Source organism: Meriones unguiculatus, chromosome 17 (assembly GCF_030254825.1).
Source record: "Meriones unguiculatus strain TT.TT164.6M chromosome 17, Bangor_MerUng_6.1, whole genome shotgun sequence".
In the NCBI taxonomy this organism is placed as follows: domain Eukaryota; kingdom Metazoa; phylum Chordata; class Mammalia; order Rodentia; family Muridae; genus Meriones; species Meriones unguiculatus.
The window spans coordinates 80,216,433-80,277,380 of record NC_083364.1 but is presented as its reverse complement, the minus strand read 5'-3'; the positions used below and the strand labels follow the sequence as shown (position 1 = coordinate 80,277,380).

Sequence of the window (60,948 nt, the reverse complement as noted above, 5' to 3'; positions counted from 1 at the left end):
TGCCTTTCTGGCTGTTTCTGCCTGATTCATTCACACTTCCTCACTTTTCTAAAGGTAGGCAAAGAAATATGAACAAAAGACCACAATAAGCAAAATCACCCACTTAAAAATATAAAAATAAAAAACACATGCATTCTGGTCATAATTTACATCTTTTCAATTTTGTTTCCTGAGGGCAAAGTTGACCATCTCTGGATAGAATTTAAGTGACATGAAATAAGTTCATATTTTCAGGGACTCACTTATAAAAAGCAACAGAAAAAAATATCAAGAGAAATAAAATAATGCTATTCCTCTGGACAGTGAGTTGGCAATGCCCACCCAAACTTAAAATGCAGTAAAATCTAGGCCAAAAGTCAAACATGTAAGGTTTTATCTTTCTGAAATGCTCAAATAGTCTAATTGGCCTTGTGCAACATTGGTCAATAAAATATAGTTTGAAATAACATTTGAGAAAATAGAAATGGGCTCAGCAGTAAGGAACACTGTGGCCCTTACAGAGGACTCAGGTTCAGCTCACAGTACCCACATGGCAGCTTATATCCATCTGTTACTCAAGTTCCAGAGAATCTGGCGCTCTCTTCTGACACCCATGAGCACCAAACATGCAAGTAGAGCACATGCGCACATACATACATACATGTAGACAAAACACTCACATATAAATAAAATGAATAAATCTAATAAAAAATTAAGAAATAAGATGACTGTGAATGAGGAAGGTTCATGGGGGCTGGAAGAATGACTCAGCACTTAAGAGTGCATACTCTTCTTACAGAAGACCTTAGCTCACTTCCCCGTATCCACACCGGGTGATTACAAACACCTGTAACTCCAGTTCCACATGGAATCTAGCCTCTTTGGGCACTGTGTTCACACTCACACACAGGTACACATAACTAATTTTTCTTTAATATTTTTAAAGTAATGGGGAGCTTGTTAAATAAAGAATAGCTACAGAGAACAAAGGACGAAGTACCTGTGGGCTGTTTTGGAGACAGCACTAACATATCCAGTTGTTGACAAATAGAAAGGTATAGTGTGATCAAGTTGTTGATTTTTATTTTGCTTCTTTTGAGGAAAATGTCATGACATTTAGTAAACCACATGTAATACAAAAATGCAACATCTAAAAAAAAATATGTATATTATAATGAAGAATTTACCCAAAGACATGTTGGGTAGTTATTACAAGTTCAAAGAGGAGTTCCATTTAATGTCTTTAAATGTAGGAAGATGCTATAGTGAGATGTTTTTACTCAGTTATAGCTGTGCTTGAGTAAAAGCTATTTAAGCTGTGGGCTGGCTTTCCCCAGGGTCAGAGAATTGTTCAGGGTTCCTGAATAAACTGTATTGAGAAGAACAAAAAAAAAGAAAATCAGAAAGAAGGAGAGGAGGACCTCCCCTATCAGTGGACTTGGGGAGAGGCATGCATGCAGAAAGGGGGGGAGGGTGTGACCAGGAGGGGAGGAGGGAGGGGCTTTTGGGGAGATACAAAAGGAATAAAGTGTAATTAACAGAAATTAAATAAAAAATTTAAAAAAAATTTAAAAAAAGCTGTTGCACAAGGAAACAAAACAAAAGAACCTGAGTGAACAGTCCTATGGCAATATCTAAGTTAAAATGAACTTGGAATGCCTAACAAAAGCAAGGGCTTCATTGTCTCTCAATGTGTCTTCCGTAAATACTACTTGTCTCAGTGAACTGTGGATGCCTACCAAGAAACTTAGACTTTAATATTACAGTTCTCAACTCTTAGAGATAGCCACAGGTCCTCATTGCTGTAGAGCAGAATTATGGGTCTTAATCATCAGCATAACTAGTCTTGAATGAAAAATCCTTTACAAAAGACATTAGTACCATGTGAAAATAGACAGTCTAGCTCCTTCAGGAAAATGAGCTAGTAAGGAAAACTTAAAAACTTGGGCCCATTCCAACATAAATGTATACGTAAATGGGCAACTATCATCAAAGTTTAGCAATAAGGCCTGAAAAAGGTAACACCCAGTATTACCAAAGTCTATCTTAATCTTTTTTTTTTTTTTTAAGTAAGAAAAGCTCCTGGAGAACATGTGGGTATGAGCAAAGAACTACAGGAGAAAGGCTAAAACCTTGCATACTTTTCTACCTTGATGACCAGTTGAGTTCAACACATGCAGCAGAAGGCAAGTGTCCTAAAGTAAGATAAAAGTATATCTTCATGCTTTCATCTACACATGTCTCTCTTGCCCCTTCTCATTTAGCTTCACTTAACAGAAAAAAATAATAGTAACAGTGTCTGAAACAAAATAATTTCATTTCTCACTTACATAAGAGAAACCTAAAGTAAGGCAACTCAGCATTGACACAATGCCTCCATTGTGTTCCTTAACTATCAGCAAGGCCCCAGTTTGGTTACTCCCCTCCAAGAACAAAATATGAAAATCTGTAAGAAAAGCTAGAAATAAGTGACACGTTGGCAGGGAAATTTGAAGTTTAGATTATAAGCAAAAACAGAATCACTAAAATACACAGCATATTGCCGCAAACAAGAAAAAACATGAGCGTATAAGAATATAAATGGGAAAAAAAAGAATATAAATGGACAGGTGACAGAAAGGAAATATGAACGGGTCTTGGGTCTTAAATATATTACCACTGCAAATTCTCCTTTGTGAAGCTTTCTTTCTTTATTCTTTCTTTTTCTCTTTTCCTGGCATTCAAAAATTAAAAAAAAAAGAAACCACCTAGGTGATTAATATGATTGACTGGAACATCAGCTACTTCAGGAAATAGAAACAAGGAAAACATTGACCCAAGACCTCATAACCAGCCATCTGGTATACAGAACACAAAATGTCTGGTGACTGTCAGTTAACTTCCACAAAATTATCAAAAGATGTACCACTGTAGGATTAATTGCTTACACTGGTACCCACTCATCTGAGGCTAAAAGAAAAGTCCTTAAAATTACCATTTAATCACTTCACTTACAGTTGTCACAAGAGATGTTTCTTTGAAGACAGGTGTTTAGCTCTCCTCTTCTTACTCTATTTCTCTGTTCATTGACTTTCTTCAATGGCAGTAGAATTAGATGTATCAGTATCATAGTGTGAAAAAGATGTGCAATCTCACTTATAATGTGAAATAAATGAAAACTCAATGAGTTGCTCATTTTTACCTAATAGGTGGATAAAAGTACAACATTTGATGTCTGTAATCTTGGTACATGGGGAGCTGAAGATGGAGGACCCTCAGCTCAGTGTCAAACTAGGCTAAATGGTGAGATCCTTATCAACAAAAAAAATTCACAATAGACTATGCTGATGAAATTGTGGGTAAATGGCATGTCTAGGAAATGACTGCAAGGGTGAAAGTTGGTGTGTCTTTAGGTCCTTCCTGTAATGGCACTGCAGCCATTTCTTTCAGTCCCTGGAAAATCCCTTGTTCGCTTTCTTCATGCAGCTCTAATGAAACTATCTCAAATTACCTCTTCCTCTCACACTTCAGGAAATGAGTCATCATTTAGCCCCCCTGAACCTTTCCTGTGACCTGCCTCTTATGCCAACTTGGTTTCTACTTACTGTATGCCCAAAGAACCCTACTCTTGAAAGGCATAAAAAGGCATCTTCCTGTGTGGGCTTCTTTGTATTTCTCTCTCCAATGCCTTGTTAAGTAATTTGCAAATGAATGCAAATGAATTTGCATTTCTTAATCATTTCAAGAGGACATACATTTTAGAGCCTTTCAAGGATCACATTATTATGAAATAAAAGATGTGTCTTATTTCTCAGTATTTTTCCTGAGCGGTGCAGATACTCTCCACAGTGTTTTCTAAGATGGACACCACCTGTGAAGGAAAATCAAACAGTTTCTCCTTGATAATATACTCAGAATTTAATGTTTTCTACTTTGATCTTAAGCAGGCCCCACCATAGGAAGAGTCCGACGACAGTTACACTAGTTTTATCCTTCCATATGAAGAGGCAACCATGCTAGGGTTAAAGAAAACTCTGGCTGCAAATGGTGCCCTTCGTTTTGTCACAGACCCACGGAGGTATGATACCTAAAGATAGCTAAATCTCTACAACTGTGGTATGGGTTGCCTGCTTACAGAAGGACAGATTGTACACCGTGCAGAACATAATCTTGTTGATTATAACAGCAACTCTGAAATAATTCAGAAAAGCTGGGCCGGTTCTCCCATGTAGTATTCTTCCGTGTCAGAATCTTTAGTGACCCACAGTTGACACTGTTGTCCCTTGCCCTTTATTTTTGTGAATATTGGTGTTCTGGAGCGGGCTTATCTTTCTTTTGAAAGCACTATAAATTTTTCCTTTGTATGTTCCTATGTATGAACATATACTATGTATTTTTCTAGAAGAATGGCTTTCATTTTAATATATGAAAACAACCTTTAAGGTCAATCTCAAAAATTTTGCCTTTTTATCCAGAAATGTAGACATTGTCCTTTCATGTTGAACAAAACCAATGAATTTCTGTCATATTTCTATTCACATTTGAAGAAAAGGACATTTGTATGCATTTATGTTTAAAACTGGGAGCCTAAATTTTATTCTAAGAGAACATAGTAGACTATTGAAAAATATGCAAAGATGCCTGTATTTTCATTGTGTCTGTGATTGGCTTGCTGTGACATCCCATCTTCCTAATGACTGCCACGTCATTGCTAAAACGCTTTCATTCTAGAGAAATACATAAACACTGGAGAGAAGTAAGTTAATCTCAGCTTGTATTTAAATTTGACTGTGTGGTTCCCAGTTTTGGGTTCAGGCAGCTGCCTGGGATGGCAAACCACGAGGCAGCTTCTGGCAACAGCAAGTGTTTGCAGCTTGCTCTTGGAAAACTCTCTCCATGGAAGTGCTTCATGATAAGTATTTAAAGAAAACAGAGCTACATTCTCCTGTCTATGAGCATCCTGCCTTTAAATATGCTTTCTGGCTTCCTGGTGACCTCTGCAGGGTGTCTCTTCCTCCCCAGTCCTGCTCCTCAGACTGTCAGCCTGTACACCCCGACCTCTGCATACTCCCCACCACCCTCTTTTCCAGCACAACTGGTAACACTAACTGAGCTTGTCACTTCTGTCCATGCTAGGGTGGAATTGAGTTTCATTACTCTGGACTTATAGATGTGCTTGGTGCCATTTAAATTGGAAGTCTAAGTCTGTTTCCCTTGAGAATTCATACTCTGGAACATTCTCTTCAAGAATAGCTTTTTTTCTCTCAGCCTTGTATTAGTTACTTTTTCTGTCTCTGTGATCAAATAACTGGCAGAGCATTTTAAGGGAGGAGACATTTATGTTGACTTACAGTTCCAGAAATATACTCAATTATGACAGGGAAGGCATGGTGGCAGAAAAAACTTGATTGTTGGTGACGGGAATCTTCATCTGGTCACAGAGCTCAGGCTGAAAGTAGGGTAAGTTTATAACCTGAAGAGGTTCACCAAAGTGACCCAACTCTACACAAGTTCACACACACAGACACAAAGTCTGCATGCTCATTTGTGCTTGTACACACACATACACACCAACATGCCACAATAAAAATAAAAAATTTTAATGTGACTAAAAGATGTATAAAGTGTATTCAGCTAAGATGTATTGAACTTGAATTTTCTTGGAAGAGAGATTCATTCTTCCAATTGTCTTGATCACAGTCAGCCCTTATTACATGACATAATCATTCTTCTTCTAGCCTCATCCTGATGGTATTTGTGTTTGGCCTGGAAAACAAAGCAGTGTGGTCAGCGGAGTGAGCTGATGCAAGAGACCAACTTATTAAGCTTGACACAGAGGACTCTTTCAAGTGTACAAGGCACCATCAAGCAGCAGGAGGCAGACAGCCATGCCCTTCTATGTGCTGACTCTGTTTATTCTGTGACTGGTCCCCCTACCATCAACAGTTCCAGCCTTCCTTCACAGTGACCTGCCCATTAGTTTAAAGACTCCCATGAATCTGTTCTTATTTCAAGCATCAGAATTTTCAGACATACTGGAAAATGATGGCCTGCTGCCTTCCAGAATTCTCTTGGTCCAGATGCCCAGGCTTGGTGCTTCTTCCAAACATTACTTCCTGCGATGGATGGTGGACCTGTCATATGTCCTGCATCAGCTGTCCCCCACGGCCAAGCAGCCTCCTCCACTTCCCACGGAACTACTTCCAGTTCCTTTAAGATCCATCTCCAGGCCAGGCTTCTCCTCTCCTCCGAGGAATTGTTTATCCCCTGTCTGACCCTGTCAGAGTTTTCGTCATTCAAGTTTCTGTGAACAGAGTTGGACAGTTGTGCGTTCTCTGGACTCTGTAAATTCACACAGTTCCTCCAAGCTGACAGCCTTGCTCACCTCCTCGTCTTTAATGCCTAAACCTCGCTGGATTGACGGTAGTGCTGTACTGCACACGTGGACTCAGTCTCTGCATTTACTTGGCAAAGGAAAGCTAGTAAACTCTTTCTAAACTAAAGTTGGTAAACTCTATCTAAACTAGTGACGTTCTGTATCAGGGAGAGGTGATAATGGATTTTCAGAGCTGTCCAAGCATCCTGTCAGCTATTGCATTATGTGCCTAACTTCATTCACATCGTGTTAGGATTTGTGTTGACTTAAAAAAAAAATGAAATAAAAAGGACACACAAGGAAAGACAATCAGATCTGTTCATGTGGGCAAATTGATTGGAATGCTTACTGGAATCATAAATTCGGAGTGGAGCTGTGAATCTGAATCTAGAAGAATCCTTGGGCAAATGTGATAATTAAGTCAACTGCTAGGGGCTATGCTGACGTGATGGGGCTAAGTTGCTTTCTGGCAGGGCTTAATTTGTTTTCCTTCTTGTTTCATGCATAACTTAAAAGTCTTAAAGAAGTTACCCTGAAAAGACTAAATAGAGGTAGCTAAATCCTGAACAATTAAAGAGTCTCATTGGTAACTGAATGCATCTTGGTGAGGGTGAATCCCAAACACACCTGGACAAGAAAAGAACATGAGAAAAACACTTCTCCACCTGTAGCAGCTAAGGAGAGTGGGATTAATTGACAAAGCAATGCCCTCCTCAAGGTAACTGTGGTGATTTCACTCACTGAGCCCATCGTTCCTCACACAGGAAAAGCTTTGTGGGAGTGCCTATGGCTGAACATGCTCAGTTAAGGATAGTATTCCTGAGCATGCTTAGGAATATTGCCCACATCCCTCCTTCCTCCTTCTGTATGAAAAAGTTATATTTACTGGGTTGGGAAGTACTCACTTTTCTTTTACGTGATGTCCCTTCATACATGGAATAGATATGACTACCATTTTTTTACTAATATGTCTGTGGGCAGTTTATCTCATAGCATCAGTTTGTGGAACTGTATTAGTGTCTTTTGCTGTCTTTTGCTGTGAAGAGACACCATGACCAAGGCAAATTATAAAGAAGGCATTTAATTGGGGGCTTGCTTACAGTTTCAGGGGGTGAGTTCATGGCCATAAAGGCAGGAGACATGGTAGTAAACAAGCAATGTGCTGGAGCAGTAACTGAGAGCTATGTCTTACCCACAAGCAGAAGGCAGAGAGACAGAGACACTGGTCCTGATATGGGACTTCTGAAACCTCAAAGTGCACCCCCAGTGACATATCTTTTCCAACAAGGTCACATGTCCTAATCCTTCCTAAACAGCCCAACTGGCAACCATAAATTCAAATATATGAGCCTATGGGAGCCATTCTCATTTAAACCACCACAAAGGAAAAGGAATGTTTTCCCTCTCCTACTTTAGTGTGCAGATTTTTTTACATTTTATTTTTAAATTAAAATGTAATTATCATTTTCCCCCTTTCTTTTGCTCCAACACATCTCATGCCATTTATTTTCTTCTCAAATTCTTAGCCTCTTTTTCTTTGATTTTTATTGTTATATATATGAATAAATATATAGATATAATTTAAGTGTTGCATATATATGGATTTGCATATACATATATGATTTCAGGACTGAACACTTGGTATTGGATAACCAATAAGGAGCTTATCCTAGGGAAAGTTAATTCTCCCTCTCCCAGAAGTCATTTGTTGCTTATATTTTTTTATCCATGGCTGGGTCCCCATGTAACATTTCTCTTCTATGTTAGCATGGCTGTTGGTGTCATTGCTTTAATTTTGTTTAGTCATCATATGTGAGGTATCATGGGCTTAGCTTCCCTAGCATTTCTAGTATACACAATCTTACAGCAGACTTCTTGGTCCTCTGACTTTTATATTCTTTTCACCCCTCCACAACCTGATGAAAAGGCCCTATTGCTGAAGACATCACTTACTTACATCATCAAACATGGAAAAATTAAGCTTGTGCCCAACTAGAAACTTAACTCCTATTGACTAGCATTCATGGTGCTGAAAGGTACATTTCACACTACCAGGAGAGAAGAAATCAATTTCTCCTACTTACAAACCTTGAAGTTTACAACAGTGACCTGCCTGCCAGATAAACCGGTGCAGTAGTGGCCTAAATGCTATGGGAGTAACCAACACATTTTGATTGGACTTAAGGCCCATTTCATGAGATAGAACCCATACTGGACATTCCTAAAGTAATCAAAAACCTGAGACCAGGTAGGTCATGGGCCCTAGTGGTTATCCTACTACTAGTGTTGTTTTGCCAAAGGAACATAGTAATAATATTACTCCTGAAGTCGTACTGCCATACCAATCAATCAGAGCACTGCTCAATCCTCATCAGAGTCATCTTCTTGCAGTGGATGGTAATTAAGCATCTAGGTGAAAACAATGAGAGTTGTTAGGTCACTCATCCCTAAGTGGCATATCTTTATCAAACCCTTCTTCTGAAGGTTCAGGGAGCTATGCTGAAGAAGAAGAGAACAAGAGGTGGTGGATGTCTCCAGGAAAACAGCATTCTCCAGGTAGAAGAGAACTTGTATATGTATAAACTTGCAGAGACTGTAGCAGCGAGGCATGAGACCTGCACAAGTTCAAAACAAACAACGTCTCAGCACTTTGTAAGGAAGTAAACAAAGTCCCACCTTAACCAAGAAGCTATTTGCAATTGATGTTTGCTGGGAAAGGGAAAATAAGTTTTCTCCAATGGGGTATCACTGGATGCATGTACCATACTCCGTGTCAGTCTAATGCCCAGGAATAGTTGGCCAACACAAAATGGTATCTATGTTTTCTGTGTGTTTTTGTTCTGTTATTTACTGTCTTATTGTTTCTTTTGACTTTCATTTTTGCTGAGAGAAAGAGAATAAAGAATTCATTTTTTTTCAGAAACAGAATTTTCTCATATGTTTGTCTCTCATGGAATGGTTTAATGATATAATGAAACTGAGCACCTAAGACCCTTTTCTGTTATTGCTTCCTTTTCAAGTTGCTGCAACAAAATTATCTGCAAGAAACTTAAGGAAAGGGTTCAAGTCTCAGAGTTTCAAGTCAGAGTGCATAATGGTGGAGAAATCCTGGCAGCAAGAGCAACTGGTCACACTTCATCTACAGTCAGGAAGCAGAGGGATGAAAACTTGTGTTCCTTTGGCTTGCTCCTTTTTATTCAGTCCAGAACCAAGCCTGAATTGCTTCTGCCAATATTTAGGTGGATTTTCCCACCTCTACTAACTTAATCAAGAGAATTTCTCATAGTCACCACCAGACACTTGTTCCCTAAATGGTTTTACATACTGTCAAATTGACAACTTAAGTTGCTTAAAACTCCCTAAAATATATTGAAACCCATCTAAATGCATCCTTAACTGGACTGTTACTAAATTTAGCCTATTACTAAATATGCCCCCAGTATCATTGAATTTGAGACAAAGCATTGGGAAAGAACATCAGAAAAGAAATGGAGTAGCATTCTGAAGATCATGGTTCTTTTGGGGAAGTTTACAAAAATATGTGATGATGTAACCAGATCCTACAACCCTAGACTGAGCCTATGCTAGGGAGAACAGCATGGTACTGGCACTAAAAGAGATTCATGAGCCCCTGGAACAGGACAGAGAGCTGAGAAATAAACCTGTGTATTCATGGCCAATTGACTTAGAGCCAAAATGCCAAGAACAGACAAAATGGAAAAGGATAGTCTCAACAACAAATGAGACTGGGAAAGACTGAATATGTGTGCAGAGGACCTTTATCTTAAATCACATGCAAAAATCAAGTCAAAGTGATTTCAGACTTAAATGTCAGAATTGAAAGTATAAATTTTACATACAAATCCCCAAAGCACAGGCAATAAAACCTCACTCTAAAAGGGTTAGGTTTTGTGCATTCGCTTGCTTGCTTTATCACAAGCTTGCCTCCTCACCGGTCTCATTTATTGAAAGGGCAGAATGGAGAGAAATTAGTAAACACTTTGAAAACAAAAGGCTTCCTGGAAAACAGACACAGCAGAGCAAACCCTTAGAACTTACTAGACTTACCTTAACCCAATATATCGCACATTAAACCTAAGCAACTTTCTGGGGTCTGGGGAGTAGAGGCATTCAGCTTTCTTTCTGTTGCTGTGTTCCTTATGCCACTTTATTTCCCATGTCTTCTTTCCTGTGCAGAGCTTATGTTTATACCATCGTCTTGTTTTACTTCCTGCTTCTTCTGTTCTCACTTTCGTTCGTGTGCTCACTCCACCCACCCACACCCACACCCACCTCCCGTCCACACCCACACCCCATCTCTAATTCCTGTTTGCTGCCTATTTAGGAAGTAGCAGAGCCACTCACTCCTCTAGCATTTTGTTAAGCTGCTTTTTATATCTCTAAGACCTACAGGTACAGGGAAACACCATCAGTCCAAGAGAAGTACAACCCCTGTCTGGTCACTGGCCCCAATGTATGACATGCTGCCAGTGATAAAATTCATGGCAGACCAACTCCCTGCACAATGTGGGGTAAAGAGATAATGTTTGTGCTAGCAATGATGGATAGCACCTGTCTTACCCTTCTCTGTGGATTTTGGTTTATGGGTTTCCCCCAGCAAGAAGTAAACTATGCCAGGGACAAGAGGACTCCACTAGCAGCTGGGCTTGCTTGTTTATGAATAACACCTCCATTAATTAGTAAAACAAATTATTACCCACACAAAGGTTTCAGTCCATTTCAATGGCTTTAAGTTAGATAGAAAGCTTGGCAAATAGATCAAGATTTCAGGGGCTGTAAAATGTTCTCTTGTAAGTTTGGACAAAACACAGAATTAATAAAAGGGAAGTTTTTATACATAGATGCTCAATAATCCTTTTTATTATCCATTTGTCCTTTTAGGAAATATAATCTTAATCCTGCATGCATCCTTTCAGAAAACCATGTGACCCATTTTAAAATTAGGAAATGAATCCTAGTTCTATGCATGAAAAAAAACCTGGTTGACTTTAATATGCTGCTGAGCATTATCACAGTCTACATGGCGATTTTCAAATACCTACACAATGTACTTTTATCTCCATTTACAATGTGAAATACCCAGTGCTCTTTAGCATACTTAAAGTCACACTGGCTTAGTAATTGAGTCAGAAATAGGAATCAGTCGTTCTAATAAGGAGTTCTCTGAAAATTAACCAGCAAGCCCACTCTGGTGACTAGAAATTTTACTTCAAACTGAACGCTGATGTGGGAAAGGAGAAAGTTGTCACAGCAGGTGATGCTGAATCATTAAAGGATACTCATCTCCAAATGCAGAACAGTGCAGCTTACAGAGTTGAGGCATCAACCAAAAAGGCTTTAAAAGGCAAAAAAGGTATTATACATATATAATACACACAAACACCCCTTCTAGTTGAAAAGAGCAAAATGAACAAGAGTGGGAGAAGAAAGAGAAGGGGGCTAATATGACTCAAAAGCACTATATACATGCATGAAAATGTAATGACACTCATCATTTATAACTAACATATGCTAATAAATACTTAAAATGGCTAGCGCGTTAGTGAGGCACACTATTGAATGTGTTAGTAAGGACATTTCCAGATAGGACTAACCAGAGAGGGAAGGCACCCACGAATGATAAGGGAGTACCATCACAAGGAGCATCACCCCATGAACTGGGTCCAGAAGGGAATAAGAAAGCAAGAAGGAGAAATTTAGCTCACTGACAACATTCCCACTTTCCTGCTTTCTGATCTACCCAGACTTACAGAATAAACCTGGATAAGTACGTAGGATTTTGTAGCCTTCTGAAAGAGAAGAGAATAATCAACTACAGTCTACAAGAATTCTCATTTTGATTCTCAATGCAGCTACTTAACTATAATCACGTAAGGGAGTTTTTAAAGCAACGATGTGCTAGCATGCCCGTGAAACAACAGATTCAGATTCTCCAGGTGGAATGCGGGCAGCTCTACATGTTAAAAGCTTGCCAGGCGCTTCTAATTTGCACCCAGAGATGTGAAGCACTGATTTAAGTGGAAAACCCTGAAAGTTAACAGATGGAACGTAAATGTGCTGGATCCAATGAACTGAGGTGCAGGTGGTTTTGAATGTAGTAATTTCACCCTGTGATGAAGAGGCAGAGGAAGAAAGACCTAAATAATCCAGAGAGCCAAGTAAAGGTGGGACACCTGGGGTTTTGTCTATGGAGGACCAGAAGGACACAAGCTGGAGGAATTCGTTTTAATAAGTAGACAAATAGACAAATTCTTTTAGCCTTGCTTTGCAAAGAAGGGAAGTGAGTCATACAGACTTAAAATTAAGCATGGACTTTGCTTAAAAATAGACGAGTAAACATTTTTTAAAAATCACAGTTTGTTTTTGCTCTTTATTTTTTTTCCAAATTGTTTAAAACCTGCAATAGAATATATTTCCTTGAACTATTGGTCAGTCCATTTCTTAGGTCAAAAATCACACACAAGGACTTGGAATAGAGATTAGGAAAAGAGCACTTTCTAGTGTGAGGCCTAACGTCCATTCTCAGCACTGTCACAGAGGCACACAGGTAATTTTACAGAGCTTGTCCAAATACATTCTCATCCCACCTTCTCGTGTTCTCACCCAACTGCTGCTTCTGACAGTTTCCTATGGAAGGCATAATTATTTCTTCATCTTTTATTCTCCTAGAACCTTTCTCCAGGCACTAAGTCTAAGACCACAGTCACACATTATTGTATCACCATGTCTTTCTTTTTTTTTTTTATTTATCAGTTATATTTTATTAACTCTGTATCCCAGCCGTGTCCCGATCCCTCATTCCCTCCCAGTCCCTCCCTCCCTCCCTCATCTCCACCATGCCCCTTTCCAAGTCCACTGATAGGGGGGACCTCCTCCCCATTCATCTGATCCTGTTTTATCAGTTATCTTCAGGACTGGCTGCAAAGCCCTCCTCTGTGGCCTAACAGGACTGCTCCTCCCTTCGGGGGTGGGGAGACCAAAGAGCCAGTCATTGAGTTCCTGTTAGAAATAGTCCCTGTTCCCCTCACTTTGGGAAACCAATTGGTTACTGAGCTACCACAGGCTACATCTGAGTGGAGGTTCTAGGTTATATCCATACATGGTCCTTGGTTGAATGTCAGTCTCAGAAAAGACCCTGTGCCCAGATATATTTGGTCCTTGTGGAGCTCCTATCCTTTCCCCATCAGACTAACTCCCCTTCTTTCTTATGATTCCCTGTACTCTGCCAAAGGTTTGGTCATGAGTCTTTGCTTTGAAAACACTGCTAGTTAGAGTCTTTCAGATGCGCTCAGTAGACTCCTGTCATACTTTCAATGCACATCCCATCTGTCTTTCTAAATGAGGATTGATCATCTTACCCCATGTCTGCTCAATTGATTATCTTTTTTAAGTGTATAGATTTCATTATGTTTATCATATCTTATAGGTCTATATAAGTGAGTATATCCCATGTTTGTCTTTCTCCTTCTGGGATATTTCACTCAGAATGATCTTTTCTAGATCCCACCATTTGCCTGCAAATTTCATGATTTCCTCCTTTTTGATTGCTGAGTAGTATTCCATTGTATAAAAATACCACAATTTCTGGACCCATTCCACCGTTGATGGACATCTGGGTTGTTTCCAGGTTCTGGCTATTACAAATAGAGCTGCTATAAACATGGTTGAGCAAGTGTCCTTTTTGTGTACTTGAACAAACTTTGGGTATATACCTAGCAGTGGTATAGCTGGGTCTGGAGGAAGCACTATTCCTATTTGTCTTAGAAAGCGCCAGATAGCTTTCCAGAGTGGTTGTACCAGCTTACATTCCCACCAGCAGTGGAAGAGGGTTCCCCTTTCTCCACAACCTCTCCAGCATCTGTTATCACTTGAGTTTTTCATCTTGGCCATTCTGATGGGTGTAAGGTGATATCTCAGGGTCGTTTTGATTTGCATTTCCCTGATGGCTAATGAGGATGAGCATTTCTTTAAGTGTTTTTCTGCCATTCGATATTCCTCTGTGGAGAATTCTCTGTTTAGCTCTGTTCCCCATTTTTTAATTGGATTACTTGGATTGCTGCTTTTCAGCTTCTTTAGTTCTTTCTATATACTGGATATTAGTCCTCTGTCAGATAAAGGGTTAGTGAAGATTCTTTCCCAATCTATAGGCAGTCATTTTGTTTTGATGACGGTATCCTTTGCTTTACAGAAACTTTTCAGTTGCATGAGGTCCCATTTATTGATTGTTGCTCTTAGAGCCTGTGCTGTTGGTGTTCTGTTCAGGAAGTTGTCTCCTGTGCCAATGAGTTCTAGGCTGCTCCCCACTTTTTTTTCCAATTGATTAAGGGTATCTGGTTTTATGTTGAGGTCCTTGATCCACTTTGACTTTAGTTTTGTGCAGGGTGATAAATATGGATCTATTTTCATTTTTCTGCATGTAGACATCCAGTTGGTCCAGCACCATTTGTTGAAGATGCTGTCTTTTTTCCATTGAATGGAATTGGCTTCTTTGTCGAATATCGAGTATTCATAGGTGTGTGGATTTAGTTCTGGGTCTTCTATGTGGTTCCATTGATCCTCCTTTCTGTTTCTATGCCAATACCATGCAGTTTTTATTACTGTTGCCCTGTAGTACAGCTTGAGATCAGGAATGGAGATACCTCCAGATGATATGTTGTCGTACAGGATTGTTTTGGAGATTCTGGGTTTTTTGTTTCTCCATATGAAGCTGAGAATCTTTTTTTCAAGGTCTGTAAAGAATTGAGTTGGTATTTTGATGGGAATTGCATTGAATCTGTAGATTGCTTTTGGCAGTATGGCCATTTTCACAATGTTAATCTTACCAATCCATGAGCACGGGAGATCTTTCCATCTTCTGATATCTTCTTCGATTTCTTTCTTCAGAGACTTGAAGTTTTTCTCAAACAGGTCTTTCACTTGCTTGGTTAGAGTCACACCAAGGTACTTTATGTTATTAGTGGCTATTGTGAAGGGTGTTGTTTCCCTAATTTCTTTCTCAGCCTTTTTGTCTTTGGTATATAGGAGGGCTTCTGATTTTTTTGAGTTGATTTTGTATCCTGCCACTTTGCTGAAGGTGTTTATCAGCTGAAGGAGTTCTCTGGTTGAATTTTGGGGGTCGCTCATGTATACTATCATATCATCTGCAAATAGTGACACTTTGACCTCTTCCTTTCCGATTTGTATCCCCTTGATCCCCTTTAGTTGTCTTATTGCTCTGGCTAGGACTTCAAGTACTATGTTGAAGAGATATGGGGACAATGGACAGCCTTGTCTTGTCCCTGATTTCAGTGGGATTGATTTAAGTTTCTCTCCATTGAGTTTGATGTTAGCTATAGGCTTGCTATATATTGCCTTTACTATGTTTAGTTATGTGCCTTGTATCCCTGATCTCTCCAAGACTTTAAACATGAATGGGTGTTGGACTTTGTCAAATGCTTTTTCAGCATCTAAGGAGATAATCATGTGGTTTTTCTCCTTCAGTTTGTTTATGTAGTGGATTACATTGATGGATTTCCGTATGTTGAACCACCCTTGCATGCCTGGGATGAAGCCTACTTGGTCATGGTGGATGATATCTTTGATGTGTTCTTGGATTCGGTTTGCAAGTATTTTATTGAGTATTTTTGCGTCAATGTTCATAAGAGAGATAGGCCTAAAGTTCTCTTTTTTTGTTGGGTCTTTGTGTGGTTTAGGTATTAAGGTGACTGTGGCTTCATAGAATGAGTTTGGTAGTGTTCCTTCTGTTTCTATTTTGTGGAATAGCTTGAGGAGAATTGGAGTTAGCACTTCTTTGAAGGTCTTGTAGAATTCTGCGCTGAAGCCATCTGGTCCAGGGCTTTTTTTGGAGGGGAGACTGTTAATGACTGCTTTGATTTCTTTGGGAGATATAGGGCTATTCAGTCTTTCTACCTGATTTTGACTTAGTTTTGGTAGATGGAATCTTTCAAGAAAATTATCCATTTCATTTAGATTCTCAAATTTTGTGGCATATAGGCTTTTGTAGTATGACCTAATAATTGTTTGGATTTCCTCAATGTCTGTGGTTATGTCCCCATTTTCATTTCTGATTTTGCTGATCTAGATAGTTTCTCTCTGCTTTTTAGTTAGTTTGGCTAAGGGTTTGTCTATCTTGTTGATTTTCTCAAAGAACCAACTTTTTGTTTCATTGATTCTTTGGATAGTTTTATTTGTTTCTAGTTGATTGATTTCAGCCCTTAGTTTGATTATTTCCAGCCGTCTTCTCCTCTTGGGTGTATCTGCTTCTTTTTTTTCTAGGGTTTTCAGTTGGGCCATTAAGTTGTTTGTATGTGATGTTACGAATTTCTTCTTGCAGGCACTTAGTGCTATAAATTTTCCTCTGAGCACTGCTTTCAATGTGTCCCATAAATTTGGGTATGTTGTGCCTTCCTTTTCATTGAATTCTAGGAAGTCTTTAATTTCTTTCTTTATTTCTTCCTTAACCCAGCTGTCATTGAGTAGTAAGTTGTTCAGTTTCCATGTGCGTGTCGGCTTTTTGTTCTTTCTGTTGTTGTTGAGGTCGAGCTTTAGTCCATGGTGGTCAGATAGTATACAAGGGATTATTTCAATCCTTTTGTATCTGTTGAGGCTTGCTTTGTGGCCCATTATATGGTCTATTTTGGAAAAGGTTCCATGCGGTGCTGAAAAGAAGGTGTACTCTTTTGAGTTTGGGTGAAATGATCTGTAGACGTCTATTAGGTCCATTTGATTTAGGGATTCTGTGAGTGCTTTTATTTCCCTATTTGGTGTCTGTCTAGTTGATCTGTCCCTTGGTGAGAGTGGCGTGTTGAAGTCTCCCACTATTAAGGTATTAGGATCAATGTATGATTTAAGCTTTAATAATGTTTCATTTACGAATGTCGGTGCTCTTGTATTTGGGGCATAGATATTCAAGATTGTGATGTCCTCTTGGTGGATTTTTCCTTTGATGAGAATATAGTGGCCCTCCTTATCTTTTTTGATTAACTTGGGTTGAAAGTCTATTTTATTAGATATTAGGATGGCTACTCCAGCTTGTTTTCTGGAACCGTTTGCTTGAAAAACAGTTTTCCAGCCCTTGACTCTGAGGTAGTGTTTGTCTTTGTTGCATAGGTGTGTTTCTTGGATGCAACAGAATGTTGGATCCTGTTTCCTTAACCATTCTGTTAGCCTGTGTTTTTTTATTGGTGAGTTGAGTCCATTGATATTGATAGATAATAGTGACCAATGCATGTTAGTTCCTTTTGTAATGGAGTCGATGATCTAACCCTGTTTCATTGCTTGTTTTCTTTTCATTTTTGTTGGGACATTATCTGTATGCCCTGTTTTCTTGGGTGAATTTGTTTTCATTGGATTGGAGTTTTCCTTCTAGTATCTTCTGTAGGGATGGTTTGCTGTGTAGATATTGTGTAAATTTAGTTTTGTCATGGAATATTTTGTTTTCTCCATCTATGTTGATTGAAAGCTTTGCAGGGTATAGTAGTCTGGGTTGACATTTGTTATCTCTTAGAGTCTCCATGATACTTGCCCAGGCCCTTCTGGCTTTCATAGTTTCTGATGAGAAGTCCGGTGTGATTCTGATAGGTCTACCTTCATATGTTACTTGGCCTTTTTCCCTTGCTGCTTTTAATATCTTTTCTTTGTTCTGTAGATTTAGTGTTTTGACTATGATGTGACGTGATGTGTTTCTTTTCTGGTCTAGTCTATTTGGAGTTCTGTAGGCCTCTTGTATATTTATGGACATCTCTTTCTTTAAGTTGGGAAAATTTTCTTCTATGATTTTCTTGAAAATATTTCCTGGACCTTGGAGTCTGGAGTCTTCTTTTTCGTGAATTCCTATTATTCTTAGATTTTGTCTTTTCATAGCATCCTTGATTTCTTGGATATTTTGTGATTGGAACTTTTCTGATTTTACTTTTTCTTTGAAAGAAGTATCCATTTCTGCAAGTGTGTCTTCAGCTCCAGAGATTCTCTCTTCCATCTCTTGTATTCTCTTGGTGATACTTACTTTTGTGGTTCCTGATCTTTTCTCCAAGTTCTCCAGCTCAAGGGTTTTCTCATTTTGTGTTTTCTTTATTGATTCTAATTCTGTTTTCATGCCTTGTACCATTTCTTTCATGTGTTTGAATTTGGATTCCTGTCTCTCTACGATGGCCTCTATTTCTTTTTTCATTTCCTTCTTATATGCCACTAATTTTTCCTCTACTTGTGTATCTATTTGTTTGGCTATGTTTGCCTGTGTTTCTTTAAGGATATTGTCTATTTCTTCTTTCTTTGCCTCCAATTGACTGGCCATCTCTTTGAAAGACTTGTTCATTTCCTCCTTATGAGCCTCAAATAATTGGGCAAGCATGGCTTTAAAATCATTTTCCTGTGCTTCTGCTGAATTGGTGTATCCATCGATTTTGGGGTTTGCTGGTGAAGTCATGATGTCCTGATTTATGTTGGAAGTGTTCTTTCGCCTACCTCTGGCCATTGGCTTATCTGAAACCTTCCCTGTTTGTTTTTGGATTCTGCAGATCAGACTGGTGCTGTCTCTCTCTGGTGTCTGGAGAGTTCTTCAGGAAGCTGAGCACTCTCAGCGTGTGCTGAGGACTAGCTGTACCTGTGGGAGGAAAGTACGCAGACGCAAACGGGGCAAATGCAAGCGTGTGTGTGCGCGCGCACGCGTGTGTGTCTGTGTGTGTAAGTGTGCGTAGATGAGTTTCTCGAGGGACAGAGTGATGGCTAATGTTGAACCCTTGAGTGTGAGGGAGGGGCTCTGCACTGTATATGTCGCAGGCGCTAATGATGATTGCAGCGCAATTTCTGGCATTAACTGACTTAGCTCCTCAATCAGGCCCACAGGGCAGGAACTTCAATGTCCCTAGTGCCCCTCTGTTTCCCAAAGTGTGTATGTGGGTGGGAGGGGGGTTCGATGCCTGGCTTCTGATTTAGAAGGACCCAGGATCTGGGGAACTGCAGATTCTCAAGGGTGCACTCACTTACAGGCAGGTCTCTTGGCAGAGATCTTGGTATCCGGGGCTCTCTGCTCTCTGGTTTGGCCCTGCTTCTTTGATGTGTTCCACCAGTTCTGTGCTGCTGTCACTGCCAGGTTCTGAGGTCTTGCTGCAACTGGAGATTTCAGGGTGGTCAGTTCAGCAGGGATGGGGTAACCAGGCTCTCTGTTCTCTGGTTTGGCCCTGGTTAGTCTTAAACTGGAGGGCTATGGTGCCCCGCCAGTTCAGTGCTGCTCCGCTGCCACGTCCCGCTATAACTGGAGACTGGGTTGCTAGTCCCAATGCTTTCTGGGAAGTCCTGGGATCTCTTTGTTGTGCTCTCCAAGCTTGGGAGGCCCAGCGCCTGGTGTGTCCAGGTTGTATGACGTTTCTGCCTGGTTTCGGTGAGTATATAGCGTATTCTCTGTCACTGTGGGATTGGGCGGGCCGCACAGTCAGTGATGGCGATCCTGCGGAGCTAGTATGGTGTCTAGCAGATTCGCGCCCTGGGAGGATGGTGCAGCCGCTGCGCGAATCTGGGACTCCGGGGCACGTACTGCTGGCTTTTGTCTGCCGCTAAAGTGCTTGGGGCTCCGTCTCAGCGGCTGTATACCCCAGGCAGTTAGATCTGCGCTGAGAAAGATGAGTCCGCTGTGCCGCTGTGCCGAGGAGGAAGCCACCATGTCTTTCTTATCTCATATTGTCAAGCATTTCCACTTGATAAAAAGTTTAAACCAAAAAAAAAAGAAAGAAAGAAAAGGCAAATGAGATACTTCTTGTGATAAAATTAGACTGAGAAGCCTTTTGAAGACTCTCAGCTACAGCAGAGGAAACTGGAGTTGGCCACTCTGCTTCCGGATTGGAAACAGTAAAACCTACCACTGCAAACAACTGAAGGGGAGCACTTGAACTTCTTGCCCTGACTTCCCTAACCTCAGAGGTGCAGACCTCTCTCCACATAGTTTTCCCTGCAAAACAGTCTAGGGGCATTCTTTTTGGTTTTGCCAGCACTACTATGCCAAGAATGTCTTGATTTGATTGTCATCTAATTAATTCCATAATATATTCAGTGGTATTAATTTTTATTCTACCTCAAAGTTCTGAGAAAACTCCATGAGATCAAACCTGCCTCTAAGTAATTCAGTCCTTTATCAACAGTGCCTGGCACTGTGCACAATATGAGGCACAGACCGATGAGCAGTTTTGAAAGAATGGCTAGTAATCTAAGAGTAGAAATTGATGCAGTTATAATTCAAACCATGAGTAGTTTTCTAATCCCAGCTTGCTGTTAACTGGGTACATGATACTAGACAAGTCACTGAACAGTCTCTGCTCTTTCTCCTCTCCCTCATTAGTTAAAAGGGACCGTGGAATCCAACCTCTTCTCACCCCTGTAATTTTAATGCCCAGAAAAAAGTATGACGACTCTTGTACAGTGCCATCAATGCTCCATCCTATTTCCTCTGTGTGCTCATCCCTTCTTTCTATACTTACTCCAGAGCACACAAGGAAAGAAAGAGCAGGGAATGCAAGTTACAAAGACTTCTCAGGAGGCTTCCCAAGGTAACCAAGTTCCTCTGGGCACATGAGACTCTGCAAAAGTAAGACTCATCTATGGCTGAAGCCTCACTGTGTGGAAATTTATAGTCCTTTGTGCGCTGCCCAATTTGGTTTAGGAGTAATTTCCTACCGTGGGTTCCACATTTTCCTCACAATTCAATGAAAATTCAATTTTCTCTGAAGCAATTGAGAAAAACTGAGCGAAAAATCTAACTTTCCTCCAAATATATCTGCTCTTTCTTCTGGAAGGATGCAGGAAAACATCTTTGCCAGCTCTTTGGTTCTTACACTCATTCAGGAGCTCCATGAAGCCTTTGTAAAAACCTGGAAACAGAACTTGGGGAACCTTAGTTCAAATTTCTCCAAGAACCAAGCCCAACTCTTTGTTTGTGGAAAGATTATCACCCATTCATAATTGGCAAAAGGTTCTGTATCCCAGGATTCCACTATGTTCTAAAGAAGGGAAGGTAGCTCCAAATAGCACAGCTTCCTCTCCCCACCTCCACACAAGGCATCAACTTCATATTCCTTTCTGTCAAGTTATAAAGTAGATAAAAGGATGATAATCCAGGAGGGAGGGAAGGGGAAATAAAACTGAAACAAAAAGACGTAGGGAAAAAAAAGACACGGCAAATTTATCTAAAAAAAAAGAAACAAGAACTTGAACTCAAAACACACAAGAACCATACAAATAACAAAGATGACTAAGACTCTCAGTTTCATAATGAACTTTGAACATTTAAGTTAGTGATATTTTAGAACACTTACTCGTAATATTTATGGGAAAAGGGTGGAAATACAGAATACCACTGTCCCAGGCAGTTATGGAGGCTGCCACAAACCTTAAGATACTAGCTTAGCAGCATAAGGGGATTGCCATTCAATTACACAGTATGTTCCTAGGACTGGGACTCCAGAAAGGACTCAGCTGGGTGACTGAGGCACTGACTGTACATGAATGAGGTATTTGGTGGCATATGAGTCTAACAAGGGGGCCAGTGTTTCTTCCAGATATGCCTGGCACAGTAGACGGGAAAACAGGCAAGCTGAGCTCAACGTGGGTCTCTGACCAGAGAACTTTCCCAACTCTGTGGTTTTCTAATACAAACACTTTTTATTTTTAAGCTATGTGTGTACACAAGTCAGATATACAAAGAACTCAGAAAAGGGCATCTGATATCTTGGAGCTAGAGTTACAGGCAGTTGTGAGCCACCCCACATGGGTGCTGGGATGTGAACTCACATCCTCTGTAAGAGCAGCAAGTCTCTCTATCCCTACTTGCACTATAAAAGGGCTTAGTGCTTTCTAGGGACAAGCAAGCAGAGTTTGCCAATGCCTAAAGACCAGCCTAGCAACTGTCACAGTATTGAGTTTTTTGTTATTGTTGTTGTTTTGTTTGTTTGTTTTGGCACTTTGTTATTTCCTTAGCTCTTTTGAGACCCAGTCTTGTTATGTAGCTCAGATTGGCCTTAAACTCATGATCATCATGACAGCCTTCTAAGTGAATGGCCCAATTAGAGGTGTGTGCCATGACTCTAAACTTCATTTCTGACACATTTTTATTGTCAAAATGATCACCAAGCCATAATTATACACTCTAGCCCCACCTAACTTTTTGTTGGTCATGTGTCTAATGTGTGTTTGTGTGTGTGTGTACATGTGAAGGCACCCATGTACAAATCAGAGACAACAGGCTTAGCAGAGAGCAAACCATATACCTAGTAGACCATCTTGCAATGTTCTATACCTTCAAGGCTTCCCAACTTCTCACTTCTTAATGGGGACAAATTTACAAATGGGTATGTCATATAAACTGTTTTGTCATACCTGCTAACAAGTAGAAAAGGCCTGCCAGGGAAAGACAATGGGAAACACCGCAACTGGTGCCAGAACAGGTTTGAAAAGCAAAGAGTCATCAGGAGATACCAGCTTGTTGTGTGGCTGCTGGAGAAACAAAGTCCTCTGAGGGGAAAGAATGCAGATAGAGCGGGGCATGGAGGTTTGGGGAATGATAAGGTTGATATGAAATACCAATTATTTTCTCCTCTGATTCTAAAAGTGAGGTTACTGGGGACAAAATTCTTCTTGAAGACATAAGGGCTCTGAAAGATGGAAGAACTGTATAAATCAAGAGTTCCGACCTTTAAAGATTTGTTTAAAATGACTGGAGGTTTCTTGCTTGGAAACTCATTAAAGTAACTTCAAGTGCTCTAGGGAAAAGTTGTCTTTTAACAACTTTTAATGAGCTTTTCTCTCCCACGTGTAGAGAGTATACGTGTGCCATCCATATTTCCCTCTGGAGCAGATTCTGTCTTTCTCCCACTTATCAAGTTTATTGGTAGCCAGCGACTTTCAGCTGGGTTCTTTCCTGGGACACAGCCTTTCTAAAGAGAGCTGCCTTGCTCCATGAGCAGCCACTGTCCCTCCCATGTAGTTGGCTGCCACCTCTCTGCTGACTGTACTACCATTCAAAGACTTCTCTCCTTACTCTCATTTCAAAAGTGTTTTTTATTTTTATTTTTTCCCTGAAAGACTCAACCCCAGGCAAAATAAGCACAGCAGAGCCATGAGGGCAGCAGGGATGATGAAAGGAGTCTGTGTTTGCTTTGGAGACCCTCTGAGTGACAAGGTTAGAGGAAACCAGCCAGGCGAAGGACCTGCCAGTTTTACTGCCCTACTGCGAAAGCTGAGAATGGCAGCAATGCAACCACAGGAAATGACCCAAACGCTTCGTGGAAGGAGAGACTTACTTTCTATTCCATTCAGTGCAATGGGAACAGGGTTCTGGGATAGCTTCTTGCATATAATAGTCTTAACCTGGCCAATTTTAAGTTTCAACTCTTTAACAAAGAGAATTGGTGAGTTTACAAGTGTTTCACACCCTCCTCCACCAATCATGTGAACACACTCTCCAGCAGATCTGCCTGGTCCTTGAGGTGCACAGAACTTGAAGGAAACAAATGTGACACAGGCATATCAGTATCCTAGGCTTGTGGCACAACAAGAAAAGCAAAATAGTGATTAAGTAAAATAGCAATAATAAGAATCCAACAGAGATGTAAAGAATATGGAGAAGATGGATAGAAGACAACAAAGAATGCTAAGAATGCATCCAACAGATATATGAAGTCTCAGAAAGCAAGAAGAGGCAGAATCCAAGAGAAAGCAACTGATAGTGGGAGAGAATCAGGTAGAAGAAAAACCAGAAACTGGAAGACCCTAGGAAGAAGAGCTGAGCTGCCAAAAATGGTGACACAGCAACAAGGGTTGCCACACAGGCGCACTGAATCCTGGACAGCCTTGCTCTGCTCAGCAGCCTGAGTGGAGTTCTGAGACCCTTGATGCCTTGCTTCCCAAATGACCAATGGAGCCCCTGTTATTTGGAAAAACCAGGAGGATGCTCTGTTGCTCAAAAAGGTACACTTTTGTTAGTTCTGAGCAACCATTCAAGCTAAGCAGCCCCAGGCAAAAACCCATGCAAAAGGTGTGTAATGGCTACTGATGTCATCAGAAGCAGCCCAAAGCATAAATGGCAGAATGCTTGTGGCAACAAAGAAAAACAAATCTGCTTTCTTCTGGAGGTCAGAATATTCATTGCATTGGTTTCTTTTCTAAGTCTCTCCTTTACCATGGTAGAGAAGAATGCTCTTGGGGACTTGATAGCACTGTTGTACTCATTTGACAAGTACTTATTGTCTTTCTTTAGAAGCCCACACCAGTGGGCTTTGAGGCCAAATGGAAATCAGAAACACATGCAGGTGCTCCATTGAGGTCTCTATGATCTAGTTGTGGGAGATGAATATTAGAGAAAAAAAATGGTCCATGAAAAACGCCAAACAAGCACGATGAGTGTTCAGGAGAGCACAGGGCTCCATCTGACTTCACAGTAGAACTGGGAGAAACTGGCTTCGCTGAGATCAGTGATGATTTCCCTGAGAAGTAAAAGTAACCAAGATATGCTAAAACAGACGTAAGAGAAATGAAGAGAATACTGGGGAGAGCCAGGAGCATGCGCAAAGTCTTGTGTAAGGAGGAGTATGTGCAGTGGCAAACCTTTGTACTCAGTGGACCTTCCACCGCCACATCACGTGAGGCCCTCAGAAATGTAGACACACTGGCCTCATCCCAGAGCTACGCAATTTGTGTTGCAGCAAGATTCCCAAGCAGTCTGTGCACACTTGGATGTTTGAAAGGCTGAAGGAAGACCAGCAAGACTGTTGCTCAGACAGTGTTGGGTGGGGCATGATGTGACTCCTAGATGGACACATAGGGACCCACACAGTCACTGGTCATTCTTAGGAGATAGTGTTTATTCAAATGGTATTGAGAATGCATTGAGAACTTAAATTTGGGGTGGTGGGATAGAATCTAGTTACAATATTAAAACTGTTGTTTTTAATTTAACTTAAAATCAATATATTAAAATATATATTGGTAGAAGAATGTTGTGTTAGAAGTGAAAAATCCCCAACAGGTTCATGCATTTGAATACTTGGTCTATTCATGAATCTCTTTTTCAGAGAGTTTGGAAATGTTGGAAGTAGGGCCTACCTAGAGGAAAAAGTTCATTGTGTGTGGGCCCTTAGCTTTAGAGCACAACTCCACTTCCTGTCCCATCTCTGCTTCCCTGTCCACTAGGATGTCAGAAAGTACCTTCATGCTCCTGCGGGCACAGCAGAGAACTGTTCCTACTAACATCATGCCTTCCAACCACAATGGACTATGCTTTCAGACTGTCAGTCAAAATTAGGCCATCATCCTTTAGGCTTCTTATTAGGCAATTTTGTCACAATAAAGAAAAAAATAACTAATACTGAGGATTATGCCTGATTTTGAAAAAAAAAAAAAAGGTTATTATAGGGTTTGGGGGTTCAGCTCAGTGATAGAGCATTTGTCTAGCAAGGGCAAGGCTCTGAGTTTCACCCTCAGCTCTGAGGTGGGAAGTGGAGTAAAGGGTACTAGAGTAAGACACGGAAGATAATACCAGAGTCTATGTTTCAGAGGCAGAAACAGAAAGATAGAGACCACTTAATGGATCTGAGAAAGTCAGGAAATGTCAGCAAGGCATGGGAATAGTTCAGAATTAGGAATGAGCATGAGGTGTTAAAAACTATGAGATGACTTTTTTGAGCTTTGTTGACTTTTTTACTATTAATAAATACAAGATCAAGAAACTAGCGAAGGGAGGGATTGGGACGGGAGGAAGGAGAGAACCACAGGGGGGATACAAAGTGAATAAAGTGTAATTAATAAAAAAAAAAGAAACTAGCAAAGGCTCAATATTCATTGAGCTGAATGGAGAAAATCAGAGATGGTTTTAGGGGTAAAACCATGAACTTGGCTTTGAAATTGTTGGAGACATGCATAAATAAAGTCGTACCTCAAAATATATGGAGCTCTAGTACCTGTGGGTATAATTTATTTGGAAATAGGGGTTTTGTGAATGAAAACAAGCTAAAATAAAGTCATTTTTGTGTTGCAACCCGCGTAGTTGTCTTGCCAGCAAGAACGCACACGGACAACAGGATCCTTCTGCAGCAAGCTTTTTTTTTTATTATTTTATTATTTTTTTTATCAGTTACATTTTATTAACTCTGTATCCCAGCCGTGTCCCGCTCCCTCATTCCCTCCCAGTCCCTCCCTCCCTCCCTCATCTCCACCGTGCCCCTTTCCAAGTCCACTGATAGGGGGGACCTCCTCCCCATTCATCTGATCCTGTTTTATCAGGTATCTTCAGGACTGGCTGCAAAGCTCTCCTCTGTGGCCTAACAGGACTGCTCCTCCCTTCGGGGGTGGGGAGACCAAAGAGCCAGTCATTGAGTTCCTGTTAGAAATAGTCCCTGTTCCCCTCACTTTGGGAAACCAATTGGTTACTGAGCTACCACAGTAGCTACTCAGTAGGCTACATCTGAGTAGAGGTTCTAGGTTATATCCATACATGGTCCTTGGTTGAATGTCAGTCTCAGAAAAGACCCTGTGCCCAGATATATTTGGTCCTTGTGGAGCTCCTATCCTTTTCCCAACAGACTAACTCCCCTTCTTTCTTATGATTCCCTGTACTCTGCCAAAGGTTTGGTCATGAGTCTTTGCTTTGAAAACACTGCTAGTTAGAGTCTTTCAGATGCGCTCAGTAGACTCCTGTCATACGGAAACAACCCAGATGTCCATCAACGGAGGAATGGGTACAGAAATTGTGGTATTTTTACACAATGGAATACTACTCAGCAATCAAAAAGAAGGAAATCATGAAATTTGCAGGCAAATGGTGGGATCTAGAAAAGATCATTCTGAGTGAAATATCCCAGAAGGAGAAAGACAAACACGGGATATACTCACTTATATAGACCTATAAGATATGATAAACATAATGAAATCTATACACCTAAAAAAGATAATCAATTGAGCGGACATGGGGCAAGATGATCAATCCTCGTTTAGAAAGACAGATGGGATGTGCAGCAAGCTTTATTGCAGTCAAGCGATGAGAGGAGGAAGACCCCAAGCCCCAGAATGGTGCTGCTTAAATATACCCTATGGCGGTGTGTACTCCGCTGGTTGGCTGCTTGCCCATTGCCCCATATGATGCCCCGGGCTGGGCAGTGACTTGGCGTGCTTTCGCAACTTGCACATGCGCTCTATTACTTGTTCACTAGGGCCAAGGCCGGATGTCGGCGCCATCTCGTAATGGCGATTGCATTCTCTCGGCTCTCCACAATTTTAGATTGCTATGGTTGTCCCTTACAAGAACCCAAGTGTGGAAAGTGTTTAGACAAAGGCATATAATGCTGCAGGCAAAAATGGAAGTGCTCCCTCTATAAACCATTAAGGTTGAGAATTACTACAACTGCTAGAAGCTCTATGAGAAGAGCACTAAACTGATTTTCCCCTGCACGTTCCAAAAGGAAACAACCTCTTTAACACACTAACTTCAGACTTCCAACCTCTAAAACTGAGAGAATAAGTTTATGTCATTTTAAACCAAAAGACCTGGGCATTTTGGTATGGCAATCCTATAAAACAGTATGTCTTTCTGGTATCAACGAAGAAATGTTGGTGATTAGTCTTACATTTGAAGCAATCACTACAATGAAATTTCTGCTATCCTTAAATGCAGAACCTGCTATAATTAGAATAAACATCCTTGATTATATTCACTCTAAATAACTACCCTCTAAGAAAAAACTTTCCCAATTCACTGTCATAGACAGTCTAGGAGAATAATGATACTGAACACCAGAAGTCCAGGTATGTCACTGACCTACCCCACTCTTGGTGCCCTTATCCCTAGTTCTTGGTCCTTCTCATTGCTGTATCCCAGACCCCTACTGGGGTAAAGACTGCCTGCTATGCCAGAGATCACTCTGGCCACCAGAATTCCAGGTAGAGCACCCAGTAATGGACCTTTCCCACTCACTCAGGGCCCCTTACCCTTCTTTACCTCCTCCACCATGTGTCACCATGTCACATCCCCCAACTCAGGTAAAGACCCCTGTTTAACCACAGATACACAGTCCAGAAGACCAAAGAGAAAACAGAAACCAAGGAACAAAACACCACCTGCAACAAAGACAAACACAGAAATCAATATCAAGACCTACAATCACCTCAAACCCAGATGCCTAGAAGCCAGCATGAGAACACAATCAACAACAGCCAAAGTAACATGTTACCATCAGAACCCAGCTATCCTACTACAGCAAGCCCTGAACAGTCCAACAAAGCAGAAACATAAGTAAAAGACATAAAGCCAACTTTATGAAGATAATTGAGCTCCTGAAAAAGTAAATGAATAAATCTCTTAATAAATCCAAGAAAACATAAACAAGTAATGGGAGAGGGGGAAGCCAGTTAAAGGAAGCAAATAAAACAGTGTAAGAGCTGAAAATGGAAATAGAAACAATAAAGAAAACACAAACAGTGGATTCTAGAAATGAAAGATCTAGCTAAGCATAAAGAAACTACACATCAAAGCCTCACAGAGTATAAGAGATGGAAGAGAGAACCTCAGATGTTGAAGATACAATAGAAGAAATAGATGTATCAGTTAAAGAAAATGTTAAATTGCAATGAAAAACAAGGAAATCATGAAATTTGCAGGTAAATGGTGGGAACTGGAAAGGATCATCCTGAGTGAGCTATCCCAGAAGCAGAAAGACACACATGGTATATACTCTCTCATATAGACATATAATATAGGATAAACCTACTAAAATCTGTACACCTAAACAAACTAATCTAGAGGGAGAACTCTGGTTAAAATGCTCAACCCCCTTGTGAAAGGCAAAGAGGATGGACATCAAAAGAAGAAGAAAACAGGAAACAAGTTAGGAGCCTCCCACTGAGGGCCTCTGAAAGGCTCTGCCCTGCAGACTATCAAAGCAGATGTTGAGACTTATGGCCAAACTTTGGGCAGAATGCAGGGAATCTTATAAAAGAAGTGGGAAATAGTAAGATCTGGAGAGGACAGGAACTCCACAAGGAGAGCAACAGAACCAAAAAATTTGAACACAGGGGTCTTTCCTGAGACTGATACTCCAACCAAATCCATGCATGGAGATAACCTAGAACTCCTGCACAGATGTAGCCCATGGCAGTTCAGTGTCCAAGTGGGTTCCATAGTAATGGGAAGAGGGACTGCCTCTGACATGCACTGATTGGCCTGCTCTTTCATCACCTCCCCCTGTGGGGCGAGCAGCCTTACCAGGCCACAGAGGAAGACAATGCAGCCACCCCAGATGAGACCTAACAGACTAGGATCAGAAAGAAGAAAAAGAAACCTTCCCCCACCAGTGGACTTGGGGAGGGGCATGTGTGGAGAAGGGGGAGGAAGGGAGGGATTGAGAGGGAGGAGAGAGGGACATTACACCTGACTTCTCAATGAAGACTCTAAAAGCCAGAAGAACCTGGACAAATGTCCTACAGACTAAGGGACCACAGATGCCAGACCAAACTATCTATATCCAGCAAAATGTTCACCATAGAAGGAAAAAACAAGATGTTCTGTGATAAAGTCAAATTTAAACAGTATCCACAAATCCAGTCGTACAGAAGACACAAGAAGGAAAATTCCAACCCAAGGAGGTTAACTACACCCATAAAAACACAGGAAATAAATAAAATCTAATATCAGCAAAACCAGAAGAAGGGAAGCGTGCACGCGTGTGTGTGTGCGCGCGCACACACGCGCACACACACACACAAACACATACTACCATCATCAACAATAACAACAAAAACCAGGAACTAATCATCACTGGTCAATGATATGTCTGATTCAAGGATTCAACTCCTCCCGCAAAAGACACTAACAGAATGAATGCAAAAACGGGATCCATCCTTCTGCTGCACACAATAAACAAACCTTTCCTTCAAACATAAACATTATCTAAGAGTAAAAGCCTGGAAAAAGATTGTCCTAGCAAATGGACCTAAGAAAACAGCTAGAGTAGCCATTTTAATATCTAAAAATAAAAAATAGACTTTGACATAAAAGTAATCAAAAGAGATGGAGAAGGACACTTCATACTCATCAAAGAAAAAATCCACCAAAATGATGCTTCAATTCTTAACATCTATGCCCCAAATGCAAGGGTACCCACATTTGTAAAACAAACATTACTAAAGTAAAGTCACACATTGAACCTCACACATTGATAGTGGGAGATTTTGTCCCTACATGCCTGGTCCACCTGGGCCACAGCCAGGAGAGACAGCAGAGGGGAGCTAGCTGCCCACTGTTCTAGACAGCCATCACCCACCATCTCAAGGAGGTTGGGGGGACAGCAACAGTCAGCATGGAGTCCTCTCTGCCTATACCATACCTGCCTGATGTACCTGGGGCACAGTAAGCAGAGGCCTGGGGGACCCCAGAAACAGTCAGGTCCACCTGAGGCTAGCAAACAGAGCTGAGAAGCTATCTGTTCCCTGAAGTCCACTGTCAGGCCCAAGGCTTTTCCTGCCTCCCTGAGAAGTCCTGCACAAACTTAGGAAATACTGGAGATGGAAAACCTAGAGAAGAGAAAAAGAACAGATGCAAGCATCAGCAACAGAATGGAAGAGACAGAAGAAAAAATCTTAGGCGCAGAAGATATGATAGAAAAAAAAAATGATACATCAGTCAAAGAAACGTTAAATCTAAAAGACTCCTGACACAAAGCAGAAGAATACAAATAGATCCATATTTATCATCCTGCACAAAACTCAAGTCCAAGTGCGTTAAAGGACACTTGCTCAACCATGTCCATAGCAGCTTTATTTGTAATAGCCAGAAACTGGAAACAACCCAGATGTCTCTCAACTGAAGAATGGATGCAGAAACTGTGGTACATTTGCTCAGCTATTAAAACCAAAGACATCATGCAATCTGCAGGGAAATGGATGTAAAATAAAAAATGTCATCCTGAGTGCGGTAACGGAGATCAGAAAGATACAGATGGTGTGTACTCACTTGTAAGTGCATATCATAAATCATGCTATAATCCATGGACCCAAAAAAGCCAAGGAGAGCCCAAGGGAGGATGCTTGAACCTCACTCAAAAGAGGAAATAAAATAGACATCTAAAGTAGATGGAGGAAAGGATCTGGGTGGGAGAGTGGGTAGGGAAGGTAACTGGGGTGGTGACAAGATGAGGGGAGGAAGAAGGGGTGGTGGGTGGAGCAGGAAGGACCTGGAGAGAGAAAGAAATTGGTGGGAGGAATTTCTGGGACAGGAGGGGCTCCAGAGAGTCTACGGCAGTGACCCTAGCTGAGACTCCTAGCAATGGGGGTTAAGGAACCTGAAGTAGCCACCTCTTATAGCCAGGTGGGACTTCCTGTGGAGGGAGGGGGCACCAACTGACCCATAAAACCTTTGACCCAAAGTTTGTCTTGCCTACATGAAGAGTAAAGGTAAAGATGGAGTAGATATTGAGGAAATGGCAAACTGATGACTGGCCCAACTTGAAACCCACCCCACAGGAGAGAGCCAATCCCTGTCACTAATAATGATACTCTGCTATGCTTGCAGACAGCAGCCTAGCATAACTGTCTTCTGAAAGACTTCATCCAACAGCTGATGGAAACAGATGCTAAGACCCACTCCAATAAGGCCACACTTCCTAACAGGGCCACTCCCTATGGGCTAAGTATTCAAATACATGAGTCTATGGGGGCCATTCCTACTCAAATTATCACATTATATTTGACTACATAGTGAATTAGAGGCCAACATAGGCCATATGAAACAAATATACCAAAGACAAGAGAAAAATCAAATTCTTAACATCCCTATGACTGTTGAAAGTTGAGAAGGAAAGATACAAAAGACTTATTTTGTTTTAACTTACTCTTTTTTAACTGAGTAAATGTGTTCTTTGCCAATTGCATGCATATATGTAGTGCATTCTGTTTACTTTCTTTCGGACCTGCTTCTATTCTCTTTTCACCCCTGTTATTCCCCTCTCCTCCCCTCAGGTACCCTTACTACATTCATGCCTTCATGTTTTGTTTTATGATCCACTTATTTTTAACTAGTACCATCTGTGTGGTCACAGGTTTGGAACAGCTTTTAGAGCTCACTGGTTTCATATTCAAGAAAGACAGGGACTGGTCCATCTCCCAGAATCTATTTGCTACATGCAGTTCAGCAGAAAGTGTTAAGGCCCTTTGTGCCCCTCATCTAGCCATGGCTGCCTGTCGACAGGCCTAGGCTTCTGCAGGCCCAGAACAGGCAGGCAGCCACAGCAGCTGTGAGATCATGTTTGAACTGCTGTGTCATGCCCCGAGGAAAGCATTTCACAATCCTTCTCCCTGTGTTCTAACTTGTACATTTTTTTCTGTTCTTTCCCCCTCTTTCACAATATTCCCTGACCTTACAGAGGGTTATATAAATGTCCTGTGTAAAACTAAGCATTCAACAGTCATTTATTCTAATTATCTTGAGGCATGCATTCACCACTGTTCACTAAAAAGAGAAGCTTATTTGATTAAGAGTAAGAGTAGCCTTTATCTCTGGGTATAAATAATATTTAAACTGTAATTTCGTATCATGCCAACTTAGCTAACAGTAGTGACACCCCACCCCTTAGGCCTATGACCTCCCCAATAATAATATTTCTTTTTAAACATTTTATTTACTTTTATTGTTGTGTATTAGTGTTTTGCCTGCATCTATGAACATGCACCTCATGCATGCCTCTTGCCTGTGGAGGTCAGAAGAAAGCATCAGATCCCTTCAGACTGGAGTTATAAACAGTTGAGAATGCACTGTGAGTGCTGGGAACTGAACTGCAGTCTGCTGCAAGACCCACAAACGGTCTTAAGCACCGAGCCAAGTCCCCTGCCCAATTGTGAATGTTTGGCTGGGCTTACAGTGCTAGGCATACAAGCCTTCCTATGAAGCAGGCTTCAGATCCAATCTGAGAACAGTTGTGCTATGCAGCTTGGCCTTATAGTTCACAGGGCCCATAGCCAGTGATGCCACTGATGCCTTATCTCCCTCAGCAGTCTGCACAGCACTGTGAAAGCTATCTATCTGGGAGAAAGCTTCCACCTCTGTTCCAGCTTGCTCTTTCTATTATGTCTTACAACCCAGCTGCATGGTGTTTTCAGCAACAAGGTCTTATCAGCTAGTCCTAATGCACAACCAAGATCAATGGAAATGAACTATATTTGAGGGGGAGTCTCCAGGACCAACTCATAAGGAGGTTTTACACACACACACACACACACACACACACACACACACAAACTGGGATTTCTTTTTAGTTAAATTTTTATTTTTTTCTATCAATTACAGTTCATTCACTTTGTATCCCAGCTGTAGCCCCCTCCCTCATTCCCTCCTAATCTCACCCTCTCTCCCTCATCTCCTCCTATGCCCCTCTCCAAGTCCACTGTTATGGGAGGTCCTCCTCCCCTTCCATTTGACCCTAGCTTATCAGGTCTCACCAGGACTGGCTGCAATGTCTTCCTCTGTGGCCTAGAAAGGCTGCTCCCCACTTGGGGGAGGGGGGGTGTCAAAGAGCCAGCTACTGAGTTCATGTCAGAAACAGCCCCTGTTCCCCTTACTAGGGTACCCACTTGGATACTGAGCTGCCATGGGCTACATCTGAGCAGGGTTTCTAGGTTATATCCATGCATGGTCCTTGGTTGGAGTATCAGTCTCAGAAAAGACCCCTGTGCCCAGATATTTTGGTTTTGTTGCTGTCCTTGTGGAGCTCCTGGCCTCTCCAGCTCTTACTATCTCCCCTGTCTTGCATAGGCTTCCCAGAACTCTGCCCAAAGTTTGGTTATAAGTCTCAGCATCTGCTTTGATGTACTGCTGGGTAGAGGCTTTCAGCATCCCTCTGTGGTAGGCTCCTATCTTGTTTCCTGTTTTCTCCTTCTTCCAATTCCATCCCATTTGTTTTTCATAGTGAGAATTGATCATCTTACCCAGGGTCCTCCTTCTTACTTACCTTCTTTAGGTGTACAGATTTTAGTATGTTTATCCTACATTTATGTCTAGTATCCACTTATAAGTGAGTATATACTGTGTATGTGTTTCTGTTTCTGGGATACCTCACTCAGAATGATCTTTTCTGGATCCCACCATTTGTCTGCAAATTTCATGATTTTCTTGTTTTTAATTGCTGAGTAAATGAACCGCAATTTGTGTATCCATTCCTCTGTTGAGGGACATCTGGGTTGTTTCTAGGTTCTGGCTCTTATGAATAAAGCTGCTATGAACATGGTTGAACAAATGTCCTTGTTGTGTTCTTGAACATATTTTGGATATATGCCTAGGAGTGGTATAGCTGGATCTTGAGGAAGTGCACCAACTGGGATTTTTATTTGGTAAATAATGGCTTCCAAAGGTAGCATTACCCAACTGTGAAGGATAGCTCCCTTCTAACTATGTATTCTAAACTTAGATTTTTTTAAAATTTGTATTAATTGCACTTTATTCACTTTGTATCCCCCCTGTGGTTCCCTCCCTTCTCCCTTCCCAAACCTCCCTTCCTCTACCCTCTGCATGCATGCCCCTCCCCAAGTCCACTGATAAGAGAGGTCTTCTTTTCCTTCCTTCTGATCCTAGTCAATAAGGTCTCATCAGGAGTGGCTGCATTGTCTTCTTCTGTGGCCTGGTAATGCTGCTTCCCCCTCAGGGAGAGATAATTAAAGAGCAGGCCAATCAGTTCATGTCAGAGACAGTCCCTGTTCCTATTACTATGGAACCCACTTGGATACTGAACTGCCATGGGCTACATCTGTGCAGGGGTTCTAGGCTATCTCCACGCATAGCCCTTGGCTGGAGTATCAGTCTCAGGAAAGACCCCTGTGCTCAGATTTTTTGGTTCTGTTCCTCTCCTTGTGGAGTTCCTGTCCTCTCCAGATCTTACTATTTCCCACTTCCTTCCTAAGATTCCCTGCACTCTGCCCAAAGGTTGCCCATAAGTCTCAGTATCTACATTGATAGTCTGCAGGGCAGAGCCTTTCAGAGGTCCTCTCTGTCAGGCTCCTGACTTGTTCCCTCTTTTCTCCTTCTTCTGATGTCCATCCTCTTTTCCTTTCTGGATAGGAATTGAGAATTTTAGCAAGAGTCCTCCCTCTTGATTAGTTTCTTTAGGTGTCTATATGAGTGAGTATATACCATGTGCATCTTTCTGCTTCTGGGATAGCTCACCCAGGATGATCTTTTCCAGATCCCACCATTTACCTGCAAATTTCATGATTTCCTTGTTTTTTATTGGTGAGTAATATTCCATTGTGTAGATATACCACAATTTGTGCAGTACAGAGCTAAACAGAATTCTCAATAGAGGAATATCGAATGGCAGAGAAACACTTAAAGAAATGTTCAACCTCATTAGCCATCAGGGAAATGCAAATTAAAACGACCCTAAGATTTCACCTTACACCCATCAGAATGGCTAAGATTAAAAACTCAAGAGACAACACATGCTAGAGAGGTTGTGGAGAAAGGGAACCCTCCTCCACTGCTGGTGGGAATGTAAACTTGTATAAACACTCTGGAAAGCAATCTGGCACTTTCTCAGACAACTAGGAATAGCGCCTCCTCAAGATCCAGCCATACTACTCCTAGGCATATACCCAAAAGAGTCTCAAGTACACAAAAGGACATTTGCCCAACCATGTTTGTAGCAGCCTTATTTGTAATAGCCAGAAGCTGGAAACAGCCCAGATGCCCCTCAGTGGAGGAATGGATGCACAAATTGTGGTATATCTAAACTTAGATTTTTAATTGGCTTACAAAGTAGTAGATTTTCATATGACTTTTTTGGTAGTCCTCCACTTACCACCCCTCATCTCCCTGTGCCCCACCGTCATACCTGTTTGCGCGTGCGCACACACACACACACACACACACACTTTTTATACTCTCCTTCTATACTTTTACTGTTCCCATTCTCCCTTAAGACATCTCCCCATGGACCCTTCTTGGTGTTGTGGCTTCTACAGGTCACCCAAGTTAAATACACAGGACTGGATATTCCAAGCAAAGATTCCCATTGCTATACAGAAACTTTTAACCCTATGAGGTCCCATTTGTCAACTATTGCCCTTTTTGCCTAAGCTACTAGAGTCCTATTTAGAAAGTCCTCACCTATTCCTATACCATGAAATGTATTCTTCGTTTTTCCTTCTAGCTGTTTTCCAACTTTCAGGTTTTATGTTGAGGTCTTTGATCCATTTGGAGTTGATGGAATGATGTGCTTCATTTTTCCAACATATGGATATTCAGTTTTCCCAGAACCCTTTGTTGAAGAAAAATTCTTTTCTTTGGTATCATTTTTTTCCTTTTTTTTTTTTTTTTTTTGGAAAATTAAAGAGCAATAGTTGTCTATCTTTATATTTGAATCTTCTATTCTAATCCATTGATTTATATGTCTGTGTGTTAGTATCAAATCATTTACCCTTCTGATGCATTATGCAGAGATGTTTTTACTGCATTTAAAACTGGTGTGCAATCTGACAAGCTGGCCACAGCAGCTTCTCAGAAGTCTCCTAGAGATTCCTTTAATTTGTCATCATTTTCTTCAAACACTAGGAAATGGGTATTAGAGGGATGGTTCAACAGTTAAGACCGGAGGTCCTGAATTCAATTCCCAGTACCCACATGGCAGCTCACAACTGTCTATAACTGTAGTCTCATGGGATCTGATGCCCTCTTCTGGTGTGCAGAAGTACATGCAGACAAACACTAATATACATAAATTAAAAAAATTAAGCTAGAAAATAAACTTTGGGGACTTTTCCTGGTATATAAACATCTTTGACCAATTCCTATATGATTCTATAGGTCATCTTCATTCATCCCCAGCTAGTCTACAAAGTCAACCCTGTATCAGAGATTGAACTGTTGCAACAGGCCTCACCAGCACTATTTTCTTTCCAACATAGCTTTCAGTGTTTTGGACCCCAAGTCCAGAGAAAAATAAGTGACTATAAACCTTGACTGCTTGGAAATGAAGATGCCAGAGTCCTTCTACCTTGGGTTTCTGTGAAATAAAAATTGACTACATTTTTTTTTTCAGAGCTGACCAAGACAAATTAATCTCAGGTTACTCAGCAGTGATCAACCTAAACAATGTGGGGTTTAAGCCGAGCATGGCATGCACACCTGTAATCCCAGAACTTGTCAGTTGGAGACTAGGAATTCAAGGCTTCCTGAACTCACATCTAGCACGTCTTGTTCAGATTTGAAAACACACGTGCTCCTTGTGCTCTTATTCACAGTAACCGGAGGGTAGAGGAATATGAACAAGTGAATGTGGACAGAAACTTGACACATTCATACAACTGAGGATTACTCAGCTTTAGAAAAGAAGTAAGTCCTGTTTATGATAAAACATGTGTGAAAGTAAAAGAAAAAAAAGCCAACAAATTCAGTATCCTACTAAACATTCCAGCAGAGAACATTGCTTTACTCAGTGTGTACAAGGATGATGGAAATATTTGAAAACCGCCAGCTGCACATCACAGGGAATATCCCAAATGCCCCTGAATTATTTGCTTTGGTATGGTTAATTCCATCATAAAAAAATTAATCTCAACAAAATATGTGTTTTGAAAGAAGCAAAAAAGTCACATAACCTGTTCTCCTAGACTGGCAACCTCTTAATCACTAATTAGATTAAATATGACCATTGGGATCACTCACTATAAATCGCCTTCATTTTAAACACCATTTATATTTTGTACTCGCTCACTCACATTTTACTTTACCTCAGTTCCTTCTTAGAGAGCAAATTCATTGCTTCAACTCCTCCAGGTGCTCACCTTCCAACCTCCCCTTCATTAAATATTCAGTTTTGCCTTGTAATGAGGTGTCATTAGCCTATAAAATAGTTTCAAATTGTTCTTATTCTTAAAAAAAAAAAAAGAAAGAAAGTATACTTTTTTGAGTTTGAGTGAAAAGGTCTGTATACGTCTATTAGGTCCATTTGATTTAGGGACACAATGGAATACTACTCAGCAATTAAAAACAAGGAAATCATGAAATTTGCAGGCAAATCGTGGGACCTAGAAATGATCAATGAGTGAGGTATCCCAAAAGCAGAAAGACACACATAGTATATACTCACTTATAAAGTCCTATAAGATAGGATAAATATACTGAAATCTATACACATAAAGAAGATAAACAAGAAAGAGGACCCAGAGTAAGACGATCAATCCTCACTTAGAAAGACAAATGGGATGGACATTGGATGTAGGAGCAAACAAGTAACAGGACAGGAGCCTACCACAGAGGGCCTCTGAAAGACTCTACCTAGCAGTGTATCAAAGCAGATATTAAGACTCATGGCCAAACCTCAGGCAGAATGCAGGGAACCAAAAAAAAAGGGGGGGGTTGTTAATATGACCTGGAGAGGACAGGAGTTCCACAAGGACCAAATATATCTGGGCACAGGGGTCTTTTATGAGACTATTTCTGCAAACAAGGCTCGTGTATGGATGCAACCTAGAGCTCCTGCTCAGATGTAGCCCTTGGTAGCTCAGTATCCAAGTGGGTACCCTAATAAGAGGAACAGGGACTGTTTCTGACATGAACTTGATGGCGGGCTCTTTGACCTCCTCCCCACCCCCCACTCCAGGGAGGAGCAGCCTTGTTAGGCCACAGAGGAGGACTTTTCGGCCAGTCCTTAAGATACCTGATAAACTAGTATCAGATGTAAGGGGAGGAGGTTCTCCCTTATCAGTGGACTTGGAAAGGGGCAAGAAGAAGATGAGGGTGGGAGGGTGGGACTGGGAGGGAAAGAGGGAGTGGGATACAGCAGGGATACAAAGTTAACAAACTGTAACTAATATTAAAAAAATTAAAAAAAAAAAAAGAAGCCTGGTCACCTAGAACTAGTCTGTGTTATGTCTCCTTCCACCCACCAAGTTTTCACAGTGCAGCGAGGTGACCTTTCATTTTCCATTTCAAATTGTCTTGCCAGATCACCAATGACTCTATACTGCCAAATGCGATGAGGACATTTAACTTTATTGTTAAAAGCATTCCTTTGGGAGAGCTCCTGTGTTCATGGACCTGCTCTTTTACTGTAGAGGGACTTCTATCTGGCCTCAGTACAGTGTCTTCTGATGTTCCAACAAGCCAGAGGAATGTGGGGTAGGCAAGGCTCTATCAACATAGGGTAAAAATAGGCCCAAACAAGCTGGAGGGCAAACTGTCCTTGTATACAAACCTTCGTGAACCGTTTCTGGGAAGAACAGAGGAGGAAACACTCCGCCTCTTCCATCAGTCTCACTGTGTTCTCCGGGAAATGAATCAAGAGATAGAAGACCACGCCTGCAGGGGAAAAGTGAAAGTTTGAAGATACAGCCAAAGTAACAAAGCTCACTACGGCAGCAAGATGGAGAATGTTCCTTCCAAAGCTGATAAGGGAAAGGAAAAATATCTGAAAGCTCCTAAAAGACCACCATCTGCCTTCTGTTCTTCCTATCCACATTTCTCAAAGATGAGAGGTGAACAGAAAGTTTCTAAAAGAGAAACACGGAAAAGGGTATTGCTGCGTATCTTACTAAGCAAAAGTAGGACAGGAAAGAAGGGCACTGGCCAGCTCACAGACTCAAAGAAAAACGAAGAAGGTGAAGAGGAAGTGGAAGATGAGGAGGAAGAGAACGAACATACATAGATGAACACCCACTGACATGTGTGCCGTGTGTGTGCTCAGACAATTGTTTCACTAAGAATGTGATATTCGACTTGAGCTTCGGCATAAAAATTATACAGGTTTCTAAAAAACTCAGGAGGTTCTCTGTAGAGAAACAGGTTTATTATCATTACCATTACTATTATTATTACTATTATTATTGTTATTTTATGCTTGCCTGAAGCTTTGTGAGAAGCTACTGCATTCCGGTAAGACTGTTAAAGCATTTGATGCTGAATTTTCCTAAACATTTACGATTTCTTTGAATGGCTTGGGTATGGTGGTTACACAGCAAACGCCATAGGAATTTGTATTACTAATGAATTTTGGGTTTCTTAGAAATTTGTCTTTTTTGTTTGTTTTCCACAAGAAAAACCTCTATAATAGTATGTATATTTTAATAATTACTCCAGGCGTGGAGCTAGCTCAGTTGGTAAAGTGCATTCCATGCGTGCTTAAGGACTGCAGAGCCTGTGTAAAAGCAGCCAGGCATGGTGACATGCACACTTGCGATTCCAGCACGGAGGTGACTGGAACAAAAAATCCTGGGACTTGATGGCCAGCCAGCCTAACCTCATCAGTGAGTTCCAGACGAGTAAAAGACTGTCTCAAAAACACAAATGATTGTGGTGACTAATGACCTCAGTGTTGACCTCTGGTCTCTACATGTATATACATGTACACACTCACCTGCACACATGATCGTGTACACATTGTATTCATATAAACATGAAAACAAAAAATAAAGAAAGAATACCTTTGGTTTCCCTGCAGTTTTTTTTGGTGGGTTCCACCTGCTCCACCTACTTGGACAATGCTCAGGCATTCCCCAGTCCCCTATTCTTGGCCCACACATACTGAGCACTGTAACTTCAGCCACAGATAGATTGTAACTAACTGCCTAAAGGAAAACATGTCTCTCACCTGTACCTGCAGCAGAGCTATAGCCCCCAAACCCCAGGCATGCATAGCTAATTGCTTACTCAGCATTTCCACCTGGATGTCCATGGGAACCTCCAGATCCAGCATACCTGGATGTCCGTGGGAACCTCCAGATCCAGCATGTCCAGAAAACAAGTAAAGTTTCCTTTTTTCATTTTTAGAGCATTTAATTTACTTATTTTATATGTACACACATCTGTCTGCATGTATGTCTGTGTACCATGTGTATGTCTGGTACCTGAGGAGGCAGGCGAGGACGGTGGCTATCCTGCTGGCTGTGAGATGATGTGGGTTCCAGGAATAAAACCCAGGTCCTCTGGAAGGACGACCAGTGCTCTGAACCAATGAGCTGTCTTTCCACCCCAACATGTGAGCTTCAAACAAAGCCTTCTCTCTCAATAGATCCCCCTGCACTCATTAGCCAAGCCAAAAACCCAGAGAGCTTTGAGTGCTTGAACTTCCTTTTGCTCGGTGTCTCTTTTAAATATTTTTAGAAATCACCTATCTTTGGTTCTATAGCTAAAATATTTTACTTTTCTTACAATGTACTATAATGTCAGTGTCCAGACTTCTTAGAGGCTTTTCATTTTGCTCAATGGTTGCAGATCAGTTACTTAAAGCTAAAGAAAAATACCAGTGGGAAAATTAAAGGGTTATAAAACCTATGTATATGATGACCAAGATAAAATTATTGCCTGCGCCTAATTTTCTCACCAATGTGTTCTCCAAAAACTACATAGTGGTTTTTTTAGAATAAAGATTTTGATAACATTTGTAGCTAAATAATGTTCTCATTTTGAAATAAGCATGACATTTTCTGAATCAAAACGGAACAAAAGATTCTGATGTACAGAACGAACTAAGAGCCTATTCACAAAGGTATTGTGAATACAAGATGCTGACCTTTGATAAACACAAAAACAGTATGCACAATATCTCCAGGTAGTTTTCAAAACTTCTAAGCAGTTCATCTGACACTATAAACCTTTAGTGCTGGCAGAGCCCTGCCCCAAACTTTTTTGACAGCCTGTCTAGCATTAAAATGAAAAATTATGAAAAGCACTGCCTGTTTAGAGCTTCTCATTTTGATATCTCCCTCCTGCTGAAACCCTCCAATAGGTCTCTGCTACACTTGGTATAAACGGGTACTGCAAGGCTCGTGACACATCTCCCATCTGTCCTCTCCATCCTTATTTCTTCAGCTCAGTGCTTCTCTTAATGGCCCTCAACACATTACAACTCTTTTGTTCCCCACTTTTACACATTAATCTCTCAGGAATACATCATTTGCATGTTCCTCTTCCTGGAACTTTCTCCTGGGGGCTCCTTTATCATATCCACTTCTCAACTCAAAGCTATCTCAAAGAGCCCTTCCCAACCCCCAACACATCCAATCCTGACCCCTCTCAAAAGAAGCACATCCTCTCAGAACATCACTTTTTTTTTCCTTTTCTATATAGTGCTCAGCACTATCTGAATCCCTCAATCCATGATTTACATATTACCTAGAATGAAGACATTTTATGTCAGAAATATATTTTCTGCTTTATTTTGGCCTATACCCTTAATCAAAATTTAAATTTTATGAGAGTGGGTGTTTTGTATGTATGTATGTTATAGTCAGTTCCAGTATGCTCCAAGCAATCACAGATACTTCCCTGTCCTAACCTGCAGATGTTCCAGTATTTTTTATGCTTTTCCCATTGTGATACAGGACTCGTCCTTCCAATTCTGAGTAGTGCTGAGAGGACTGAGACTCCCAGGCTTGTTGGCATAACCTGCAATCACACTGTTCCACGGATTGAAACACAATGATCAAGAGATTAAAGCTACAGTGAACTGCATAACAATATTCTGTCTAAATAAACAGACAAAAGCTGAACGTGATCTCGTGAGCCTTACACCAGCAGTACCATACTGAAGGGAACGCTGAGCACTTGTTAGACAGTCTCTAAGTACAAAGTGAGGGACTCTGGAGGAACTCAGCACTCTCTGATCTATAAGAGCTCTCCATGTCTATCTATAGATAAATCTTTATATTTAGCACATCTCTATTAGCAAAGACTCACAAGCAACTCTAACTGTGCTAAGCAGATACTTTAGGTAATCCGGTCATACAATCTTTTAGGTACTTTTAGGTCATACAATCTGTTTGTGATTCAGAACATCTTGAGCTTACAAGTACAGATTTAGGATAACAGAAAATACCTGACAGTGGGTATGAACAAAGTACATTGGGAACATAAAAGAAGCAACGGATTCTGTTGGTAGGAGCAAGGGAAACATCTCAATGAAGAAGTCATTATGTAATTTTATTATTGTGTTGTCATCATCATCATTATTTTTTTTCAATGTACTTTATTCAGGAACCTTGAACAATCATCGGACCCTGGGGAAAGCCAGCCCACAGCTTAAATAGCCTCTGGGTAGCCAACCCCAGCATGCCACGTGGGCAATGCAGATAGGTCCACATACATGGAAGCAAGCCAGATCCTCAGCCTTAACCAAATGTGGAGTTGTTTGTGACAGAGAGCACTCACCATTGGGAAGGTGGAAGGCGGAAACCAGCTCCATCTTTAAGGCATAGCATTCCACAGCTCTCTACAGTTCCCCCTTTTTGTTTTAGACGCATCAGGCAAGAGTAGAGGTCTGATCTCTGATATTAAATTGGGACTTTGTACCGATGTTCATTTAGGTGTCATCCACCCAAAGAGCATCAGACCCGTCCGATACCTTTTTCTCAGAGGTGGGACCTGGGGCATCAACCCGCATGCAATCAGACGTGCTCTTCTCTGGGTTGAAAGTGGCTGACCCTGAGTGCAGTGCTTAGCCTCGCATCCTGAGCGTATCATTTTAGCTTTTTATGGTAGCCAACCATGCTTGGGGAGAATGTCCTGCTTCAATGGCTGTAAAGGCCTGAATGATCATGGCTGCATTACGCTGTTGTGAGACTCTAATCTTGCATATACACCACAGGCAAACCAAGGAGACCAACACCAGAAGGCCTGCTAACGCTCCCATGCCCGCCCATTCCTTCAGATGATTCATGGCTGCAGCAATCCATGGTGATAATCCTGTGGCTAGTCCTGCGTCCACTCTGGTAGAATTTACTGTGACAATGGCCACTCACAGCTGCTCCATCGTAGTATCGAATTCTCCAGTCCAATTACCTAAAATATAGCTAGACAATTGTTTAGACAGATTTGCAGCACAGGAAAAATTCTCATGTTGTATGCTAGTGACACAAAGTCCAGCATACTTTCATTGACAGCCCGGTTGAGCCATTTGCCATAGGGTGTCAATTTGCTCCTGCACGAGAGCTAAACAGAGAATTCTCTGTAGAGGAATACCGAAGGGCAGAGAAGCACTTAAAGAAATGCTCAACCTCACTAGCCATTAGGGAAATGCAAATCAAAACAACCCTGAGATTTCACCTTACACCCATGAGAATGGCCAACATCAAAAACTCAAGTGACAACACATGCTGGAGAGGTTGTGGAGAAAGGGGAACCCTTCTCCACTGCTGGTGGGAATGTAAACTTGTACAACCACTCTGGAAATCAAGCTGGCGCTTTCTCAGACAACTAGGAATAGCGCTTCCCCATGATCCAGCCATACCACTCCTAGGCATATATCCAAAAGAGGCTCAAGTACACAAAAAGGACATTTGCTCAACCATGTTTGTAGCAGCTTTATTTGTAATAGCCAGAAGCTGGAAACAACCCAGATGCCCCTCAACTGAAGAATGGATGCAGAAATTGTGGTACATCTACACAATGGAATATTACTCAGCAATGAAAAATAAGGAAATCATGAAATTTGCAGGTAAATGGTGGGATCTGGAAAGGATCATCCTGAGTGAGTTGTCCCAGAAGCAAAAAGACACACACGGTATATACTCACTCATATAGACATACAACATAGGACAAACCCACTATAACCTGTGCATCTAAAGAAACTAAGCAAGAGAGAGGACCCTAACTAAAATGTCCAATCCCCATCTGGAAAGGCAAAGAGGATGGACATCATCATCATTATTGTTGAGGCAGGGCTCAAATGTAATCTAGGCAGGCCTGCAACTTGAGATCCTCCTTCCTCAAATGATCCTCCTGCCTCAAATGCTGTGATTACAAACATATACCCTGACTATTCACTTGGATGTTGATTAAACAAAGAATTTTTTCATAACTTGAGAAAATTTGAAACAGCATCAAATCAATAAGAAAAAATTATCAAATTAAAAATTAGTGATATATGGGGTAAGAGAGATGGCTCGTGGGTTAAGCACACTGACTGCTCTTTCACAGGACCCCCGTTCAATTGCCAGCACCCATATGGCAGCTCACAACTATTGGTAACTCCAGTTCCAAGGGATCTGACTCCCTTACACAGACATATGCATGAAAAAAATGAGTGGTGTCATCAAGAACAGGGAGTTGGAGAACCCACAAAGGTAAATAATTACAGAACCATGATGCTTAGTTTTAATTGCCAACTTGATACAACCCATCAAACATGGGAAGTGAGTCTCAAAGAGAAATTATCTAAATTGCATATTTAGATAATATGCATTATCTAAATATGGGGTCTTGTCTTAATAAAAGTATTCATAAGGAAAGACAGGAACCACTGTGGGTGGCAATATTTCCTTGGCTTGGGTCCTGAAGTGTATAAGAGTGAAGGAATCTAGCTTCACACAAGCAAGCAAACAAATGAGCATGAATGCATTCATCTCTCTCTACTCTTGACTGTAGATATGATGTGACCAGTGTTCTCCTGCCACTGTGGCTTCATTGCTGGGATGGCGGGTTGTATTCTGGAGACGCCAGCTGGAATAAATCTCCTTCTCCTCTAAGTTACTTTTTATCAATGTATTTTGTCACAGAAAAAAAAAAAGAAACTAGAACAAGAATGATAACTATACAGTGGCAGAGAGCTTTGAGTATTGCAGCAAAGAATGCTGGCCTCTCTGAAAGATTACTCAGCAGGGTATCAAAGCAGATGCTTAAACTCATAACCAAACTTTGGGCAGAGTGCAGGGAACCTTAGGAAAAAAGGGGGAGATAGAAAGATCTGGAGGGGACAGTAGCTCCATAAGGAGAGCAACAGAACCAAAATATCTGGGCACGGGGTCTTTTCTGAGACTGATACTCCAACCAAGGAACATGAATGGAGATAACCTAGAATCCTTGCTCAGATGTAGCCCATGGCAGCTCAGTATCCAAGTGGGTCCCTAGTAAGGAAAACAAGGGACTGTCTCTGACATGAACTCAGTGGCTGGCTCTTTGATCACTTCCCCCTAAGGGTGGAGGGCAGCCTTACCAGGCCACAGAGGAGGACAATGCAGCCAGTCCTGATGAGACCTGATAGACTAGGGTCAAAGGGAAAGGGAGGAACATCTCCCCTATCAGTGGAGTAGGGGAGGGGCATGGGAGAAGATGAGGGAGGGAGAGTAGGATTGGGAGAGGATGAGGGAGAAGACTACAGCTGGAATACAAAATGAATAAATTGTAATTAATAATAGAAAAAGAGTGCTGGCCTCACCTCTTCCTCCGATTCACTGATCCTCATAAGTATGCCAAACTGACTACAGAAGAATACTTGTGGAGCATGCTTAAAATATATGTTCCAAGTTCAGATGTAGATAATCTGGTTGAGGGATGTGAGCTTGTTTGGGGGTTTTATTTGTTTTTGTTTTTGTTTTTGTTTTGAAATAAGGTCTCTGTGTAGTACTTTGTGAATCTCATTATGTATGACTATTTGGCTCATGGTTATCATATAAGGAGTATCTGTTCTCCACTCATGTATTCCCAGCCTACCTCATGCCTCATCAAAGCTGAAGACAGAGATTAAATCTGTATCCTAAACCTATAGTCAAGCATGAGAAATAGTTTCCTGAGAACCCAATCCCATTATGATAAAAGGATTCTTTGGATCACCTTACAGAATCAGAGCTAAGACAGTGGTAATCCAAACAGTATCTAACCAAGACTGCTTATATATTCCTCTTACCCCTTGTCTCAATTTTCTATCTACTTAAATGTAAGGCTTATGTCTATAGAAATAAGATAAAAAACTTCAGTTCTTAATGACATAAAACTTAACCTAATCATATACAGATGAGGCTTGAGGTAAAGCAAAATTAGGAGCTGGGAAGATGACTTAGTAAAGTGCTTTTTATGCAAGCCTGAAGACTTAGGTTCAGATCCTTAGAAATGCAGTGTTGGATTTAGGTGGTTTCCAGACGTTTACTGGCCAGCCATGCTAGACACAATGATGAGCTTCAGGTTTAGTCAGAAACTCTAGGAGCTAGAGAGATGGCTCAGTGATTAAGAGTGCTTGTAGATATTCATAATTGGTCAAAGTTATTACATAAATTGATTATGAGTACTCAGCCCTAAATGTGACATCTTTATCAACAACATTTTGAAAACAATGTATAAGAAATGAAAAACTCAGTCAAACAAAATGTTAAATCTGAGAAAAATCCCAGCATAAAACATCCAAGACATCTAGAATACTATGAAAAGACCAAATGTACAAATAATAAGTATAGAAGAAGGAGAAGAAACTTAAGTCAAAGGCACAGAGAATATATTTTTCAATCATAGAAGAGAATGTCTGCAACCTAACTAAGGAGGTGTCTATCAGGGTACAAGAAGGACATAGAACACCAAATAGACAAGACCAGAAAAGAAACTCCCATGGCACCTAATAATAAACACCAAACATAAAGATCAAAGAAAGGATATTAACAGCTAGCCCCAAGGGGAAAAGACCAAGTCATATATATAGAAAGGTAAGTCCTTAGAATAACGCCTGAAGTTTTATTAGAGACTCTGAAACCCTTAGCTGCCTCCATGCTGGACCGATGTTTTACAGCCTCTGAGAGACCAATCAGAATCTGAGGGAAGTGTGTGTTTACAAAATATGGTGCAGCCAAAGGATAACAACGCCACAGTCCAGCCTGAACTCAGCTCCCTGCTGACACAGAAATCAGCACTTTAATAAACAAGGACAAGCCTTTACACCGTGCCCCAAAAATAACTCCAGCACTTAGCAGACCACCAGTCAGAAGCTAAGACTATGATCAGGTAGCATCTGAGACAAAGAACAGGATTTTCTCCACTTTGCTGTAACCCATCAGCCTGTGATACTCACCAGCATATTTGGTAAATGCCCCTAGTTTGTGACTTTTTCTTCTGAAACTAATAAAAATCTCTTCACAACTGCAAAATAAATGAGTTTATTAGAATAAAGAAAAAGGCTCTTTTAAATATACAATGTAGTTACTTAATAAAAGTTAGAAAGCCCTGATGTGTGTGCTCCTGTCTGAGCCAATGTTTCCTTCCAACCCAAGAATTTGGTGGATGGTCTTGGTCTTTCCTGAGAGGCTACTGCTTGTCTGAGGGAGATTCCAACCACAGCTCCACCCTATTGGCCAATTTCTACATATTCTTGGCCAATCATAATTTCTACATTAAAAGGGAAAAGGCTGCAATGGTGAGGAGAGAGGGAACAGAAAAAAATGTGGGGCTAGATATTGAATTAGAGGTTCAAAAAGTAGGCTGAATGTAAACAAACCGTGCTTCATGTAAATACTCTGAACGACAAATAAGAAGACATCCACCAACCATCTGGGAATAAAGCACATCACTAAACAGGCCAAAGGAGAAGTTGGAGTCCTAGAAAGACCAAATCTATTGAAGGAAGCAATAAGGACTGTTGGGCACAAAGGACCCATGTGGGCACCTGGCACTGATCTGAGTAATTCCCTGGTAAGAGTCCTCCGGCCAACTTGTTGGGGTGCCATCAGCCAGGCGGCTCTCCTAAACAACCCATCAACAGGAAGAAAAAGGCAACGGTAACTGAGGCGTCTAACTTTGTGAAGTCCATCATTAGCTGCCTCAGCTATTTTGCTTCTGTGTCACTGGTCCCTTATTTTTCACTTGTCCTTGAGGATTTGATCCACATGGAGCACATTACTAACTGCTGTCACCACAAGCAACCCATCTGCAAAAAGAACTATGAGCACCATGATGACAATGCTTTTCTCTTGGTTTAGAAGAGTTTTTCCAATCACAAATACCAAAAGTGTCTAAAAACGTACAAAGAAATGATTGCCAACCACCTAACATACTACTATTATGCTGACCCCTGAAGAAATCGCTTGAGATATTACTGCAATGGAATAAAATAATAAATAATTTATCTTAGAAATGAGTTTTTTTCCCAGTTTGTATTGCTACTTTGAAGAAAATACTTTTTAAGTAGTAGCAAGCTACTTATTCTTTTTTTTTTTTTACTGTTTTCCCACATGCACATTCCAACTTTATTTGACAAATGTACTTCTGATTAATTTGAGCATCTGTTCATTGCTTTCACATTTGGCTTGGCAAATAATTTTTTGTTAAAAATAAAAGTCATGTTTTGGTTTTGGAATATTTACTTTTCCGAAGATTCTGAGAGATGCGTACTGATTTAAAGGAATTTCTTCCCATTTCTACTTCTGGTTGCACCTTACTATTGTCATTCCATTCATAGAGCTAGCATCCTTACTCCCCCCTCAAAAAAAAAAAAAAAACACATTAACATATGGTAAAAAAACACATTAACATATCCAATTGTCATATCTTGATTCATTGAAAAACCTCACTATCTCCTTCATTGTGTGATTTTTGAAGCATGGTATAACATTAAATAGGATTTTCCACTCCTATTTACCCTAATGGCAAACTCTAAATTAGAATGCAAGCGCTGCTGTCTACAAAAATACTGAACCATTGTATGAATCCACATAGCCTATCACCTCTGACCCACAGGCTACAAGCTCTGGAGGCAACACTGCGGATCTGGGACCTGAAGCAATGCTTCCCCTAATCACCATCTTGTTTTTCCTGGCTTGCTTCTTTTAAGAAAATAACTGAATGATTGCCAGTATCCTTTTTGTGTTCCACGTATAGTTTCCTACTGTGGAGAGAATGCCAGCAACACGCACTGTACAATTATTGTCTTCCTTGATGAGTTTGCTACACTTGTGTGTCAGGAAAAAGCAAAGTGTCCTCCAAAGAGCAGAATAATTACTTACAAGGTAGAAAAAAAAGCACGTGGCCTGAGGTTGGGAGTTGCCAGCTCCCTCCCCTCCCCAGCATTGCTTCTCCTGCCAAGTGACCACTACCAGGCTGTCCTGTGTTTTTCCACACTCAGGAATGAGAGGGAGTGATGGTCTTTGTTCAAACAAGCCGGGGAGAAAACAAAACAATGAAAGTAAAATTGTAAAGGAACAGCAGATGTGGCCTAATCTACTGTGGCCCAACTGCACTTCAAACAAAGAAGCAAAACCACCTACCTCTGCGTGTATGAACAACGCCCGGCAGGAATTTCTAATTGAAAGCCAGTTCCCAAGCAGACAGAAGTACCTTAGCCAAAAGGCAGGGAAAGTCAGCAGAGGCTGGGCCCCGACCTCACCCATCCTCGGCATCTCTCCAGCTGGTACTGAAGCCTGGAAATGTAGGGCTAATCCATCTCTGGTGCTACTCTACACCCACCGACAGGCCCCTGAACTCAGAGTTCTCAAGGCATTTTAGAAGAAATGTTGGTTTTGGAACAAAACTAAAATTTTATATCTGCTTAAAAAAAAAAAGTTTTCATTTCAGTAAAATTCTGTGAATTAGGGAATGAAGTAAAATTAGTTAGGCCGTCCCAGGGAAGAAAGGGAAAAGAGATCCAAATTTCAGATGTGTCTGTCTCTGCAAGCCGCCATGAGTAACACTGTCATAGTCTCACTTCGTACTGCAGAGGCTGACACTGGGTCCATGCTAACGGGAACTCCGAAATGCTGCGTACATACTTGACTAGCTCAAGAGCTAATGGCTTCAAGAAAGCGGAGGCTAGATTTGAGCACAGCATGGTCAGCCTCAAAAAAACAATAAAACTGGAAAACAAACAAAAAACAATTAAGTCTGTCCTTTATCCTCTGGCTCCCAAATACTAAACCCCGAGCTGGCACCAACCTGGGCATCAGACCGGACAATAGCTGGACCACAAGCTCCAGGGAATCTGGAATGTTTAAGTCTGAAGTGTGGTATGGCAAATGGTGCTTTTCAAAAGTCTTTTGTAGTCGACTTACAAAACATTGCAGTTCATACTTACCTAAGCCTTTTTTTCCCCTTTCATCAAGTCACTGGTTGAATCTGGAAACTCTTAGCTGATTTCTCAAATCAATGTACAATGCCACTGTCACTCTACTGCACTTAGGAAACTTCATCTTTCTTTCAGCCGTGAAACACAATTTTAAAATATTCAAAATTCCAGTGGTCTTTTAGAAATTTCCCCTAGGGTAGGAATTAAATTTAGAAAAATGGGAACACAGTCCTTGGGCCTAATTTGTCACACACATTGTCTTGCTGCAAAGATCTGCCTTTCCAAAGGTTCGTGGTTTTCTTTATTTGTCAGTGGCTCAGGACCCCAGGCCTTCTGGTGCTCAGGATAGACCCTTAGCATAGACACTTTTAGGCTTAATGTACCTGCAGAGTTTTAGTCTAGATGTGGGTTATGCATGTGTTTAAACCAGTTTCCCAAAATGCCCATTTCCCTGAGACAGCTTTTGCTCCTTGCAAAGGACTGGTGTGGGCACTTCCTGGGGCTGCGCAGGCACTTTCTCTATCGCTCTGTTCTGCATGTAGATGAGGCTCTCTGCATTCCATATCAGTGGCCGGGTTTCAAAAAATTAAGTTCTCATTTGCTTCTTTGCTGAAGCAGTGTACAGCTGGAAAAAAAAAAAAGCCTCAGCAATTGACAGCCAGAAGGCCGAAGCTAGCCTGGTATCTCTTTTACTAGCTAGTTTTAATGGAATGCAAGCATGCCAGGACCCACTCACTGGCTTTCTCCTGACAGCTTTCACACACACTGGCAACGCTGCGGAGGCAGAGGGAGAAGGAGAGCATCTGTCCCACAAAGCCAGAAGCCGTGTCCTAGCTGGACTGCTATAGTTTGCGGGTGGTTTGTCACCGGGGTTCACGTGTTGGGAGCCTGGGGCCTAGAGTACCAGTGTTGGCAGGTGGTGAGCCTTAGGTGATGGGCCTGGTGAGAGCTCACTCCTCAGGGAGCCCTTCCCACAGGAAGAACAGAGGCTGTTCTCAGAGTTCTCCTGAAAACAAGGTACTTTAAAACAGGCCTGGCTCTAAAACACTGCCTACCTTCCATTCTGGAATTTCATAATTCCATTTCCCTGCTCCCAGGTTAATGCCACGTACCATGAAGCCCTTGCTAGAATCCCAGTGGGGTTTCAAATTTGTGACAAAAAAAAAAAAAAAAAAAGAAAGAAAAAAGGAAAAAAATGTTTTGTTTTGCTTTGTTTTTCAGAAAGTAGCCTAATTCAGGTATTTTGTTATAACACACAATATTTAGGAATCAAAACTCTTCACAAAAAAAATGTTTTTCAATTGATACCCTATGGCAAATCGCTCAACCTGGCTGTCAATGAAAGTATGCTGGACTTTGTGTCACTAGCATACAACATGAGAATTTTTCCTGTGCTGCAAATCTGTCTAAACAATTGTCGAGCTATATTTTAGGTAATTGGACTGGAGAATTCGATACTACGATGGAGCAGCTGAGAGTGGCCATTGTCACAGTAAATTCTACCGGAGTGGACGCAGGACTAGCCACAGGATTATCAACATGGATTGCTGCAGCCATGAATCATCTGAAGGAATGGGCGGGCATGGGAGCGTTAGCAGGCCTTCTGGTGTTGGTCTCCTTGGTTTGCCTGTGGTATATATGCAAGATTAGAGTCCCACAACAGTGTGATGCAGCCATGATCATTCAGGCCTTTACAGCCATCGAAGCAGGACATTCTCCCCAAGCATGGTTGGATACCATAAAAAGCTAAAATGATACGCTCAGGATGCGAGGCTAAGCACTGCACTCAGGGTCAGCCGCTTTCGACCCAGAGAAGAGCATGTCTGATTGCATGCGGGTTGATGCCCCAGGTCCCACCTCTGAGAAAAAGGTATCGGACGGGTCTGATGCTCTTTGGGTGGATGACACCTAAATGAACATCTGTACAAAGTCCCAATTTATTTCTAATATCAGAGATCAGACCTCTACTCTTGCCTGATGCGTCTAAAACAAAAAGGGGGAACTGTAGAGAGCTGCGGAATGCTATGCCTTAAAGATGGAGCTGGTTTCCGCCTTCCACCTTCCCGATGGTGAGTGCTCTCTGTCACGAACAACTCCACATTTGGCTAAGGCTGAGGATCTGGCTTGCTTCCATGTATGTGGACCTATCTGCATTGCCCCCGTGGCACGCCTGGGTTGGCTACCCAGAGGCTATTTAAGCTGTGGGCTGGCTTTCCCCGGGGTCAGAGGATTGTTCAATGTTCCTGAATAAACTGCATTGAAAAAAAAAAAAAAAAAAAAAACAAAGTGAAAAAAAATGCAAAAAAAAAAAAAAATGTTTTTCAATCTTTGGATGAAAAAGAAATGCTTCTAGTGCAGAATACATATGACATTTTGCTTAAAAAAAAAAAAGCATCACATATACCTCTAGAATCAACACTTGAAATGTTGTAAGAATTGTGCAGTTCACTTACTTTTATTTATCTTGATCTTCTGCTTTAGGTAACAATAATACACAAATTCTTTGAGATTTCACTGGTTATTAAAGAGGCAGAATTAAGGCCTAACAATGCTAGGTGACTCTGTCAACAAAAGCAGGAACTGCGCAATGACTGCACTAGCTGACACTCGGTCTGGGAAGTTTTTACATGGCCCCACCATCGGATGAAGAGCTGCAGACACTCGATAGCTGCTGGGAGAGGAGAATTGGTTTTCTCCACGGAGACAGCCCTGGATTACCCACTGCCAAGCGCTCAGCCGAAACACGTGTAAATACAAGTACCACGAATGGGACCCAACAAGGTAGGTGTGTGCGTGTGTGTCTGTGTGTGTTTCAGTGTCTGTGCCTATGAGTGTGAGCATGTGTGCGTGTGTATGTGAGTCTCTGTCTATGTGTATGAGTATATGTGCATGTCTGTGTTTGTGCCTGTGTGTGTGAGTATATGTATATGTCTGTGTGTGTGTATGTGTGTGTGTGTCAGCGAGTGTATGTGTGTGTGTGTGTGTGTGTTTATGTCTGTGTATGTGTGTGAGAAACAATAATAATTGTGCAAGAAGAGGTCATGGCTCCTAGAGAAAGTGAGAAGAAAGAAAAAAGTTGGTGGAGTAGATATTACGCAAATAAAGTGTACCTCTGTGTGAAATGCTTAACAATAAATTTTAAACCCCATTATTTAACGTATAACAAATCACCTATTTATGTGTGCAGATTGTTTAAATGTGTGAATTTGGTATAATTTTCTGTATAATTCATAATTCTTAAATATTTTCCTGTCTGCTTAGATGAACCTCAGTTTCATCAGTCTGCAATTTGCATTGCTGATAACAAAAGAAAACAATGTTTTCTTAATGTTCAGCAAGATGCCATATTCACTGGTGACAATGAATAACATGTATCTAGAAATAAAACGTGTGTGTGTGTGTGTGTGTGTGTGTATTAATCCAGAAATACAGAATTTTAGGAAAAAATAAAAAACACAAGTAATTTTACAATGTCAATGAGAATTTGTGTAGCTTGTTTACTAATGACCAAAATCTCGTTAATGTTTTTCAAGTACCATAAAAATGACAAAGGAAACTCTTTCAGATATGACGTTTATCAAATGCACAAGAGCAAGCTATGCTGGCTTGTTCCCTGTCCTTCGACTGTCAACTCATTGATCTTTAAAGTACCAACACGCCCTCTGGTGGGAGACTGCAGTTACTGTTTTTTCCCCCCATAATGCTAGTTTAGTAGGGATCTGGGTTTGGTTTGGGGGTTTTGTTTGCTTTTTTTCTTTTTCTCTTTCTTTTTCTTTCTTTCTTTCTTTCTTTCTTTCTTTCTTTCTTTCTTTCTTTCTTTCTTTCTTTCTTTCTTTCTTTCTTGCTTGCTTGCTTGCTTTCTTCTTTTAAAATTTATTTCAGTTTATTTATTTTACATCCCAAGGGTACACCCTCCCTCCTCTCCTCCCATTTCCCCCAAGGAAAGGGGAGCTCCCCTCTCCCCATATCATATCCCCAGCACATCAAGTCATATCAGGACTGAGCATATCCTCATTCCCTTAGGCCAGGCAAGCCTGCTATGGGGAAGTGATTCAAAAACAGGTGATAGAGTCCATGTTAGAAATAGTCCACGTCATCACCACCACAACCACCCATCAGGCACATATGTGCATGGGGCCTGGGTCCAGACCAGGCATGCTCTTAGTTCATGTCTCAGTCTCTGTAAGCCCCATGGACTGAGGTAGTTGTCTCTGTTGGTCTTCTTATGAGGTTCATGTCCCCCTCCAGGTCCTTCCATCTTTCCCTCAACACTTCCACAGGACCCCTGGAGCTCTGCCTCATGCTTGGTTGCAAGTCCCAACATCTGTCCCAACCCACTGCTGGGTGGAGCCTCCCAGATGACAGTCAAGTTAGGCTCCTGACTACAAGCATAGCTGGCCATCCTGCCAAAAGCCATCTCCAAATTCAATGCAGTTCCCATCAAAATTCCAACACAATTCAGACCTGGAAAGAACAACCATTAACTTCATATGGAAAAATAAAAGACCTAGGATAGCCAAAACTATTCTGTATAATAAAAGAATTTCTGGCAGTATCAACTTCCCTGATTTCAAACTATACTACAGAGTGATAGTAATAAAAACTGGATGATATTGGCATATAAACAGACAGGTTCATCAATGGAACAGAATTGAAGACCTATAAAAAAAATCCACACTCCTATAGTCACTTGATTTTCAACAAAGAAGCCAAAAACACACAGTGGAAAAAAAAGACAATATCTTCAACAAATGGTGCTGGTCTAACTGATGTCTGCATGTAGAAAATGCAAATAGATCCATGTTTATCACCTTGCACAAAACTCAAGTTTAACTGGATCAAAGACCTCAACGTAAAACCAGACACACTAAACTTGTTAGAAGAAAAAGTGGGGAAGAGCCTTGAACTCATTGGCACAGGAGACAACTTCCTGAACAGAACACCAACGGCACAGGCTCTAAGATCAACAATCAATAAATGGAACCTCATGAAACTGAAAAGCTTCTGTAAAGCAAAGGACACTGTCAATAGAAAAAAAAAATGGCAGTCTACAGACTGGGAAAAGATCTTCACAAATCCTGCATCAGAAAGAGGGCTAATATCTAAAATATACAAAGAACTTAAGAAATTAAATATCACCAAACCAAATGAGGTATAGCACTAAACCGAGAATTCACAACAAAGGAATCTCAAATGGCTGAGAAGCACTTAAAGAAATGCTCAATGTCCTTAGCCATCAGAGAAATGCAAATCAAAATGACTCCAAGATTCTATCTTATACCAGTCAGAATGGCTAGGATCAAAATTTCAAGTGACAACACATGCTGTCAAGGGTATGGAGAAAGAAAAACCCTCTTCCATTGCTGCTGGGAGTGCAACTTGTACAACCTCTCTGGAAATCAATCTAGTGCTTTCTCAGAAAAGTAGGAATAGTTTTACCTCAAGACTCAGCTATACCACTCCTGGGAATATATCCAAAAGATGCCCCACCATACACCAAGGACATTTGCTCAAGTATGTTCACAGCTGCATTGTAATAGCCAGAAACTGGAAACAACCTAGATGTCCCTCAACCGACAAATGGATACAGATTTACTAATAATAATCAGCTATTAAAATCAATAAAATCATGAAATTTGCAGGCAAATGGATGGAAATAGAAAAGATCATTCTAAATTAAGTAACCCAGACCCAGAAAGATGCACGTGGTATGTACTAATTTGAGAGCAGATGTTAGACCTATAGTATAGGATTACCATACTATAAACCACAGGTCCAAAGAAGCTAAGTAACTAGGAATGCCCAAAGGAGGGTGCTTGGAATGTCACCCAGAAGGGGGAAATAGAATAGACAACAGAGACGGGTGAAGAGAGGGAACTGGGCAGTACATGGAATGGGGAGGGAAACATCAGATATGGGGAGAATGGTAGTGGGAGGTGAGAAGGCTGGGAACAAGAAAGGAAACTGAGGAGGGGGACACCTTTTTGTCAAGGAGACCGTTTTATACAAGTTGTTTTCCAAGATATCAGTCTACATCTCATCTGTGGTGGATTTATATGGAATAGCAGTTAAAAAAGTGTGATGGAACTTTCCGTATAGACTTATAAAGTCACCCTGGGAAACAATGAAACTTGATTGTCACTGTTTTATACCCACCTTGGATTTCTAAGAACAGCATAAAGTCTAAAATTCTTTTCTTTTAGTCTCTAGAACCACTTTTTAATATATAATGTATACATTTGTCACTTTCTTGCATATCAGAAGTTATTTTTAAAAGCACATACCAGCTCTTCTTTCTAACATGAGGATATGGATTCACAAAGAAGCATCAATAATTTTGTCCTGGGCATAGGAAAATTCTCCTAGGTACAAACGGGCTTTGTGAGAGTCGAGTCTACCTCCCAGTTTCTGGCTGCCTCTTCTCAAGAGGATCTTCGGGTGCTTGTTTTGGCAGCAGACCTTATGGATACACTTGGATATCATGTGGAACCCACGCTGCCAGTGATGGTGGTGTGAACACAGCACAGGCCACTTCCCTTTGGTGAAGTGTTCTATGCTCTGTGTTTTATACCCACCCCCTCTTTCCATAACATCTGCAGAGACTCAGGAGCCAGGCTGCTTTGTTTGTTTTTATTTTATTTTTTTTACATATACAAGTATCACAAATACAAGGTTGTGGTATGGCTTAGAAATCAGTACCCTAAGTTTGCTGAGTACTTTGCATTAGAGACAATTTCCGGTTTTCCTTTACACATCTCTGAAGTGAGTCACAGAAGCCATAGTCCCTCCCTCTGGGGCAGTCAGCAGCTGCTTCCTCCCTTTCAGCATACCACAAGACCTACAAAGGCTGTGCTACCCTGTTCCTGGGATCACTTCCAAGGATCCTATCCCATCACATGGAAAGAAGGCATGCCACAAAAAGGAAGGAAGGAAGGAAGGAAGGAAGGAAGGAAGGAAGGAAGGAAGGAAGGAAGGAAGGAAACCAGTATGAATCTGGATAGGCTATGCAGGGTTCCTTCCCTCCATATGTGGGTCATCTATTAAGTCATTTTTTCAGTCACATTTCTAAGCAGTTCTTCATTCTTGATCAAACGCAAGTGTTAAAAACTTTCCTGTAGGAGATGAGGAGTGGATGGGAGCATAGAGACTGAGAGGAGAGGACAGAGGGGAAACTGCAGATGGAGTGTAATATATGAGCAAAGAATAAATTTAAATTTAAAAAAGAATAAATAAATGATTTTTAACGCTTTCTTAGGGGCTGGAAAGATTTTTCAGTCAGAAAACTGCTTATTGTGTGGGCATGGAAACAACTTCTGATCCCTAATATCTACATAAAAATCCAGATGTGGAGCTGAGGAGAGGGCTAAGTGTTTGCTGAGCAAGTGAGGCCTTGAGTTCAGAGTCTAGGCACCAAGTAAAGAGCCAGTCACAATGGCACACAGTTGTAGCTCTAGAACTGGATGCTGGAGGAGACAAATGGAGCCTTGGGGTAAGCTGGCCAGACAGTCTAGCTGAATCTGTGAGTTCCAGATTCAACAAGAGACTGTGCCTCACAAAATAAAATTGAAAATGATAGAGGAAGACACTTGGCATGGACCTCTAACCTCCCTACGTGAAGGCATGGGTGAACACGTCTAGATACATACATGCACACACATCCACACACAATACGCATACAAAAAAAGTCAGGGATGGTGGCACATATTTATAACTCCTGCATTGGGAAACAGAAGGATTTCTGGAGCTCACTGTTCATCCTCCCTATAGGCTAATCAGTGAGTTCCATGAACCAGTATGAAACCCAGTCTCACAAAACAAGGTGGCCAGCTCCTGAGAAAGGACACCAGCACCACAACACAAATATGTACATACACACATACAAACATGCATGTACTACACACAAAGTTTTCCTGAGTCTTTAGAGTCTCATTCCTGCAGCCTTCCATAGCATGTAAAACTCTTTAAATATATTTGTGTTATATGTAGTTTACCTTTGTTAACCCATCATTGATTATAAGATTGTGATTAGGTAATGATGTTATTGCACCTTTCTGCCCTTATTCCATCCTGAGTGGGATTTCTTGCACAGCTTACTTTAAGTCTCTCAGATTTAATTCCTCATCTATAAAAAGGACATATTAATAATGGCAACCACCTATAACTGTCATGAGGAGTAAGTACAATAGCAAAGTTAAGTTTCTAGCATGAGACATAGAACATAGAACAGGCAAAAAAAAAGTATAAGAGCTTAAAATCAGTATTTCTTTCTAGATTTTATAAATATATTGTAGTAGCCAGGAGTGGTGGCACATGCCTTTAATTCCAGTACTTGGGAGGTAGAGGACAGCCATATCTCTGAGTTTGAGCCCAGCCTCAAACTGAATTCTAGGACATCCAGGACCACACTTGTCTCACACATGGCATATACTTACTTTATATGTTTATATTAGACATATAATATAGGATAAACGCACTAAAATCTCCACACTTAAAGAAGCTGAGCATGAAGGAGGATCCTGGATAAGATGATCAATCCTCATTCAGAAGGGCAAATAGGATGGACATCAGAAGAGGGAGAAAATAGGGAACAGGACAGGAACCTACCACAGAGGGCCTCGGAAAGGCTCTACCCAGCAGGGTATCAAAGCAGATGCTGAGACTCATAACCAAACTTTGGGCAGATTGCAGGGAATCTTATGAAAGAAGGGGGAGATAGAAAGACTTGGAGGGGATAGGAGCCCCACAAAGAGAGCAACAGAACCGAAAAATCGCAGCCCAGGGGTCTTTTCTGAGACTGATACTACAACCAAGGACCATGCATGGAGGTAACCTAGAACCCCTGCACAGATGTAGCCCATGGCAGCTCAGTGTCCAAGTGAGTACCCTAGTAATGGGAACAGGAACTGTCTCTGACATAAACTCAGTAGCTGGCTCTTTGATCACCTTCCCCTGAGGGGGGAGCAGCCTTACCAGGCCACAAAGGAAGACAATGCAGCCAGTCCTGATGAGACCTGATAGACTAGGGTCAGGAGGAAGAGGAGGTCCTCCTCCTCTATCAGTGGATTTGAGGAGGGGCATGGGAGGAGATGAAGGAGGGAGTGAGGGTGGGATTGGGAGGATACGAGGGAGGGGGCTACAGCTGGGATACAAAGTGAATAAACTGTAATTAATAAAAAATAAATAAATCTGTCTCAAAAAAAACAATGTATATATGTGTATGTATATAGTCTAGCATATTTTCTCTCAATAATCCTCTTATTCTTTTTAACTTTTATGATATACTTTTTATCTGCTTTGCTAACTTATTGTGCTTGTTTTGCTTGCTGTGTGGCAACTGAAACGAGATTTTGGAGTACAGATTCTTGTTTCAGGCTCTTTTTTTATATAATAATTTTTATTTTTTTATATTAAACACAGGTTATTTATTTTGTATCCCAGCCGTAGCCCCCTCCCTCATTCCCTTCCAATCCCACCATCCCTCTCTCATCTCCTCCCTGCCCCTTTCCAAGTCCACTGATAGGGGAGGACCTCCTCCCCTTTCATCTGACCCTAGTTTATCAGGTCTCTTCAGGCCTGGCTGCAATGTCCTCTTCTGAGACCTAGCAAGGATGCTCCTCCTTCGGGGGGCGGGGAAGGGGAAGTCAAAGAGCCATCCATTGAGTTCATGTCAGAAATAGTTGCTGTTCCCCTTACTAGGGCACCCACTTGGCTACTGAGCTACCATGGGCTACATCTAAGCACAGGTTCTAGGTTATATCCATACATGGCCTTTGGTTGGAGAAACAGTCTCAGAAAAGACCCATGTGCCCTGATATATTAGAATCTTTTTAA

At 41.2% G+C, this 60,948-nt stretch overlaps 1 protein-coding gene across 1 annotated transcript; it reads right to left on the bottom strand.

Annotated features, from left to right (window-relative positions):
• Positions 1-5,539: 5,539 nt before the first annotated feature.
• On the bottom strand, positions 5,540-40,732 carry LOC110564285 (uncharacterized). Its single transcript, XM_060370116.1, has 6 exons — positions 40,723-40,732; positions 39,565-39,668; positions 39,257-39,333; positions 10,403-10,627; positions 5,995-6,262; positions 5,540-5,724 (listed from the first exon to the last, which is right to left on the bottom strand). Exons 1-6 carry the CDS (start codon positions 40,730-40,732, stop codon positions 5,659-5,661), a joined length of 750 nt encoding a protein of 249 aa, XP_060226099.1. The 3' UTR covers positions 5,540-5,658.
• Between the last annotated feature and the right edge of the window lie 20,216 nt (positions 40,733-60,948).

Coding starts and splice junctions, on each gene's coding strand:
- LOC110564285 (XM_060370116.1), bottom strand. Junction 39,334..39,564: donor CCCAGAAACGGTTCACGAAG/GTTTGTATACAA, acceptor CGCATTTGGCAG/TATAGAGTCATTGGTGATCT. Junction 10,628..39,256: donor CGCTGCACTGTGAAAACTTG/GTGGGTGGAAGG, acceptor TGTGGACGGGAG/GTGGGTGTGGGTGTGGGTGG.